Source organism: Vigna umbellata, chromosome 1 (genome assembly GCF_029865625.1).
Source record: "Vigna umbellata cultivar VRB3 chromosome 1, Vumbellata_1.0, whole genome shotgun sequence".
Lineage (NCBI taxonomy): Eukaryota > Viridiplantae > Streptophyta > Magnoliopsida > Fabales > Fabaceae > Vigna > Vigna umbellata.
In genome coordinates this window covers 95,807,821-95,879,909 of record NC_142165.1, presented here as the reverse complement: position 1 = coordinate 95,879,909, position 72,089 = coordinate 95,807,821, and the positions used below count along the sequence as shown (strand labels likewise).

The window sequence follows — 72,089 nt, the reverse complement described above, 5'->3', positions numbered from 1 at the left end:
ACATCTTGTTTGCTTGAGGACAAGCAAAGTTCTAAGTTTGGGGTTGTGTGATAACAGTTGAAAAACTGTTAATTTCATGCTTAAAATTGATACTAAAAGCAACTTTTATACTCAGAAACTAGCTTGAAATCATGCTTTTATTGATATTTTCAGAAATAAGAGAGCTGGACAGGTTTATGCTTGATTTCAGTGTTTTTGTGCAGGTTTTAAGGTGAATTTGGTGAAAGAAGTGAAGAAGGAGAGAGATGAAATCAGAAAAGACATCAAAAAGTGCAAAAGGAGAAGCCGAAGTCACCGCTCAGGAGCTTACGGGAGATCCGCTGAGGGGAAAAATGGCCGCTGAGGGGAAGAAACGAGACACGCACTTACCGCTGAGCGGCACTTTACCGCTGAGCGGCACTTTACCGCTGAGCGACACTTTTATGGGCTTGGACCTAATTTTCTGTAATTTACGAATAATATATAAGCTTTAGGGTTTCCTAGGGTTAGGTATGTGATGCATGTGATGGGAATAGCAGGAGGCCCTAGCCTGGGCGGTATGTATTACCTTGACCTAAGGTGAGGAATAACGGGCTAACCTCGTGTGACAGCTCAAGGGATTTCCATGCTACGGTAATAATAAGGTTTTTAGATTACCACCTACGAGTGCAGAAACGACCATAACTCATATTCATACTAGTCCATACAGTCAGTGTGAAGTGGCCGGTTATAACATGCTTGCATGAATTCTGTATATGTATGATTGTATTATGTGTGTATCTGAATTTTATGTTAACATAGTTAATTAAATTACACTAGCTTAGCCTTATTTTCCTTTCTTGTCATGTTGTCCGTTCGGTCGTTTTGTCCTTGCAATGATCACCCTGTGGGTGTGAACAGGGTGTGCAGAATGTATTCTGGAGTAGGCGCTGGCAGAAAATGATGGTTTCTATTAGAGTAAGACCATTCGGTCTTGTACCTATTTCTGTAATACTTTAAGACCGTTCAGTATAATACGATGCTTGTATGAACGTTCGGTTTGTACTGGTAATAGTAGCAGTATAGGTTTCTTTAAAATTTGAAATTTATGATTATTTCATGTTAACTGTAAATTAAATTTTATTCCTATAACTGTTCTATTTTATTATAAATGTAAGGACCCTTAATTATAGTTTAAAACTATATTTTTGGGATGATACAAAATACATTTTTAATTAGTTCAAAATGATGTTTTATAAGTAGAAAAATCCAAATATAAATATAATATTCATGTTATTTTGTTCACATATCTTGCCAGGAATGTTCTTTGATGTATTTATCATAAAGTAATTAATAATAATAATAATGTTGGACATAAAATTTCGTCGGTAAAGATTTGGATAAAATATTTAATATTATTTTATTACTTAATCCTGATTTTATCTTATCTTTTTATCTTTATTAAATCCTCTATTAGTTATATTATTTTATCCAGAATCAATAAAAGTAAGATAGATAATTAATTTAGATCTTATAATGTTTAATCTAGATTTTAGAAAAAAAAAATAATGATGGTGAACATGTAAAATAGATACTAAAATTACATCATAAATTCTGTAAAATTATTTTATTAATAACACCTCATGGTAACTAATCTTAAACAAAGAAGTATAGTACAAGGACCAACTTCATAGAAACAAAAAAATATAAATAAAATTATTAAAATATATTTTTTTGTTATCAATATATATTATATAAAGATCAACGAAATATTGGATAAACAAAATTTTTTTAAATAATTACTCGTATCCAAATTAACAGGTTCCCATAAATAATAATTTTTATAATATTCAAATGAATAATTTTATATTTTTCGTTTGATAAAATATTTTTTATTAGATTTATTTAAATTTTAAAATATTCATAAATATAAATATTTTTTACTGAGTCTTTGTTAAAAATTTTTATTAAATAAATATTTCAATTTTATATTTTTCAATTAAGTTATTTTTATTATTTGAACAATGTACTTATTATTTTATTAAATAATTTTACTTCATCACTATATCAATTTGTGTAACAATTCTTTAAAAAATATCGATACATCCGGATAACCTAATTATCTTGATGTTCACCATAATTAATATAATAAAACTCATTTATGACTTTATATTAGCGATAATATCATTTTTATTAGTTACAAAATCTTACATGATTGAATAACATTACTACACAAAACAACAACCACATCTCTAAAAAACTAAACCATAGAGACTAATAAATTAGAAAATATAAAATTTTTAATTATTCAATGAAAAAAAAAAACTAAAAAGCACTTATCTATAATATTTTTATTGTTATTTGTCACCGTCAAGATTATGACAAAATCTTAAACATTTATGAAAAAGAAGATAAAAGATTAATATTTATGAAAAAAAACATAAATTAAAAATATCTTAATTAAGTTTTATTATTAATATTTATTATTATCTATCACAATCGAAAGTATGACATAATCTTAAAAATTTATGAAAACGGTCAAGGAATGTTATACTGTAACATCCTAAAAATACAGTAATGAACCATATAATCGAATAATTACATTTAATAATATAACAGACCAGTCTTACACTATACAAGAACGCACGGTCTCGGCCGAACGACCTTGCAGAAAGAGTTACTATATTTACACAATACATAAGTACGAGTCTGACCGAACGGTTTACAAAAGTCAAATACCGAACGGTCATTCATACAAAGATGAGAAAGTGGCGACAGACCGCCTTATTTCAAAAACTACTCTGAACGTCCTAAGGTTCGGTCTTAACTTCAACTTCTACCAAATTTTCTTCTTCCAGCGTATCTTCCAACAGTGTGTGCCCTTCTGCTCACATCCACAGAGATGATCATTGCAACGACAAGACGAACGTACAAAACAAGACACGACAGGAAACACAGGGTAAGCTTATGTAATTTAATTCATGCATATCGTACATTTCACAAAATCATTTAAACAAAATAAATCAGAGTTCATTCATACAAGTCTAATATACTGGACTGACCGTCCGGACGGTATGAAATCTGTGTAGCTACGACGTTCGTGCACCCGGGTGGTGTAGTAACTGGAATACTCTCATCAGCTGCCACCCGAGGTTAGTCCTATCTGTCCAAAGTACCCCTAAGGACTAGGACCTCCTGCCGTTCCCACACATGACCTACCCCCCTCTACATGAGGACGAGTACTCACGGAACATCAGGATGAATCGACAGCTTAGCATTAGCACAATCATACTTTACAAATTCCAATATTCATACATGAGTCGTTCCTCCCCGGAACGCTCGTCCATAATCAACAACATTTCCATATTACATTTTCTTCATCTTTTATTAATAAACATCTCATTTAATCACCTCGTACAAAGGTTCATAAGGATTCCAAATAACGAACGTTCAACCCGAACTCAAAACTAGGCCGAACACATAGAGCGAGACAGAGATATCTTCAAATTTGAGAATGGATTAAGACCAAAGGTTGACATCGGTTTTAAGAAAGATAGCGAGCACAATAATATATTCCAAGAAACGAACGACCGAACGTCGATTTCAATGTTGAGCCAATTAGATAAACCGACTCTTGAGAACTCCATTTGAACATTAAAATACCAGACCAAGAATAAGGGCTCCAGAGTGAAACATATGAATAAGAATATTTCAAGGCACTAAGATAATACCTAAAATGTCTCATATGACGACACTGAACGTTTGTGAATACTTAGTTTAATTGAGTTTAGTATCAAGATTCCAAGTGACAGTCAAAGACTAAACACTATAGTGAGCGAACCCTAGAGGGCTTGAACGAACGCTCATATAAGGAAATTTAGCTTAAAGAGATAGAACGAATGCCTGGTGTAAGACCAACACTTGCTTATGACGAACACTTGGTATAAGACCAGGTGCCACTAACTTATATAAAAGAAACTTGATAATTATGCCAAGGTACTATTGAAGTAGTATTTAGGAATAACTAAAATATTTCATAGCAGAATATCAAGACAGAACTATGCTTGGCCGAACGCTCAAGCACAGTAATTCGAAGTGTAGACGCTCGTCCTCAACTAGGATTCTTCCCAAATGAAAGAATCCATTACTAACCAAATTCACTATAAAACCGAACGGTCAAGGACCGTTCAGTAACGAACGTATACTTTCTTATGGGAAATCATATCAGGATCATTTATATTCCAACTCATTTATTACATATAGTTTCACACTTTATACATTCATATTTCATACCCTTCAAACATAGAGATATCATATATTTCATACATCATAACATAACTCAGTCATATTTCATTTCCACTTATTAAATAAACGAACGTTCATGTACTACAAACATATCAATCATCATGCATCCAATTCATTCAGTCAACTAACGAATGTTCATACAGTACAATAGCATACAAATTAAATTAAATAAGCTTCCCTTACCTAAGAGCGTGAACGTACGTCCTTCAGACTAAAACTCAGCTCGCCGAACTAAGATCCTTTCTACCCTCAACGCTCAACGACTCTTCGAACCAAAATAAAACAACAGATCAAACTCGTTCAGAATGAAACTAAGGACCCATGCAACCAGAACTTGGTTTGCATGTTTACAAGAACGAACGTTTAAAGACAAGAAAAACTTACCCGTTCAGAATTTGAAACCAATCGGATCAAACTAAAGCTTGGGACGCCGGAAGTGCTCCTACGGTGCCTGAATGGAGATCGGTGTAGAGAAAGAGTGAGTTTTGGTAAAGAGAAGGGGGAGTTTTTAGTGAGAAGAAGGAGAAATGAGAAGTTCAGAGTTTTGGGAAGAAGGGTGCATGCAGAAGAGAGTGAGACGGAAGTTTCAGAAAAATTAGTTTTCTTCCCACGTCAAAAAAAGCGTCCGCTCTTCTGCTGACACCTGCATTCCACTATCTGATTTCTGATCCTCGTTGTTTGACACCTGGCGTCCGTGCAGAGGGGTATTTGGGTGCGTTTTAATGAGGTCTGACAATTACAAACTTATAAAAAAAAATTAAAATATAATATATCCAGCCAATTTTCAGTCGAATAATTAACATACTAACAATTTAACTTATTTAACCTAAAATTATTACTTTTAATTGAATATATTAAATTAATTTAGTTTTGAAAATAAATTATCTCCTTTAATAAGATTTATTTAGTTTTTATGTGAGACTTAAGTTTAGTCATTTAATTTATTTGAGTTACTTTTTCGCCTTAATAACTATTAACAACTAACACATAATATTATGTATTATAGTAAAAAAACTATAATATATTAATCAAAATTTTCATTTATACATATTTAAATTTATATCCTTACATCAATAAATATCTCACAAACTTAAATAAAAAATACAAAATCTTAGATACTGCAAATACTTAAAAGCAGTTAACAATGTTAACCTAACTAAAAAATATAAAAATATTTATGATATATATATATATTCATATTGGTTTAGTTAGGACAGAGAACTACATTTATAGATTTGGAGTATTTGCACAAATATTTTAAGTTTTTATAGGATTGTATTTTTTTATCCATCGTAGTATATAAATCAACTTTAATGTTTTACTTAAAACTAAAGATACGATAATTATATATGGTTTATTGTTATGTTTATTTTATTTTATTCTTTTATTTTTATCTTTCGTCATTTATTTTATTTTTTATTATTACATTATCTTGATTTTTTTAATATTTTATTTTATATTATCTCTAACTCTTTATGTTGTAGTATTTCATTTCTCTATTTAAATGAGTCATATCCAAAATCTATTACACTATCTTTTCCTTCAAAATCATCATTTCCATTTTCCTGAAAACCATTTATGCGGAGAGAGTTAAGTCTAGAGAGAATTGTGTCTTGTTCATTGTTACAAAGTATGGAGGTAGAAAGGAAGATTTCTCAAAGGTCATCATCACCTACTACATGTGCAGATTGGATAAATGGTAATTGTCCAAAGGGTGAAGAATGCCCAAACTTACATTGGTGGGTTAACACAAACAACAACTTTCATATTGATAAGGTAAATTTCTTTCATCCTTTTGCATTAAAATGTTAATAATGATAACATTTTCATACTATGTTCTTTTATTCCAAATTAATTTAGTTTTGAATTAAAAAGATAAATCATATTGTTCACATATAATGTGGCTATTGATGTTATTTTCTATTCACAATAGTAATAATAGAGAATCACAAATAAATAAGATTGAAAAAGTTTTGCATTCTTTTATAATTATAAATTAATCTAGAAATGTTACAATAGGATATGCCGGATGTCATATTTTTTTTACTAAAGAAAAATACGCAAAAAGATTATGGTGAAAGTTTAATTTGGAGTGTTTTATGTCCTTGAAACATGTTTATCTAGTAATTTATTTTGACATAAAAATCATCTTTTATTATAATAATAATTATTATTCTTTTATTTTTACTTTCAATTAGATGTCAAAAATTTAAATTTTCATTTGATTTTTTAACATTGTTATATTTGTAATTTATTTATCAATTGGTGAACAAACATTTTTTTTTTCAGAGAGATAATTCAAGTTTTACAAGATTAGTTTGTTGGATACCACCTCCAAAAGGATATGTTAAAATTAACTGTGATGGAGCTTACACTTGGGATGGAAAAAAGGCCGCTGCAGGAGGTGTTATCAGAGATTCTCAGGGTGATTTTCTTTTTGCCTTCTCAAGTGTGTTAAAAGTTGATTCAGCAGCAGAAGCTGAATTATTTGCAATCAAGCTTGGAATGGAAATAGGAATATCAATGGGACATAAAAATTTGATCGTTGAAAGTGATTCATTAACCGCTATCCAACTTATTAACGGGAGAGTCATCCACCAAAAACATCCATTTTATGCTCTTGTTTCTTCAATAATACAGATGGGTGCCAGAGTTGATTACATTACTTGGAATCATGTATTTAGAGAGACCAATTCGGTGGCAGATGGTCTTGCTAAATATGGACTATCGTTATCTTCAAAATCACCTGTTATACTTTTTAAATTTCCTCCAAATTTTCTTCTTTTACCTTTATGTGCGGATAAAATTGGAACAATGTATTATCGTTAAATGTATTTTCTTCTCAGATTGTAGATGAGAATATTTTATAATAAAATTCTTTTCTTCCATATTTGTTGTATTCTACATTTCTTTTATTTTAAATATTCTAAAGCATAATAACTAGTTATTTTATTGTTATTTTTAATTAATTATATCGTTATTATATGGTCAACCTCCAAGTAAAAATAATAGAAAAAAAAAAAAATACAATTAATTTCAAAATAAAGAAAGATAAAATACAAAAATAAAAATTATACAAAATATATTTATTAATTTGAGAAATAACATATGTAATTATGTGTATTTAGTTTTATTTTATTTTGTTTCAGTTTAGCTTAATTTATTTTATTTTAATTTATTGTGTTTTATTTTAGTTCATCTTTTTTATCTTATCCCATGTTTACTTTTATTTGTTTCTTAAAGAAATGGTGAGAAAATGAAAAGAACGATTGAAGTGAAGTAGAAAGAGAGGTCAAGGCTCTCCACACTATCAACCCTTTCGAGGCAAACCCAAAACCCTATATTAATTTCTTAATGTCTTTTGAAAGGTGAGGATCAAATACATCTTGGTTTTTGAAGTGAAGTAGAAAAGGTCATATCTTGGTTTTTGAAAGGAAAATATATTCATAAAACTTAATGTCTTTAGAAAAGAAAATTTCTAACTGTAGTAGTGACCTTAGGACTAAATATATGTCTACGTGAAAGAAGAATTGAAGCATAAATAATCAATTAGTTTATCTTATAAAACTTCATATGGAGATATATTATCCGAAATAGAACTAGGAAAAAAAATAATTTTAACACCCACCTCAAAATTTTGTAGGAATATTAAAATGAAACGTGAGGATCGAGCAATGTTTAAAATATGTAAATATTCTCTTTCTGCCACGGTGTTTTATTAAGGTCTTTTACCACAAGAAAACTAATGTATAACACCTTTATTATAAAGAAAAATCTTTGAAATAATTTTTTTTTATCATTATCTGACTGAAAAAATTTAATAGTGGTGTTAACCTGAGTTTCAACATATGAGAAAAATCGAGGAATAAGTTTGTTATAATCATATTTGTTTTTAAGCACATATAAATCCAAATCAAATATTATTTTTTATCATCAACTAAATGGAGAAAATAGCAAAATTCTTGATATGTAGGATGTTTAAAGTCCCTTATAATGAATGAAATAAAAGAATTAATGAAAATGGTAGTATTTTTGCTTAGAAAGTTCAAAGTGCTACAATAATACGTCGACTAATCAAACTTAAAGGAGCTTTATTAGCAATAATAAGTGTGTGACATAAGCATTTATGCCAAGTTTCATTAGTGGTACTATTACCATAATTGATAATAGCATAAGATAAATTTGATGTATGAAATGCACATCAATATTCATGTCCTTGTCTATTATAATGGTAGGAATATCACTCTATGTAGTATAGATCACTAGACATTTTTGTAGTGAGAAAATGAATCAATTTTGGCACGAGCAAGACTTAAAATAGATAAAGAAGTTGAAGAACTATTAGGTTGAGTATCAACATGATGTACATTATTAGTAGTAATTCTTCAAATAGTTTGGAAGATAATCAACAATCTTATAACATTTATCTTTTGTGTGATCCAACAAGTCACAGTGACTACATTTTGATACTTTTATATTTATTGTTATTAGATTGAAATTTTTTAAAAGAATTAATGTAGAAAACTAAGTTATTACAAGGAGAAAAAGATGAAGTTGTATCAAGAATTTCACGTCGAGCTTCTTTTTGTAGAATAAAGAGAAAAACATTACCATTTGGTTGTAAAGGATTAGAAAGAAGAATCTAGCCACAAATTTGAGAGAAGAAATCATGCAAACCCATAAAAAAAATTATCTAAGAGAGGAGAAAAAACAAAATGAAAAATATGTTAACAGACAAGAAGAGAAAAAAAAATGAGGTTGATTCGTATCCTTGTAATAATTTTGACTTTTAGGCTTTTATGAGAAAATTGTAATTTTTGCTATTTTTAATTATCTCTTGCTACTTTTAACTGCTTTTATTTTTTTTTTAATTAAGACAAAATATGTCAAGACCCTTAAATTCAACAACAAAGTGGAATCCAGATGAGTGCATTGGATTGGACCGAGTAGATTTTGACGGTAGGATATAATTAGCTTTTTCAAAAATCTCGAGCCATTCCTGCATGCACTTTCTTCTCCAAATGTTTCTGAATTTCAGTTTTCTCCTCATTCTCTCTAAACTTCTTCTTCTTCTCTCTGCAAATTCTTATCTTTTCTTCTTACGATCATCAATCAGGCAACGCCTGAGTCTTCCTAGTGTCAAGGACTTCATTTTTGCAACGATCAAGTTGTTGGTCTGAGCTGGTGTTCTTGGGATTTTTTGGGGAGGAAGCAGAGTCTGGAAAAGAATAATCGTTGTTCGGTCCGGTCAAGAGGTAAGGGAAGCTAGCTAATTTAATTACTTAGTTTTTATGTATGAAACTGTTGTTTGATGATGTTGCATGTATGTGAAATTGAATTATTTGATGTTCGGTAATTTTGGGTGAGAACTGTTATATGCAATATTCTGGGTTTGGATGAAATCTGTGAAGTGGTTGAGAAGTTCTGCAAGTTTTGTAGAAAATCGAGCGATCGGTATAGAACGCTCGGTCTGGTCATATATTTGGGCTTAGCAGTATTAGGCTTTGTAGTGATAATTTGGTTATGTGTTGTTTGGTTTAATAGTGACGTTCGGTTTAAAAGTATTCATTTTCAAACTAGACAGTCTTAGGATGGGTATTACCGGTTGTTATTAGTTGTACTAGGTTTAGCGTTCGTTATTAATAGTACTATGTATTAGCGCTCAGTCTTAACTGAGTCCTACTTTTGTGGATCCTTAGTTAATGACCGATCGGTCTTGTATATGGATATCGAGGTGAATATAGTAGTTTGTCTAAGCATATCATTTGGTTTTAAACAACGTTCGGTCTATCATAGGTTTTAACTATTATTGACCGCTCGATCATGTACTGTCTTGGTAGTGCTCAGTCTTGTACTAGCGCTCGTTCTTGGTAAGTGTTTGGTCTTGGACCAGCGCTCGTTCGACATAGTGCTCGGTTTTGTAATAGTATTTATGATAGTGTTAGCGATCGGTATTATTGAGTTGTGTGGTCTCTTATCAGCGCTCGTTCTTATACTAGTGCACAATATCGTACTTGTACTAAGTTAATAGTGTTCGGTCTAAGCCAATATTGTTCGTTCTAAATCATAAGTGCTTGATATAAGTCCAAGTGTTCGACTCTTGCTTGAGTCTTATTCTCTAAATGACCGTTCGGTCATGTTCTCATATTGGGAGTGCTCTCCCGTTCGGTCTTGTTAATAGGTTATGTTGATCTTTCACGTTCGGTCGTGTTCAAAGGTGGGATTATTGTTTTACTGTTATGTGTGATATTTATTTAAAGATGTGATGGATGAGGAATAATCATAATTCTAATGTAATGTGAAAGTATGATGGTATTAAGTTATGGTGTGATAATCATAATGGGATGAGAAAGTATGATGTGACAATTATATTATGGATCTGAAAGAGAATCCCAAGGAGGAATGTCTTAGTGGTTGGTTGTATTGTGGTAAAAATATGAATAGGGAAAACTTAGTATTGGCGTTCATCCTGACATTTTAATGGTCACTGAGTCTCAAGTAGAGAATAGTGATGCATGTGATGGGAATAGCAGGAGGCCCTAGCCTGGGCGGTATGTATTACCTTGACCTAAGGTGAGGAATAACGGGCTAACCTCGTGTGACAGCTCAAGGGATTTCCATGCTACGGTAATAATAAGGTTTTTAGATTACCACCTACGAGTGCAGAAACGACCATAACTCATATTCATACTAGTCCAGACAGTCAGTGTGAAGTGGTCGGTTATAACATGCTTGCATGAATTCTGTATATGTATGATTGTATTATGTGTGTATCTGAATTTTATGTTAACATAGTTAATTAAATTACACTAGCTTAGCCCTATTTTCCTTTCTTGTCATGTTGTCCGTTCGGTTGTTTTGTCCTTGCAATGATCACCCTTGTACCTATTTCTGTAATACTTTAAGACCGTTCAGTATAATACGATGCTTGTATGAACGTTCGGTTTGTACTGGTAATAGTAGCTGTCGCAACCGGAATCGCGACGGGACGACGATCCAAAAAGAAACGTCTTTTTGAAAAGAGATTTTGGAGTCGCCACCATAGTTTATTTTGGAAAACTACGGAAAAACCATAAAATGATAAGACACAGTCCGCGAAAACCAGATTCTGGGTTCGGGAGTCGGTTACGTGTAGGGAAGGTATTAGCACCCTACAACGCCTGCCCTAAGGCAGTACCTTTAACTAAATACGCGAATTTGATGTGGTTTTCAAAATGTTTAACTATCCCTAAAATAAAATTCTAAATAAACAAAATATATATTTTTTTTAGTTTTTTGAGCCCGACAAGGATTGACCTTGCTCCTACGTATTCTCATTCAAAATGAGAAATCAGGGTTACGTAGTTCTTTTTGAAACTGTTTGAGATGTTTGTTTGGAAATGATTTTGGATTTTTGGGAGAGTGAACCTGACAAGGACTGGCCTTGCTCCTACGTATCTCCACTTTTGATGGAGAATCAAGGATCACGTAGTTCTAGCTAGAAATATTGTTTGTTTGCTTGAAAGTGTTGTTTTTAGTTTTTGAAGATTTTTATATATTTTTTTTTATATTTTTATAAAAGACAGAGAGAGGTTTTTAGCACGAGGACGATGCGAGCGATCACACACGTGCTTAACCTTTAAAATATATTTTTGGTATTTTTTATTTAAGAAAGAGAAAAGGTTTCTAGCACAAGAACGATGCGAGCGATCACACATGTGCTTGACCTTTAAAATATATTTTTTGTTAATTTTACTTAAGAAAAGGTTTTTAGCACAAGGACGATGCGTGCGATCACACATGTGCCTAAACCTTTAAAACATATTTTTTGCAATTTTATTTAAAAGAGGAGAAGGTTTTTAGCACAAGGACGATGCGTGCGATCACACATGTGCCTAAACCTTCAAAACATATTTTTTGTTAATTTTACTTAAGGAAAAGAAAAGGTTTTTAGCACAAGGACGATGCGTGCGATCACACATGTGCCTAAACCTTTAAAACATATTTTTTATAAATTCCTTTATTTAAATTGCATATATATTTTAGGATAAGTAGATGTATAGAATAAGTAGATAGAACAAAATAAAATAATAAAATAAAAAAAAAATAAAAAAAAAAATAAAAGAAATAAATAAAACAAATGAAATAAGATAGACAAAAATAAATGAAATAGAATAAAATAAAATAAGGAAAACAAACAAATAAAAATAACGAGCGTTGGGGGATCATGAGCGGACGTTGGGAATGACGTGAAAGAACGAGCGTTCGCTGCGGGGATTAACGAACGTTTGTTGAAAATGAGGAGGAAAAACGAGCGTTGCGGGATCATAAACGGACGTTGAGAATACGGAGAAATAACGAGCGTACGTTGGGAAAGGGCTGAATGACGAGCGCTCGTTGGGGACGAGCGTTCGGTTTGGAGTTGAATGACGAGCGCTCGCTGGGACGAGCGTTCGTTGGGGACGAGCGTTCGTTGGGAAAGGGCTGAATGACAAGCGCTCGTTGGGGACTAGCGTTCGGTTTGGATTTGAATGACGAGCGCTCGCTGGGACGAGCGTTCGTTGTTGGCGTTGAATGACGAGCGCTCGCTGGGACGAGCGTTCGTTGGGGACGAACGTTCGTTGGGAAAGGACTGAATGACGAGCGCTCGTAGGGGACGAGCGTTCGGTTTGGATTTAAATGACGAGCGCTCGCTGGGACGAGCGTTCGTTGTTGGCGTTGAATGACGAGCGCTCGCTGGGACGAGCGTTCGTTGGGGACGAACGTTCGTTGGGAAAGGGCTGAATGACGAGCGCTAGTAGGGGGCGAGCGTTCGGTTGAGAAGATTGAGACTGGATGACGAACGCTCGTTATGGACGAACGTTCGTTATGAGGATGAGGCCGGATGACGAACGCTCGTCATGGACGAGCGTTCGTCGGGAAGATGGGCGTTCGTTAGGCAATTAGATGTCGAACGTTCGAAAAAGGCCAAAACGTGCGTTCGTTCTGGGCTTGGCCCACCAGGGTGGCTTCTAACCTAGAATCTCCTAGGGGTTTGGCACCTTCCCTTCCATTCCTCACCCACTCAGATTCAAACACTCTCCCGTAAGCTCATTCCCTCAACTCACACACTCTCCAGAGACCCAAGGTCTCTTACACTCTTCACGGGCTCGCCGCCGCCTACGCAAGCGCCGGCCACCTTCGCCTCAACCAGCACACGCCTTGGCCTCGCCGGCGACAACTCACGCCACCAGCCCTACTGCCGACCGCGGCGCCACGGCCTCTTCTCCCTCGCTTCTCTCGCACCAGCCTAGGGTTGAAGCTTTTCCACCTTGGGCACCGCCTGCCGCCGCTCCCACTCTTCCTCTCTCGTCCTGGTTTTCTTATTGACCGTTATTCACTGGTTCAACCTTGATTTTGCACGGATTTGGTTGAGGAACAGAAACGTTGAAGACTGCGGAAAATCAGAGCTCGTGTGCTCCAGGTCTTTGAAAAGGAGAGACCGAAAATGGATTTCTATAGGCTTCATTGTGCANACCAACTTTACATGTTGCATCTTAGATAAAGATTATCTTTATCATTCTTTTTGTGTTATAACTTTGTTAATGTATGTGTGGTTGAATTTGGCTTGTCTAAGGTGGTGTAGGTAATGAATTCTCCTCGAGTATCAATGAGTTGTCAACAACAATGACGTGAAAGTTGTCAATAATGAATCTAATATACAAGGCAGTAAGGGTTGATGACAAGAAACTATTGTCGCCATCATTGACTCCTTGTAGATCACTAGTGCCAAGAGAAATTCAAGCAAATATGTTAGTAACATGTTAGATATTTGTAGTAGAGCATGTAATACTTTTAATGGAGATAAATTGGTTTTTTAGTGTGTTCACCAAAGCCTCACATTGAGTTATATGAAGAAGAGAGTAGCAAAAAAAAGTACTAAAGTACTATAAAAATAAAGAATTGTATTTAAAGTTATCATCACAACCTAATAAGTCTCTTGGATGTATGAGAGACTTGGTAGTTATATGTCATTGGAAAATTTTCAATTTTTGTTAAAAAAACTTTATCATAATAATATGTAATTTTGCTTAAAAAAATTGTATAAAGGTTTGCAATTTTTTCTCTTATTTGTGTTTTCAACCTAAACAAACTCTCGGTGATAAGTCAAAGAAAAGTAAAGATGACGTCAAGTGATCGTGTCCTTTATGTCTTAAAAATAATATAAAAATATGATAAATGATTAAAAAATATAAAGAATATATATATAGAGATTAATTAATGTATGAGTTTTATAAATTAATAAACAATTAATTAATTAAAATTATAACTTATTTATGTACTCTGTATATTAGAAATAATTTAACACTATAGTTTTAAAATAGTTGGTGCTCAATCTCACATAATTTGTTTATTTTATTTTAAAACTTAAATTTTAATATTAAAAATACTAATAATTAAGATAAACTTGCATTACGATATAAATATCTATCATATATCTAATTTATAATTTGTTTTAAAAATATTTATTTTTGTAAATTAATGATAATTTGTTTTTAATTTTTTACCAATATAAAGAAGCATCCATCTTGTGTATTGCACAAAATACATACAAGGACATTCCAAAAACATATATGTGGGTTTTTATTTTAAAATGTATTTTACAAATTAAGTTTTAAGAAGTAACAATACAATAAATTTTTAATATGTATTCAAATTTAACGGTATAATATGAAAACATAAGTGTTTTCTAAATTAGGTGAGAAGTACTTCCTATTAAAAAAAAAATTGCAGCCACCCACACGTTATCACTAGTTTTCAACTACTTCCCATCATATAACCACACACACACTTCTCATTTAATAAGTTCAATAAATATACCACCAGCACAGTACACATAATTTAATACAGTTTCATAGACAAAAGAAAATCCTTTCAACTAAAATTTTGAGTTATATGAACGTATGAAATAAATCATAATAAAAATACATTTATTTAAATATCTATACAATATTAAATTCATACTTGAATGAAGAATATATTACATTTTACATTTTGTTATTTTAAACATTTTACAAGCAATAATAATTAAAAATATTATTTTTAAATATACAGTTATGGTTTTATATATATTATATATATATATATATATATATATATATATATATAAAGATATATATATAATATATATATATAATATATATATATATATATATATATATATATATATATATATAATGTTTAATTATATTGACACTCATGTATCGATATTTAGGTATTTTTGTGCCGTTACATGGCTGGTATATTTATTGAACTTCTGTTAAAATGAAGAACAATCAAAGTTTAAGTCAATATAGTCAACATTATTACTTAAAAAATTCACAAGACATTTTTTAATTGAAATTTTAATATTTTATATTTATAACTAGCATTTATCACAGTAAAAAAAATCATTATATAAAAAGTGTCTGGTTAATTTTCACATACAAAATTATGAAATCTCTTCATTCAAAAAGCTTTTTTATTTAAATCATAACATAATAAATTTACACGACGTATGGTTGACTAAAATTTCATTTTCTTGTAGAACACTAGATTTAATATTTTCTTCACGAACATAAAATGTACCACACATGTACATATTCGAAACTCGTAATAGACATATAACCACCCATCATTATCAATAATAAAAACTGATGTCAAAACCTAAACCCTTCGAATTTCTCCCAGAATGTTTGTGTAAGAAACATTATGAACCATATTTGGAATGTGTAAAACTACAACCAAGCCACCAATATCAGATGAACGCAAAACCATAATTCGAACTTCTGAACTGTCAAGTGATTCAGCAAAAACAGGAGCTGCAAATTTTCAAAGACCAAAAGTTCTTCCTCAGATTCAGCTTTGTAGTCACACATTATTTGGTCTTGCTCTTCAGCAATAGAACCAGCAACCAATCGAGATAGTGGTAAATAATCTAACACTTGCAACAGTCTCAATTTGAATTCAGAAAATCAGTGACTAAGAAGGTGGTAGGTTGAACCTACCGTTATCAAATGGTACACTTAGACATACTTATGTTTATAAAAGACAGTATACTCTCAAAGAACGGTGATGATAAAAAATATTCAAAAAATGACAACCAAACTGCCTCGAGATGATTATTTACTGTATACAATGAGCAGATGTACATAACCAGAAAGAAGCCACTCAAAACGAAGAATAATCGAAACAACTATCACTACGAGAGTATGCAGCAGCAGCAACTACAATAAAGGCCTGTATTGGATTATATGAACAAGTTGTGCCTAATATACTGTAAACCAAAAGATATGCAATTTCCCCAGCAGGCTGCTAGAACTTTTCTGACTAAACTTCGTCTTGACCGTGACCGGTACTTTTCAAGATATTGTACTTGCACAGGGGGCAAGTAGCATTGATATGCAGCCATTTGTCCACACAGGAACAGTGAAAATGGTGGCCACAAGGAAGTTGCCTAAGTTCAACGCCATCATCATAAGCAGAAAGACAGATGCAACATTCCTACAGTTTGCAAACCAAAATTTTTCAGATTAGCCGCACAACAGAGGGTGCAATCAGTTTTTCTAAAGCAAATTATCAATCTCATCAAAATTATCTACCATTTTCTGGAACCACTTTGTCGAATTCCTTCCAACATAAAATTAGATTGAAAAGCAAGGCCAAAAAGGAAGAGATGGAAGGCGGAATAAATACATAACGGATTCTCCATTCTGGGAATGTGTTCAAAAAACGACTCTGTGCTATGGCTTATAATAAGGCCATTGTTTTGGAACAAACATGGATTTCCCTTTGAAATATATTGAAAAAGACAGACAGAGCAAAAAGAATACGACGGAAAGGGAGAAAAAGGCCAAGCCAACACATAACAAAAATGAGCAGCATACCGCATCCTCGTCAGAAAGAACATGTTCAATGGGAGAATCAGTATCGCATTCAGTCATTATTCCTCCAGCAGTTCCTTGTGTATTCCCAGCAAGTTTCTCATTAATTTCGGTTCTCTGGAACTTGAACTTTGACAATTGCTCAATATCCTCTTTTGATGCCCCTTCCTGCTTTTTTTAATCCCGGACAAATGAGAAAAAAGAGATTAGACATGAAACAGTACAATTACTAGATAACTAGATTACAACAATTATCACAATTAAATACTCAAGAATCAATAAAATATTCACAATGAACCAAGCTGTAGGAAAGTAATCATATGACAAGTTTTACTCCTCACAAATCCTAAAAGGCCAACAATGTCAACCTGGATGAAGCATACAAATCACAGGATAAAATGTTATCTAAAAAACAAAAATATACAGGACGTGCCAAACTTAGTAAAAGAGACAAAAATTAGTGTCTACAAGATCAGGTAAGAGACACAACTGAGTCAAACAGTGCTTCTGGTTTGCTACGGGTGAGAACTCCCTCAGAAAGTCAAATAGCATTATCCAGCTCAAAATACAATGGGCTAGCCTAGGTTATTCACCTTAAACAGTAGAACAAACACAGTTCTTCCTTTGTAACAATTCATGGAACTCAGTAAATAGAAGGCATAATAAATCAATCTTCATGTGTCGCAATCATATTCCATTCCAAATTTCTGCTAAGAATCTTATACACTACAAGTCCTATTAAAGTCCCACCAAAACTAGCAACAGTAATGAAAATTAAAAATTTCACATATTTTGTCCGCACAAGACAGTTTTTCCTTCACATCCAACACCGTTTGATCTACAAAAAATAGATCCTAGAAGCTAGCATATGTGTCTCTTTCTACCAAATAGAAAATCTATATGTATTCTATGTGCATCCTTCAATTTCATTTAGCTTCAATAAATTCAAAAACTCAAACATTTGGAGCCATAAATATCACTAATTTTCTTTAAAGACTCGGTAGATAAATGTTGATAAGTAGAGGGAAATTTAAGGACATGAACACTTGAGGTGATAGATTCGTACATCCATACCAACTCAAACAAGAACCAGTAATGACACCATGATGTACCTGGTCTGCAACTGCATACAGGAGTGCAATGATACATGGAAGACAACAGCAAACAGCTATACCAATGATGCATGCTAGTGCAATGCAGAAAACGACAAAGAAAACATCAAAACCCAGGAAGGCTATACATAACCTGCAAAGCAAGTAGAATTTGTCAAAGGTAATCAACCAAAATAACTGTAGGTTTTCCAAAAAGGAAAATAAATTACACATAAATACAATAACAGAAGTATGAACAAGTTGCACAAGCACACGAGTCAGATACAAGACAAGAGAGAGAGGGAGAGAGAAACAAACCAGTAAAGCAGAGGAGAATGTTGGACCAGAGCTTCACTGTCAGCTGATATCCAATAGAATCCAACAACCCACCAAATGAATGAAAACATTGTGTTGGCTGACTCCAAATGCTTGGCCATACTGTTTGAGGAAACAACATAAAAACTCATAACATTAAATAATAAAAATGATGAATGAATTAATAATTGATGGTACTATTTCCCGATCTAAATAAATATTGGACATGTTGTATTATTTTTCCAAGCTTACCTTCTGATTATTTTGAAGAGATGGCAAAAAGAAATGGGAAAATGGGAAAACAAACTGCAACAAACTGACCCACATATAACCTTGCTGGAAATTATATCAGGCGAATAGAGAATTTTTCCCTAATCATCCATCATTTAGATTTCCAGACTTAGCCACCATACTGCTGTGCTCAAACATAATGTGTTACTAATTTGTCTGTACATAAAACATACACATTTCCACCCGTTTAAAGAGAGTGGATAGAAAAAAACTTTAGTATCTAACAATTCAGACAATTATTAGATGAGAGAGCCTTTTTTATCACCTATTCCTACAAAGTTACATCATTCGTTTCACACTCACTCAAACCAATTTGAGTGAGATTTTAGATCCAAGAGTATTACAAAAAGTCGGAAAATCAGAGCATTTGATATATTTTGAACTGACAAAATTCTTTTTTAACTAAGCAACTGAGAAACCCAAAATCTCCCCGCGGTTTCCTGAAGCGTGAACTGAAGGTTTGGCAGAGTTTTCAATTAAACCACGTATATCATGAAACTTAAATTAGTTAAACGACTTTCAGTTACATCATTAGTAAACAATTAAAAGCATACTGGTTCCTTAAATTCATTTGGCAAACACAATTCATTATAGTCCAGCGCTATAGTAATAAATGCATATGAAATGAAAAAAGAAGAGAAAAGTACTCATATAGTAATAAATGCATTAGAAATTTACCTTATACTATCGTCCTCGAGCTGCGGCAACGACACGTAGTGTCCAGAGCCTTCCATCGAAGCCGAACTCAAATCCCCGCTGCCGCCAACAGCAACGGCGGCGCTGGACTGTTCACGGCGGCGCTGGCGCCTCCGGTACTCAACGCACACGCACCCGACGTGAAGAACGCACTGCATAGCGTAGCCTACAATCCAACACCGCAGGGGCATATTCGGATTCTCGTTGCGACTAAGAATCAAGACGGTGGCGGCCGCGGCGACGAACGCGAAGTTCCAAAGAATATCCAAGACTACGACGGGCTTCGAATAGGCCCAATCGCTCTGTCTTTCTTCCAATTGCTCCGCCGCCGCCTCCCGCACCACCATCGACGGCTCGCGCATCAGTCGGCGTCCGCTCGCCTGCCGAAGGAAGCGCGCCGCCTCGCGTAGGCTGGGGCGGCGGAGGAGACGGCGGCCGGAGTTAGAGTCATCGGAAGAGGCGCCGAGGAACGGCGTGGGATCGGCGCCTTCCTCGGAAAAATGGTTAGGTGACCTTGTCGTGGCCATGTGAGGCGCTTTAGGACATCTGAATCTGAATCTAGCTGAGACAGTGCAGAAGAACAAGGGATTCCAGAAATCGACGATTCAGCGGGGGTGAATATGGAAATACCTATTATCTGAAATCGAAATTAAATGACTATTATTTTTCTCAGAGTTCAATGTCTATGATATCACAACGGTGCCGTTTTTATCTTCGTCACGCGCATTCGTCTTTTACCCGCTTAAACAGATCAAGTTCGGGTTTTATTTCTTTTTTACGAGGGAATTTCTTGAAACTTCTCAAGTCTCAAATGTCGGCGTCCTTTTATTTAATTAATGGATAAATAAGGCAGTTATTTGGTAGAAGAGAAGAGTTAAAATAGAAAATTAAATAAATAAAGATATTTAATAATTAGAAAATTCTATTTTATGAAATTAATTTTTTTAGTTTTTTATTTTCTATATGAGTAAGATTGACAATTTTTTTATAAACTTCTCTGTTTCCATGTAATTATCATGAAAATACCACACACACACTTAAACGTTAAATATATTACTCTAGTATTTTGAAAATTTTAACAATCCTTATGAATATTTAGTAGAAAACCTAATTAATATTAATGTTTAATACAATATTTGATCCTTACTTTTAGGGGTTTGCTTCAAATTGATCCTATTTTTTAAAAAAGTTCAATAAGACTCCATATTTTGTTAAAAAATGTTTAATCCGATAATTTTCGCTCACGCGGTTAAAAACACAACGGTGCAAATGCCATCGTGGCCAAACCTGAGTGAGTTGTGCAGTTTGATGAATATGTGGCACATTTGAAGAGATTGCACTGTGTAAATATTTAAAAAAAATTAAAATGACGTAAGTTAGGTGCAAATCCCAATAGCCACCAATGTCAGACCGAGACCAGTGGGGAACCACACTGAAGTATCCCGGTGGGCACTGGAGGGAATCCGGCGAGACTTGGGGGCGCGGGGGAGCCACTAGCTGGGTATCCTCAACGACGGCGGCATCGGGGGAGGAAGAACGCGCGACCTCCAGCGGCTTGTGTGCAAAATAAGAAGCAACCCTAAGCTACATTCCAAAACAACTTGAGATAGTGCACAAGATAGAAACCACCACTTTTTTTCCTCCACCATGAGCGTAGTGAGTAATAGAGAGAAGACTGTGAGTACCAAGGAGTTGTGCAGGGGCCCTTATTGCAGTCATGGGATTTTCTAGGAACAAGGGGCCTTTAAAGAATTCACTGGAAAACCCAGGTAAGGGGAGTTAACTTTTTGATGTATTGATTGAGCATGATGTGTTTCCTTTAAAACTTGTTAATCTTGAGAAATGGTGTGGATAGATAGTATACCCAATTGGAAGGTTGGGGGTTGCTAAGGAAAAAAGATGGTTTGGGATGTTATTCCCAGAATATGAATGCACGGGTTAAAGGATTACAATGCATATGGTTTTGTAGTAAGAGATAAGTGCATATCGAGAATCTTTGGAGGGTAGCCGTGGGTTGGCTAGGTTAAGAATGTAAATAAGAGTAGGAAGTGTTAACGTGTTGTATGAGTGAAATATGACAATAGAGTGCATTGGTGATGGGTTGTGAATAGAGATACCAATATAGGTTTAAGGGTATAATAAATTATTATTTTGTAATTGCATGGAATGTTTGATGGGTATTAAATGTATGGAAGTGATATAAATGTTGAGTAATATACTGTTATCACATAATGGTATGAGTGCATGTTTTCTTTTTGCAAGTGAAGAATTTCAATGCATGTGGGGCCAATGTAAGATGAAGAGAAATATTATATTTCCTTTCTGTATAGTGTAGACGTTGGAATCCAGAGAGTTAGAAGGAGTTCTTGATATTGGCATTTAATGATTTTCATGGTACCTACCTTGGGAGGGAAATCATAATATGGTTAATACCAAGGGCATGAAATTGTTGTTGTGCATGTGCTCTTATGTCCCTTGTTGATAGGTAAAATATGCAAATGATATTTTAGGGTTGCATGGGTAGACTATAAGAATGGTGAAGGGTTACATGCTAAGGTTTTCGTTGTGCAAATTTTAAAGGTCTTTCAAATAGGTTTAGGGAAACTAAAGGAGTTTTCTTTGAAGATATAAAGATCGATGAGAGAGGTGAAGAGGTCATCTAATGGTCATGGTTTTGTTTTAATAAGCAATGATTCTTTGTTTTAGTTATATTTATGTCGTCCTAACAGTGAAATATCTAGTTTTATGGGTTTCGAAAATTATATCATTATTGAGTTATTATTGAGTGGAATAGTATATAGGGTGATATAGGGTGGAATCTAGAGGTGGGTGTATAAAACTGGTGTATTGTTGGGTAGTGTTCAGAGAAATATTCTCTCTCTAATCAATACATCAATATCTCTCTCTTCAACTATTAAAAGCTATTTATGTTTTTCTCGCTCTGCATTTAATTCTTCAGACAGCCATTTAAGTTTTTCTCTCTGCATTTAATTCTTTCAGTCATGCACAACTCGCTCAGGTTTGACCAGGTTGGCATTTGCACCGGTTATGTTTTTAACGGCGTGACCGAAAAGGACTTGAACATGTTTTAACCAAATATGTGATCTTACTGAACTTTTTTAAAATGTATGATCACTTTGAACCAAACCCTTAAAAGTAGGGACCAAATGATGTATTAAATCAATATTAATTGTTTATAATTGATGAAAATATTTGATTAAAATTATAAACAAAATGTGAAAAAGAATATTATTATTTGAAATGTTCATAGAGTTCAATTAAATGTTTGTGTAGTTGAGTACTGGAATAACATAGACTGTTTTGAGATAAAGATTACATGTTTTTCAATTTTAATAACATTATTAGTGTTGTTAAATTAAAATAAGAAATGGAATTGGAAGAAAGAAATACAATGTTCTCTCAATCATTTTTATTCATTTATTTTAGTCTTTTATTATATGTATTTATTTTATTCGTAAGAGTGGTCTTTGATAGAATAATGATTTTGGAAATCTGACTTCAATATCCCCTTACAGAAGTTATGAAAAGTTAATCCTTACTCTGAGTCTTTATATATTATGTTCATAATCAACATTAACATCTCAATCAAATGATATCTCATAATGTGATTAATATGATATCATAAGTATGAACAATTAATTTGTTACCCATACAAATTTTACATGAAACTTCTTTCACCATTCAAAGTCCAACTATTTGATTTTTTTTATCATTATTCTAAATATCAATCACTACCTTTTAAAAAAAAAACAATTAATTAGATACATAAATAAAATTAGTGACTAACAATTAAAAGAAAAAAAATACAAATGATCAAACTTATACATTTGTCTCTTAAGCTAACTCGGTGTGTTAATTCAAGAAAAGTAAAGGTACTTTAGCTTACGAAGAATTTTAGAAAAAAAGATTATTACTTCACAAGATTAATGAAGAAGCGGTAATCGATTCTTGAAACTAATGATTAGTGGGCAATATGTTTTCTCACATAACTGTAAGTTAGGTCTTCTTATAAATAATTTAAGTAAGCTTTTAATAAAACTCATATTGGAGAGGATGATAAAGTATTACATTAAAATATGTTTGAATGAGGTGTAACTTGGATAAAAGGAAAGTTAAACTCTACTTTGATATTTATTAATAAAAACTAATATATATGTTAACTTCAACTTTGTTTTTTTATGATGATTATTTTGGATATGATTTTTCAGCAACAAATTTATATATATTAATTTAAATGTGACAAATTATATATTTTGGATTATAATTTTTAATGTAGAGATTAGTTTTCAATTAGCTAATTTGTTTACAAAATCAAAATAATTAAGCAGCAAATTAATTCTCAACTAAACAATTAAATTGTGCATTATGAACATTGATTTTCTGACTATCCCATTTAACCATGGATTAATTCACAATTAAGTCATTTTATGAAATTCAATTAGACTAACCTAACACAACACTACTATTTTAACATAGATAATAACAAATCATCATACACTCATCACTGAGAATGGATGATTAATGATTTCATACCTGTTGATATTATTTGAATCCAAAATAATGTTAATGAAACTTTTTTGACTTAGATAATATTCTACTTTTAAAATTAGATATAAGAATAAGACAATATATAAATAGTTGTTTCATTTCAATATATTTCGTACATATCTCATTATCACATTTATCATTGTATTAACTTTTATTTTATTTGAATTTAGTAACTTGAATATATATATATATATATATATATATATATATATATATATATATATATATATATATATATATATTATAATAATATATTATTTTTATCTTTTTATCATTACTCGACCTTTATTAGATTATTATTTAATACTTTTATAATTATAATTTATCTTCATATTTGATATTGAAGAAAAAATAATTTTTTTTACATTAAATACTTGATAGTATAACATTTTTTTATTATAGTTGTCTGTAAAAAAATATTTTGTTAATATTTATAATAGTAAATGAAACAATACATATGATAGGAATATACTTAATTTTTATGGAATGAAAATAAAATATAAAAAAAAACTAAATTCATCGAATATGAATATAAAAATAAAAATAAAAGGTATTTTTTTACTGGAAAATAAAGATAAGATGTTGAAAACTCCCTGTTATCTATGAACAATAAAAATAATAAAAATGCAGTTTGCAACTAGAATGGACACAATACATAATATACTCTTAAACAAAGGATGCAAAATATACTTTCTCCCTTCTCCTTCTAATATTCCATTGTTGTTTATTATATTTTGTTCTTGAGTTCATCACGCTAAGTTGCACACTCTTGGTCAACAACTGCTTTTTATCTGGTCATTATACATTTATATATTAATATCTTTGTTCATTTCATTTTCATTAATTTATGTAAATCTTTATATCGAAAAATTACACCTATTACTCTACTACCAAATAAAATAGCAGTCCAAAAGCACAGATAATCATTAAATTATCTATAATAATTCTATTATCTATTTCAACAATTAGCTTAAAAACCATATTTTAGATTTTTATTTAAAATATATTTTCATTCTTAAATTTATCACAAAATTTGTTCTTGTTTTAAAATTTGATGCAGTTTGATCTCATATTTTAAAAATAAATGAATATAATTATTATCATTAAACAACTTTAAATTTTTTGATTTATCAAAATTTTGAAAAAAATAACAATTTTAATTTTACTTAAAATTTTGAATTAAAAATATATTTAATCATTTGTTTAGTTAACTAATATTATAAAACTATTTATATCTATATTTTTAGTTCTATATTTTCAAATAATTTATAAGAGTTTTGGGTATTGAAAGGGTCCAATACCTTCTGTAGGTAGAGGTGCAGACTACTTACCTTAAGGTGATCTTGACTCCTAGCAGCAGAGGTGCTTAAGCAAGTACAATTTATTTGACAAAACTCAGTATATAAAACTCTCAGATTTTAATTGTCTTTTTATTTTATAGATTTTTTTTCATAAAATTATAATATTATAATACTACAAAATTATATAACTATAAATTAAAATTATAAAATTATAAAATATAAAATCACAAAATTATAAATTTATAAAATTTTAAAACTATTCTTTTAAGATTTGTCGTTAAAACACTTAAATTACTTTTTTAATTCATCGTGAATTGAATATGAATATTATTATCAAAATTAAAAACTCATAATAAAAGTTACTCATCATACACTACATTTATTCATTATTTTTATTATTTTTTATTAGTATGAAAAAAAAACAAATTGAATATAAATATAAAAAACAAATATTTTAAAAGTAAAAGAATTAAAAAACATGTAATTTTTGGTTTCTAACAAAATATTCCTTTGGGATTTTTCCTCACACAAATCCAATCCCTGGCATGGGATTTTCCCTCTAAAATTGGGACACAATTCTTCAAAGTTTAAAGTGGTTTGGGACATAGGGTTTTGAGGGTTTTCTCTTTTCATTTGCAACAGCATACTGAAACCCTTGTTTGTTGGTGGCAAAGCATGTCATCGTCTTCCTCAAGCCACACCTATGATGTGCCATGGGTAGAAAAGTATCGTCCCAACAAGGTCGCTGACATAGTCGGCAACCAGGACGCAGTCTCCAGACTGCAAGTCATTGCTCGTGATGGCAACATGCCCAATCTCATCTTATCAGTAAGTTTTTTTCTTTCATTAGGTTTCTTAAATTGAAGTTTTTCCTTTGTCACTCTTTCATTCTATTTCTCATTGTCTCATTTTAGGGTCCTCCTGGGACAGGAAAAACCACTAGCATACTCGCCCTCGCTCACGAGCTTCTCGGACCAAATTGCAAGGAAGGTGTTCTTGAACTTAATGCATCGGATGATAGGTTTGTTCGGTGATTTCACATTTCACTTCTCTGATTGCAACACTTTTCTTTCAATTTATCCTTTTTCTTCTTGTTGTAGAGGAATTGATGTTGTGAGGAACAAGATCAAGATGTTTGCTCAGAAGAAAGTCACCCTTCCCCCTGGGAGGCACAAGATAGTAATACTGGATGAAGCTGATAGGTGAGTTTTGATGATAATCTATTTTTTAGTTCCAATTTTTGCATGTTTCTACACCAACACTATGTACTGTGATTACTCCAGTAGAGGTTTTAGTTTGTTGGAGGCAAATGTGAGTTGGACTCCTGCATTGATTATAAAGGGATAAGAAAAGCTTTGGTGTCTTAGTTTTTTATTCATGTCTCATTAGTGTCAAATCTCTCCATTGTTTATGTATGTAACAATCTAATAAATGGTGTCAGAGCCATTGACTAGGTGAAGGATCTTGAATTATGGATTCTTTGTATGGACAAACATATCCCATTTTGGTAAGCAATAATACAAGTAAGGGTCACCAAATTATGTGATTAATTAAGTTACATATTATCCGTACAGTGTCTTGTCTTGGTGGTGGACATTTTTGCATTTGTAATATGGTAAGGAAGAAATTTGTCTGCTCTTATTCTGTTTGCCCTCCAATTCATTTTTTCAATTCAGCATGACCACAGGAGCACAACAAGCACTGAGAAGGACTATCGAGATATATTCTAACTCTACTCGTTTTGCTCTTGCTTGCAATACTTCGGCTAAGATTATTGAGCCCATTCAGAGTAGATGTGCCATAGTGAGGTTTTCACGGTTGTCTGATCAAGAGATACTTGGTCGACTCATGATTGTGGTTCAAGCCGAGAAGGTACCTCAAAGTTCATTCTGCCTTCAACTATCATAGGACATGCTTGTAGTATTCCTACATGTCAGAGGAGCATAGGATTTACTATCTGTCATTATTGCAAATGTCACATTTTATGTATAATAATACAATCACCACTGTCATCATCTGTTTCTTTGTAATTATTTTTCGGTGTCAAAAGCGGAGTTCTTGATTTAGAAGAAAGTTCTTTTCTGTTTTGTTCCCCTTTGCATGTTTTCTTTTCTATGTTAAGTTTTTTCTTGCACAAGTCTTATGACTTGTAATTCTAACGCTATGCTCTCTTTTGATTGTTTGTATATGTATCCATGGTTTTAACTTTGATTCTTTGACCTGTTTAGTCTTTCTCAACTATTGTTTTGCATTCCTTCCTTTCTGGGAATTTTTCATCCTGTATTGTATAATGATTATTGTTGCATAGTTGGGAAGAAAGTGAAAAGAAAAGAGTTTGGAAGCTTTGCTGATTAGGATTATTGTATGTATTTGCTGCTCACAGTTAACTAAGAACCATGCCCTTAAAGATTTGATCATTTGCTTCCATAGTTTTGCTGTCTTTATGTGATATAGTAGTGAAAGGGTTGCAAAAAATTTATGACAACTAAATCTTATAGGGAGATTTTGTGCATGCATTCTTAGATTTCTATAAGGCGGCCTAATATACTAGGCTTCAACCATTATGGTTATAAAACTGTTTTTATTTGCCACAATTTTTATGGTTCATGGCATTGCATACTATATAGGTGAAGCAGGGTTGCAATGACAAGAATAATACATCTGCGTTTTAGTAACTACTGTAGTTATTTTTCATTGTTTTCTTTTATTTCTAAATTTATTATAAGTCTCACTAATGAGACCTGTTCGAGTGTGTCATTATAACTGCCATGAGCCACCATGAGAACAGTACCATGCCATAACATTGTGGCATCTCCATGGCTGCTATTTGGCAATACTGGTTGCCATCTATTTTGACTTCTATAATATTGATGAAATGTATAACTGAGTCGTGCTCTTGTTGAAGGTTCCCTACGTTCCTGAAGGACTTGAAGCCATCATTTTCACTGCTGATGGTGATATGAGGCAGGCATTGAATAACTTGCAAGCAACATACAGTGGATTCCAATTTGTTAACCAAGCAAATGTTTTTAAGGTTAGAATCAACCATGATTTGTATTTTCCACAGTTTGTCATTGGTTTTGTTGAAATCTATGGTTGGTTTCAGGTTTGTGACCAGCCACATCCACTGCATGTGAAAAATATGGTACGTAATGTGATTGAAGGGAACTTTGATGATGCTTGTTCGGGCCTCAAGCAACTATATGATTTAGGATATTCTCCCACTGATATCATCACGACCCTTTTTCGTATCATAAAAAACTATGATATGGCTGAGTATCTGAAATTGGAATTCATGAAGGTAGCTAATAATCTATTCGCTTTTACACACACACGTGCATAAAGTATCTGACTGACAGTCTTCAAATTGCAGGAAACTGGGTTTGCTCATATGAGAATTTGTGATGGTGTTGGATCTTATCTTCAATTGTGTGGTTTATTAGCTAAGCTTTCCCTAGTTCGAGAGACGGCTAAAGCTGTATGAGCTGGTCTTGAGTGCAAGTGAGTTGTCACTGTTTTCACATTTTCGATAGTGTAAAATGTTCTAATGATGTAGCTATATTTTCTTATGTTCAGATGCCCATTGATACATCAATGCTTCGCCTTCTTTAACTACGTTGTTTTTAGCTTGGATGAACTGGGTCACTTTTGAACATGTTTTATCTGTGTATAGTACTTATTTATGACATCAATTGTAAAAGAATGTAGGGGTTAGTTACTTTTAACAATGGGGTTATGGGAAGGAAAAAGAACGAACAGCATTTGTTGCAGTCAACAAATCTTTACTGTTAGATTAATATTCAAGGCCTTATGTTATGCCACATCATCATCACCACATCTATACTTAGATATAATAAATTGTACCCACAGATCTTTAGGTTTTACCCGTAAATTTCCCTCCCACTTTCATCAACATGGTTAGAATTGTTAATTTGGTACGCCTCCATAGTACTTGACCCTTGTACACTTGTTCACGTTGGTTGAGGTAAAAAAAGTCTATAAAATCCAAAAAATCAAACATTGCAAAAGTCAACAGGGTCAAAATATTAACAAAAGTTTTGTAGGTCCAAGTCAATTTATGGACTTTTTTTCAAACATGAAAAGAATATCAATTTTTTAGAATATATAATTAGACTTTCGATTTAGATCTGTCTTGACTTTCATTTTGAATTATATTTTTGTTTTAGGTTAATCTCAATATGAAGGAGTTTGTTTCGATCTTTAACTGTGGTTGACTTTTAACTTGGGTCAGCTTAGTTAACTTTTAGTTTAAGTTGACTTATTTTGATTTTTTTTAAGTTGCAATAATCTTGATCTTTAATTTAGATAGCATGTCTCAACCATCGACCTAGGTCGATCAATTTGATTTTCGATTTGGGTTGGTCTATCTTGACCTTCATCCTGACTAGTCCATCTTGACCTTTGATGTGACTCTTTATTGACCTTCAACTGGTTCGACGAATATCAATTTTTTTTCGTCTCGATCTTTAGCTTAGGTTAGTTTATCTTGACCCTTAGTCCAAGAGAATTTGTTTGAAATTTTTGTTTAAAAGTGTTTATTTGACTTTCGAGGTTGGTCCGTCTTAACCTTAGGTTTGAGACAATTTAACTTGATATATGATCCATGCTGAAGATATTATTTTTAAGAGTTAATTAAAGTTTTATAGTAAAATCAAACTTATTTTAATCTTGACCTTTCACTTGAAAAAGTTTTTGAGAATTAAAACTTTTTTTACTCTTCAATTGGAAATATCTTAAAATGAATTTATTCAAGAATAGGTTAAAACCGACTCGTAGACTATAAATCAAGTCGTTAATATGTCTTGTTTATCGCATTTGATAGAATGTCTTGCTTATCGCATTTGAGAGAGATAAGAGAGTCTCCATATTCTAAAGGACCTAAAAGTTAGATGATGAAATTCAATTCTCCATCAAATATATAAAAAAACTGGAAGAATCCCATTTTAATAAATGATAAGATTTTTCTAAACCCACATATATGGCAATCCAACCCAACATTCCCTTTCTTCTTTTCACAAAGCATATTTATCTCATCAGTTGGTAGTTCAGGGAAAGCACCTTGGATACAAAATGCTGATTTAATTCTCTAATTTATACTCCTCAATTCAAATAACGTATCCAAAACATTTCTATTTACCACCTAATTACCATCATTGTCTTGTACAACATCGTAAGGACAAATCGAGGCAGATTAAACTTGAAAAACAAGACATCAATGCGGAAATAAGTCACATAGAAAACAAGAACAACGTATATCATTGTTGTTTGACCATAACATTATTGTAGTAACATGAAAGGATCAAATCTCAAGCTTGAAAACAAACGATAGAAAGCTAATAAAAATAATTTAATATACCTACACTTATAACTCATCTTTATATATTTCTAATTCCAAAATAACAGGCAATCTTAAAAAAGTTGCATCAATCTTTTAAAGGCCAGATCAGAGTTTTTCTGTTATTAGCGAATTGGAAATGAGAACACGCTAAAAGTAAATTAACTAAAAATATAATGTGGTTTTAGCTGCAATTTTTACATCTGTAGAGTGTGTGCTATACGTATTTACATGTCCTCAGTATATTTTTATTAAAGAGTTAAATCTTCTTCCTAAAATATTAAACACATCCCCAAAATTGTTATGCATTATTTTGTTCTTCTAAACTTTAAATCTATTTTTAGATTCTCTAAAACCTAAACACATTTTTTATATCACCGTTAATAACCACGATAGATCAAATTTTTATATGAATAAAATTACGCTTAAATTTTAAAAGAATAAGAATAATACGATACTTGATTAACATGTAACTAAAATATTATAAATTTGGCTCTTTACCAGATATTACAGGTTGATTACTCCACGCGCAAAAAGTTACCAAAAAGAAATGAAAAAGCATTACTCAGTGGCGTCGCCCGGACTCGAACCGGAGACCTTCAGTGTGTTAGACTGACGTGATAACCAACTACACCACGACACCTTCTTGTTCCTTTGCTTTTAAATTATTAATATATAAATTGTTTGAATTTACTGAGCACTTCCAGTGTTAAATCATACCATGTTATATTAAGACTAACTGAATTAAGTTATAAATCCTTTTAAGACTGCAATAAAAGCCTTCTTAAATATTATTTGTTATCAAATCAATATCTTAACAAGTTAAAAATTATTTTAAAGTTCCTCCTAAATTCTAGCATCCTCACTTTTTAGTATATTTTCAAAAAAGAAAAAACGAATATTTTAACAAATAATTTTTTTATATTTATTTGACATTTTTTCATTTTACTTTTCCTTCTTTTTCTTAAAAGTATAAAAAAATTATTTTTTTATAATCAGTTTATTCTTATGATATGCCAAATAAAATAAATATAAATGTATGTCATCTTAGCATCATTTATAAAACAAAGATATAGAAAATAATTTGATTATATTTAAAACTTTTTTGTTGAGTTGCATACTAACCTATCTCAGTTCAAATTTAGCGAAATTGAGTGCATTTGATTTTATATAAATTTAAGGATTCATTTAACAATGTTAGCCCCATCTCACGGTAAAAGAAATAATTATGAATGGATGAAGCGTGGAAGGTAAAACTGAAAGGCTAAGATAATAATTCCTTTGAACGGTCCATCCAAGACACTTAGCAGCAGCATCATGCACTGAAATTTCGAAATAGATTTCTAATGCTAACACTTAAAACTGCAATGGGAGCCCAAAGTACAAGAAGTTAGCAAAATCAGATGTTAAGACTATGAAAAAAGAAGACACATAACCTTAAACATTAACACAACTTAGTATCTGTACCCCACAGGCATACCAAGTTTGTCCAAACGACCAGAACCTGGATATGCCTTGTTGGTGAAGCTTGCATGCATTGCCCTTTGTGTGGCCAATCTTGACATGTCAAATCCATTAAGAGAGTATCTATTTGATGAACCAGGCCTCTCACAATTTGGCCTTTGTTTTGGGGCACTCAAAGATCTGACCTTTGCTTTTGAAGACGCAGTGCATGCCATGTAACTTGGGTAGTCAGCATAACCACGAATGTAGCTTCTAGAGCCATCACTCCTTGTGGGAGTAAAAGGGCTTCTTTTGAAGCCATCATCTTTGGAAGTGGCTGATAAGAATTGTGGACTGTTGTCAGCAGTGCAGAATGGACTATCCTCAATCTCGTTGACTTTTTGTGAGCTGTAACTGTAGGACTGAACTTCACCACATGGACTTTGACCAGATTGAAGAGATGTTGACTCCTTTGTGCTGTTCAAACTCTTGCTATAATGATCAGAAACTGTGGAGTAAGAGAGGTTTCTACGCTTTGTAAAGTGTGGTTTTCCAGAATCAACTTCAAGAACCCTGTCATTTCTTTCATCATTGGAACTATATGTTCTTATCAATGATCTTGCCGAGCTCCATGGTTGTTCAGTTACTTGATTCTCCAATCTATTACCACATATCTCTTGATAGCCATTGATCTGGACACAGGATTTGGAGCCATTTCGCTGCAATGACACAGATGCTTCCATAAGAATTGACAACTTCACAAGGCATAAAATTCACACTTGGGTAAATTCTGGCAAGAAAATAAAGTACCTTGAATACAGGTGATTGCTCGTATTTCATGCTCTTAGAGCTGATGGGGCTTTCAAATTTTTCTGGTGTTTCCGGACCCTGCAAATGGTAATTCGAAAATCACATGATCATATCATTTTCGGTGCACAATCATATCAGGAGTAATTAAGATGCTGAACCGTTTGATATATAAGTAAACAAGAGAATGAGTTAACCTCCACAGGTGCAAACCAACTTGTACATTTGTCTTTTGACAACTGATATCAACTTATATAGTTCAAGTAAAAGATAAAAATGGTTTTGAATCTCCAATGAAAGGATGGGAAAGGCAACGGAGAAAGCAATTTACTAATACTAACATGGAAGTGGCTAGATAACTTTGCACTTGAAGGTGAGGCATGGAGAGCCAACCCTGCAGAGACTTGTGTCTGTGTATGCAAGAGTGCTTGCACTCTTTTCAGCCACTGCGCTGTACGCTTCCTCTCAATGTGACCTCTCACCAATGCTTGAAGTTTCACCAACCCTTTTAATGCTCTCAGTGCTCTCCTTGCCTAAACATAGCAACAAGTACAACATCAGAATTAGCCTCTTCTGTGCAACAAGGTTACATTCCAAGTTCTAGCAGGCAATGGTAAATAAACTTCAGTGAACAAGGAATAAATACCCTTTATTTATTAATAAATATTTGAATCACATACGAAACATAAAATGAAAGACTTCTTATTTTAATATAGAATTTTCCTCTTTCATAATTTTTAACACTATTATATGACCATGGCCACTAACCAAAAAGCTCGTATTAAGTATTATTTATTACAATTAAGATGGTGGAGAAGGAAGGAAGAACAGGGTTGCATTCCAAAAAACCCTGAGTTCACACTTTGGTATTTGTCTTGGAAAAATGATAAAAGCGTATCAAAGTCAAATGTATTACGTCTCCTCTTTCTGAAGACACAAGTCTGTCCCCACAGAACCAAAAGACCAAAAGCCCAAAGACATTGTTTAACCAAAAAGACAGTATCTTTTATGGGCCATGGCAGAAGAACTGAACCGTGTGGACACAATTTGGCCGCTAGTGGGAAACCAAACATGGAAAAAGGGTAATAACCACCAACTCATGCAATGCGCCACTACTCCTGTCCTTATACATCAAACCTAAGTACAATACAAAGATATCACCCCTAGATTTCTAAATAGTTTCTACCCCAAAACAGTAAATCACCCATCAACTATATTCTTAATTTTTAAATTTCACATGTTTTAAATAATCCCTTCCATACGGTTGACGTTATTATTGTTATTAGTATTATTAAATATGAAATAAAGGCTTGCATTTTTCAAGTAATATTTCAGTTTTTGAGATTTTGCAAACCAATAAATGATTGAGATTCTGCACTAAAGATGGTTCCCAAAATCAGTGAACCACTTTAATAATGCCGGTACTACTAAGAAAAGAAGAGTTCACAAACGATGCGTTTTGGAGATAAAAAAATTTCAGGCAGCTAGTTTGGAGCAAAAGGACAAAACAGAACAGCTCGGTAACACAACGAACGGAACTACAGAGAATCACCTCAACAACAACAAAAAAACCAGAAGATTAAAAAAAGGAAAAAAAAAAGAATAAGAAAGAGCTTTGTGCGTACATAGATGGCAGAGAAAAAAAGAAGAATGTTGTAAAAATCGGTGAGAATAATAACAGTGAAGGATGCGAACCAAACAGCCTCGAAAAGCGGCTTGGATCTTAACGGCGGCCCAGTGTTGGCGAATCCTTGTGGGTCCCACGTCGGCACATCTGCCACTGTTGCTCGTTAGTCTGACAACAACGGCGGCAGCTTCGGCGGCAGCCACGGCCGCTTCCGCCACCGCAGCAGTGGCTGCTGCGACTGCCATGGCGTGGTTGCCGCCGTCGTTTCGTTGTGGTGGACACGTGGCAGCAGCGTTGTTGTCCTTTTCTGTGTTTGATTTAACGAAGCTCCATCGGCGTTTCTCTTTGGGTGGCTTGGCGGGTGGGGAGCCATGATGGTCTGTTTTTTTGAGACCGAGAAGCCCGCGAAACCACTTTGACGCCTTGCCCATTGCTTCTCAGAAGTTTTGGGTTTAGAGAAAAAAGAAAACTTGCGTAAAAAAAATAGCAACTGTTATGAGGGACAGAGGAAGAAGAGCGTTAAAGTTGAAGAGGAAGAGGGAAAAAACAGAGCTTACGAGTGAGAGAAAAGGAAGAGAAGGTGTGGGTTTTTTGAGTGAAAGGAAGAAACTGTGTGCCTTTGTGACGTGACTTTAAGCCAAACCAGCTTTTACCCTCTTTTTTTAATCATTCCACCCTTAAGTGAAATCTCATGTCTTTCATTATATGTCTTGTCTCATCTCTTGATTATCAGGATAATCTACAGTTACAAAAATTTTATTATTGTATACTAAAAGACATTTTCTACTTTTTTTAATTAAGTGAATACTGGCGACTATTTAAGCTATTATTATGTTATATTTAATCAAACGTGAAATGTGTGAGCTTAATGAAGTTCTTGGATACTTGTTTTTTGCATGGCGTACTCTGATTTCTCCTCTGGTTCTACCTTTGATGAAGATTTTTTGACTTTTGAAAATTTTGTTTGTGGTTGTTTGATTGTATTATTTGGTGGGTTATTATTAATATGTGAAATGGTAATGGAGGAGAAGCAAAGAAGGAAGAGAGTGAAATGAGAGTTGGAAGAAGAGAAAGATAATAATAAAATGTGGTGATAACCGGAGCTCGCGATCCCACCAAGGATTGATGGAACGTGTTCCCAGGCCAGTATATAACACTACTTCCCACACTCGCCAGACATACAAATTCCCAAACTTCACATTTATCATTTCATTATTTTTATCAGTTTTCTCATTGTTCTTTCTTTTTTTAAACATTAAATAAGTAAAAATAATTAAGAAAGGGTTTTGTTTATTTATTATAAGGAAATAATAGGCTATTTGTTTTTTTTTTGTTTTTTTATAACTTTGTTTATGGATGAAGTAATTAATTAAATACGTGTTTAGCTTTTTGTAATCGTTATTTCTGTTTATTAACGAAAAAAAGTTAATATTAATAAATAATTTAAATTGAAGGAAGTTTTTATCTTTTATTTCTTTTTTGTAAGTTTAGTTGTTTTAGTTTCTTTTTAATATTAATGCCATCCTAACATTAATTTCTATTTAATAAACAACACAAGTCACAATTGCTAAACGTCAAATACATATTTAATCATATTAATTGTCTTTATTTTTTTATTAAGTTATTAATTATCTTGATTGTTTATTGAGTTTATTAAGATTATATTTAAAGTTTATAGAAACATTTTTTTTTCATATTTTTCTTTCATTTGTAGAAGTAGAAGAAGAATATGTTTAATCAGAATTGTTTAGAAAATAATCAAATAATATTCTTTAGATTGACTAATGGAGAATTTATGTTAATATTTTTAAAAAATAATGAATATATAAATAGTCATCTATATATTCTGATGTAGCGTATAATTTATACATTTTTGTAATATATTATGAACAATTGCAAGAATGTAATATATTATGATCTTATTGTACAAAAAAAAATAGTCCAAATTTTAATAAAATTATTGTTATTTATATAATTGTTGAGGCATTACATATTTGGCTTATTTTTCACGATGTTTAGTTCTCTTCCTACCATACCAAACAGTGGTAGAGGCCACCTATACTACAGGCAATTATAATTTATTCTTCACATAATACCTTGAGCTAATAATTTAAACAATAAATACGACATGTTATATATCATGTAACACATATCAACCACGCATCAAATATTCTTAATCTAAAAATATCACAATAAATTGCAGTTGAATCACACTAATATATTATTTTTGTAATGAATTAATTAATATAATCCAAATATACCTCATTACTCACTCATACAAAAGTCACAATACCACACACAATAGGTATTAACATGCTCAACTACTTTAGGCCATATTTTAACACAAGTATAAACATACAATGTACGACATTATGTATATTATTTGACTATCACCTTTATAAAGTGCATATTTTCATCATCATCCCCCTCACACATATACGTATCACGACATAGCACACCTAACATTATACAATTTAAAATAAAAATATTTATTTTTATTAATCTTTTGTTTCATTGTAAAATCTATACATATGTAAAAGAGATTTTCCTTTTTCCTGTTCACATTTTTTATTTATTTTATCCTTTAAGTGACTTTTATTTCAAACTAAACTGATTATATTTCTATTTTTATCATTTAAACGATCATTCATTTAAATTTAATTACTTTTAAACTAAAATAATTATTTTACATTTTATTATTTTTAAATCTCTTTTTGTTAAATTCACTTTTTTTATGTTCGATAAAAAATATATACATATGTTCTTTCTAATTTTATTTTCTAAATAATAATTATTTTAAATTAAAAAAGTGTATATATATACTCTATAAATCACTATTAATTTAAATCTATTTATTTTTAAATTAAAATAATTATTTTATATCTAATTATTTTAAATCGCTTTTTATTTCAATTTATTGTTTTTTAATTTTATCTATGATGAAGAAAGAAGACACGTGTACACGTATGTTTTTTACTCTAACGAACCCAGGCCCAGGCCCACCCTAAGCTAGTTTTGTTCCATGACAACAATCTAATGGGAAACAACCGTAGTTCCAAATCTTTTTCTTCTCATCCGGCAGAAACGTGAAAATGAGTTTAGACGAAGTTTATAAACGAAGAATATAAAAAGAAATAATGTTTAAGAAGGAAAAGAAAAGAAAAGAAAAAAATGAGATTAATTTTTATATCGTTTAATTTAATAGGAAAAAAAGAGAAAAAAATAAAAATTAAACATAAAATGAGTAGGAAGAGAAAAAGGTTATTGATTGGTAGTCTAAGAAGGAAGCAGTAGGTGGTAGGTAGGCAGGAAGAAAGGGAAGAGAGTGGTATGGTATGGTGGATCACGTGAGTGACGTAAAGTTGACAGGAGGAAGGTCGGTGTTGGTACCAAGGGAGAAAGAAGCACGCAACAATCATCGTTTTAACCCCTCATCGTATCTGCCAAACAATCTTTGCCCCTCCTTCTCTTTCCTTCTCTTCTCTTCTCTTCTGCTCCAATCTCTTTCTCTTCCAGTAATAAACAAACAAACAAAAACTTTTCTTTACCCTTCATGCACATTTCGTAACATTTTATCATAATATAGATTAACTTTTACCTTCTACCTTGCATCGCCATTCTAAACAATAAACTGCAACGTCTGAAACGCAGATTTCTTTCTTACATGCTGCTTCAATACCTACATCATTACTATATTTTAATCACACTATTCAAACATCTTCCTTTGCTTTCATTTATTAATCGTTTCTTCTGTCAACAACGGTCCATCGACACAAAAATAACAGTCTAATATGACAAGATTACCAGTTTGATAAATCATCTTGAATTCAACGAATAGAAAATAAACCTCTTCCGTATTTAAAGATTTAAAAACATATTAGAAATGAAAACTTGTTCATCCATGTATAATGGCATTCTTTGATTGGTGCTATATATTATTGTTAAAAATACGATATATTACTGGGTTTAAAATGAACTCAAATGACTTATCAAATGGAATCTTATATATAGTTAATATATCAGTTGTTAGAGAAATCGTGGTGACACACCACGATTTCAACATCGTCCACCACCTATCCAAACGTATTGTTACAATTTTAAACATGTTTAGTGAGTCTTAAAATCAATCAACGTGCTCAAAATACCTACTTCGATATTACAAAGAAATCAAAAGGGGAAAATCAAGTTTTAATCAAATAACTCGTTAATTTAGGGATAAAGATTTGTTCATAAATATAATAAAATATTTTCATGATTTATCCAATAAAACTTTTTCTCTTTTAAACCTGGTTTACTATAAAATGATGAAGTAATAAAAAAAAACGTGATGGATAACTATGTTTAATATTAATTAATTTTAAGTTTAAAACTAGTATGATGTTAGAGTTTTTCTTATGTGAAAAAGAAAGAAGTATTGTTTTAATATTCGGTTTGGAATTACTAGCCTCACAGTTAAAAGAAAAGGTATATTATTCAATAATAAATATTAATATCGATCGCCATAAATTAAAATTAAATAATAAGATTAAATTTGAGTTCTCAAAACTTCGTAATTTGAGAATTATATCACTATATTATAAGATACCTAATTTTATATAAAATAAATTAGACAAGAGTATCTGACTTCCATATTAATTCATTAATTCTCGCTAAATAATCTTTAATATCTATAAATAATTAACCCCACCAATAATAATTTTAATTTCCATTATACATTTATTGAGTTTCATCATGAGAAATATAAATAATTCACTTTATAATTTTTCTTTTTATCTTTACATATATGACTAATCAACCTAACCTTCTAATAAAAAATATAATAAAAATATAAAGAAAATTTAAAATTATAGTGCAGCTCTAGGTCATATCATTATTGGTAGGACTACATTCCCCTACCACTTAATCAGTTTTTTACCTTTAACTATATAAAAAATGCCGAAAAAATTTATATATATATATATATATATATATATATATATATATATATATATATAAATTGTTTGATTGAAATAGGTAAACAAAAGTACCATACGCATTTAAGTACTACAAAACCAACAATTCCGTGGAATGGATTCACAGCGTTTACATATTTTATAAACTAATATTATACTTTAGGGCAGTATTTACAAGCGAGAAAGAATTTGAAGAAGAAGAATCGATAAATTTGAGGAGATTTAAAAGTAAATTTTATTATTATTTTTAAAGAATTTGAAGATAATTAAGAATGAAATTGAAAACAAAATTTATAAAAGTTTATAAAGAATTTGATTATGATAGATTAGAAACAGTTTTAATAAATAAAAAATAAAAATTATCTAATAATAATATAAAATGATACTTAGGAGTAATATGAAAAAATATTCATTATTAATATTAGTTAATTAATTAATTATATACACTAAATTAATATATAATAAATTAATAACTTCACCTCCTTCATATTATCGACCTTACAAAACTCATCTAATTACTACAGAGAAAAAGATGGAACAAAAACCACGTGATAGTATTTTAACAAAAAAACATATAAAAAAAATGATAAAAAGGCATAAAATAACCATAGATCTCATTTAATCAATAAGATAAAAATTGGTAATAATCTTGTAAATTTATCCCCGATATCTTTCTCAAATCACTACATACAAATACAAGAATGATCTTATTTTTGTCTTCATTAATATGCTACTAACATTAAAAAGTCTTCTAAAACTAACAAAGCATTAAATACAAGATATAATGAAGTTTTATATCAGACATATACATCATTCAAACATCTTATAAATAATGCGGAGTATTAAAACATTTTTGGATTTGCTTGTCTATTTCTCCTATAGTGTTCTATTATTAAAAAAAACAAGTTTTATTTTCATCACAAGGGTACGTTAATCTATGTCCAACACTCCCAGCTTTGGTCAAAGCCAACCGAATCACAAGCAAATTAAAGTGAACATCGCTCACAGTTTTAAGAAAATAAATTCGTCTTTTATTTAAAATGAGTATCATTTATAAATTTTTCTTATTAAAAAAAATAGTATTTTAAACGAGAATTGTACAAAGTAAAATAAGAGAGATTTATAACGGTCAGTTCTATATAATACGATCTAAGAGAGAGGGACTTACAACAACTGTTACTAGTTGTCGTTCGTTGAATAATGCTGTAGTTGAGCTTGTTATGTTCTTTGAACAGTAAACGTACTAATTTGTTTTCTCTTAACAAACGTACTAATATGCTCATATTACTAAAAACAAACATAAAGCACTCACTTTTTCTTTAGTATTTCAGTGAAAACAAACATAGCGTCAGTGAACTGCTTATACATAATTGTACGAGTTACACCAACACGCCTAATTAAATAGAATGATTCCCAACTAAAACTCAAACTATGGGTGTTAATTTTTCCATGACAGAATTCTTGTTTTTTCTTTCAAAATAAGTGAAAAAAGAAACACTTTTGACTTTAAACATAACAAAAAAAGTTGCCGAGGAGTTTTAATTCTTTAAACGAGTAATATTTAGATACTAAAAGCTTTAAGAAAAATGAAAAAAGGAGTACAATGCATGAAAGGTCATGGTCATGAAATTCACTCCGTGACAAAACCATGTGTTGTTATTTCATTCAATTTAATAATTAACGCTGACATACAGTAGATGCTATACTTTTGATAGAAATTCTTTTAAATATATCTTTATTAGAAAAAGTTCTTGGTTCGTATTTTTGAGTTCAATCTATCACTAGCCAGGTAAATTCATCTATCTGCAACGTGTAACATGGAGCTGTCTTCTTTGTAATCACATCACACTGGTTTGCCTGGCAAACATTACATCAAATTTGGAAGCATGTCGTGTAATTTAAATTCCATTTATGCCAAGGCCGAAAGCACATTCTTTGGTTTCACTTCACATCTAAGTCATTGTTTTTCACTCGATGCAGTCCAAAAGGTAAGTAGGACAGAAACATCGCTGACCGCTGTTGTCTAACACCTATCTCTAAATTGTGCATGTGAAAGGCCTTACATGTAGCAGGGAGAAGGCGCGTTTTACGGGTGTTTGTTCTTGCATACGACAAGACCAATTGCTTTATGCATATCTATATTTGTTTCACATGTAAGAATGTTCAAAGAAAGGCATGGACTGAGTCAAAGTAACATGTGAAATGGACTGCACAAGTTGATGGCTGAAGTGATTAGAGTAGGTGGAGTGCGTATAACAGCCCATCCAACGTATGAATCAAGCAATTGTCAGCAATGACAATGGACTCAAATGGAGGAAAAGCAACAATAAAGGGGTGTTACAGAATTGTAATAATCACAGATGAAGCAACCAAAAAACCTTGACTAATATCACACTAGATAGATGATAATGTTAGAAATGCTCGAAATGTTGGTGTCATTACATATGGTTCATTCCTATAGACACGCTCCAGATATTCCGACCAACAAGTGCATTCATTATAGTAACATGAATTTAGAACAAAATAAAAATAAAAAAATCATGTGCCGCATTATAGTTGCTTTTGAAGAACAAAGCCATTGAAACTTACTGAATGGTACACCAAGAACATAAGAGCTCTAAGAACCCCAACACAAAACCATGATTGTTTTTCCTTTTTAACCGGCATTCAGCATCAAGATTGCAGAGTCTTGCGTCCAGATACTAATCAGGGTGAAAAATGCTTACATCCAAATAAATGCAGCTATTTGATAAGTAATTGAAGGGGACAGCACCAAAATGGTTCCTGGAACCGAGAACTAATTCACGTGAAAAGCTCATGAATATCATGGATGCATAGAATCATAGTTCAAGTTCTCAAGATTTGACATTTTGAACCGCTGCAGTACATAGCTTTGTCAGCGTTCTGTCATGATTAAGCATGGCGCTGACACTCTCTACCACCAGAATGATCTGCCATATGCGAAGTAACACGCATACATAAATTTACAGGATAACATACAAAACGTTGAATTTTTATTAAGAAACTTATTATAGCCCAGTATGCAGAGCTAAAATGTTCACAAAAGTCCTATGGACAACAACTCATCCATGGGTTAATCTTTTTTTTTTTTAAAACAAAAAAAAAACACTCCTTTAAAAATGAAAGTTTCAGTTTTTATTTGTTTTAAAAGAATCTTATACACATGAATAAAAAGATTAATTTGCTTCAAGTTTTGGTCATTCACAACCTAATTTAATTTAAATTATTAATATCAATATCATGATCCAACGTAAGTTCATTATAAAACTCAAAATCTCAATGAAGAAAAACATATGTTTCTTCAAGGAACAAAAACATAAAAAACTAACTATAAATTAAAAAATAAGATGATTTCATCAGGTGATTGGAAAAGAGAAATGATGTGAGCTGAGAACCCAACCTTTTCTTTTAGGGATATTTTATATCTATGTGATATAATATTAATATAAATTTCAAGGTTGTTTAAAATTTTAAAAATGGATAATATTTATGGTTAAAACGAATATTTGAAATTACAAATCATATCAATTTTCAAAATGTGAGAATTTATTTTATAAAGATCAAAATTACCCATTTCAAGGGAAACAAAAATCAATAATTCGAAATTTTAAAGATGTCTACGCCAACTTTTACTGTTATATTTGTAAATTTTTATTATTTTGTCTTCTGAGATATTTTTTAAAAAATAATAAGATGTTTTAAATTTTGCAAAAAATAATTGATAACTGAATAAAAAGATTAAAAATGCACACTATACAATGAACTTATAAATAATAATAGTGTTTGATTTAAATTGAGAAAGCTTAATTTTGCTTACCTTAATTTATGTAAGTTCATCACCAATAAAAATCATGAAATAGTAGATATATTATAATATCAATAATTAAATATTGTAAAAATATATAATAATAAAGAGTTTACTCTAAAAATAATAGTTATCAAACCATATTTATTTTGCACCACTTCTTTTTATTTTAGTTATTATGTAGCATACAGATATAAATAAAGAAAAAGAAAATAATTTGTTTCACATAAAAATAAATTAGTGAAAATTTATTATAAATTTAAGTGAAATAATTTTACATTATATGCTCTTAGTTAAAATAGACAAACGAATGAGATTTTGTTAAGCAAAGAGTAATATTAGTTCATTATGTGTTAATTTCTTTTTCTTAAAATTTACTGTTATGTTGTAATGGCTCAAACTCACTTTGGCCTTTACCTTAATCCCTTTATATGGGGTCTTTGGAAGCTAGGTATAAAAAGGGGTTATTTTAAAAGTGAGCTGAGGTTGTCCGTAGGTTAAATTCATAGGTATAATTTTGACACAACTTGCCAATTGCAATGAAGTACACCACCATAATGTAATTAAGTTGGTTTTGAAGCGTGGACATCGAGGAAAGTGAAAAGGGTCAAGATTTTACTACGGGACCCTTGTCCTAGACAAGGCTGGGGCTTGTGTTGATGAGCTAGCATCAATCTTTGGCTCACAGTATGTGATAAATATTCAAGAAAGTACAAATAACTTCAACTGACATTATTTGATAAACATTTTCTGAAAAAGAATGTGAATAAATTAAATGCAATTCTGATCATGATAAAATGGGTGGTAGATGTAAATTGACAAAGATCTCCATTTGTATATAAACTTAATGGCTAGAAAAGTTGTGAAGAAAAGAGATAAAGCAATAATGACTAACATGAGGTGAGGAGAAGCGAATATCACAATGAGTAGATATAACGCACCTGAAAGCACGCATAAGCAATTGCAGTTCCAAAGTAAAAATTTGCATTACCAGTACCCTGTCAATTTTTACAGAGATGAGGAACTGAAGATAACAACAGAAAAATCTATTTGAAATTGAAGGTAAACACAACTCCATACCCTCCATATCCATAAATTGTGCATCACAGGGCTAAGAAGTGAAACCCCAACATAACCAGATAATAAGAAGAATGAAAACTGCATATCTGAAAATCAAGGAAGTTGATTATCCAAAAAGAGATTATGCGCAATATAAAAGGTTAAAAAAGAAAGAGAAATAACCTTTGAGTTCATAAGCAAATAACCCAAGTAAACCCAAATATAGAGCTGAATCACCAACCTAGTTATAATGAAAACAAAATGGTTACAGGGATTAGTCCTGTTTGAAACATGACACAAAATCACAAAATATAAACACATCAGTGATGGATTTATTTAATGTCTGAGTACTGACAAGTTAGATAAGACAATATAGTATATAGATCATTCACATTGAAACATGATGCAAATTCACACAAAACACATAATATATATGGACTTCTCTAAGTAGATTGGAGATATAATAGATGCATAGATGAATGACAGATCAATCAGATACCAGCATGATGAAAATTCACACAAAATAAACACATCAGTGCTGGACATTCCATGTTCAAGTTCGTAGCTCAATATTTACAACTGCACTGATAATATTTTCCCATCAAAGCGTGCATATGTGAATGTTCTAAGTGTGTAACATACTTATTTGCGTAGTTTCTATTTTGGACGACGTAATCATACAATATCATGCATTTAACATTTAACAGGATAACAGCATCTCTTTCATTCTAAATTATAAAAATATTTTCAGCAACACCCAGAGAGACCATCATGCCTAAATTCCAAGAGCTAATTTGAGTCCAGGTAAAAAATAGAAACTTGTGAAAAAAATAAACAACTTACTGAAGGATAAGATTTCAAAATAGAAGATATCACAATGTATACAAAAGCTAGAAAGCATGGCCGGTGATTAAGCCGCAAGGCTAATGGTGCTAGCATCAACAGAATATTCCCATGAAATACTATCAGGAAGAAATTTCTGAAAAAATCGAAAACTTCTGCAAAGAAGTACCTGTAATGCAAATACCATCAGAACAAAATAAGTGCCAAAGTTCATGAGAGGAATAAAATATTCAAGTCCACACTAAAGGTGGTAGTTTCCCTTCCTATAGCACATACCACAAAACACCAATGTTTGGAGACAGATCTTGTATTGTAAGAATGAAGCCATAGGTTCTGCACAAAGAACCTAGAAGTTTATTTACAAGATATAGAAAAACTTGTCATTCCCATGAAACAAGAAATTGTGACAGTTGACAGTTCAACAGTTCTTGATAATGATAATAACAAAAGAGAATAAAAAGAAATAATATAAATTTCATAATCACAAACAGTGTTCTTCAACAGAAATAATGCAGTCCTCCCTCAACACATGGTAAACATATTAATTCTCCGCACACTAAGTTCATTTACTTTTTAACAATGATGTTGAAAAATGTGCATAGTTTCTTTTATAAAAGAATAAAAATCAATTATTTGATTATTTGAGTGGGAAACGAATTATTTGACTTCCCAAAGGGTTTTACTTCAGAGTTTCACACCAACAATAACTAACTAGAGTATGACATGAACAAACAACACTAATATGGACCTAAAATTTTCTAAATCTTATTAGGCCTCAAGGTAGCTTATGCTTTTCAAAAGTTGTTGGTGACTCCAAAAGTCGATAATGGCAGCAGTTACAAACCCAGTACTTCCGTAATTATTTTGGAGTTATCGTAATTGTGTTTTCACATGATATTCTGGATTTTTCATTGCCTCTTAGAAAAGCTCCACCAGTTTTTACTTTTTAGAAGACCCGTTAACACTAAACCCGAATTATTGCAACTACTATAATAATGAACAAATATGCATATTTATTTCGTCATTTGCAAAATTGTGGTCAGAAATGAATAATTGTAGAAGTATTTAAGCAAAACCTTTTGAATAACTCCTGTAGACCGCCATACTGCTGGACATAAATACTACAAAGGACTAAGATGTAGGATGACCAAAGCAAAGTCCATAACAGAAAAGACACAACTGGCCTCCATGAGAATACATTCGCAACCTTTAGCTGATTCTTTGCTTTCTCTTCTGAATAACTATCACTTGAGGAGGAATTGCCAACTTCAAGCCTATTCCTTTGCCAGAATAATTTCCTAGGAGGAGCATCAGGACCATATCCCAATAACAATATCACCTGGAAAAGAGGATAATATTAGTATCTACAGATTAATAAATGCAAATTACAGAGAACAAAGATTTGCAGATTATGCTGAAAATGTTATACAACAAGTTCAAGCAACATCATACTGGGATAATAAGGATAGCAGGGTACAGAGACAAGTGTGTAGCCATGACCCATCCAAAAGCTGCCAACGGAGCTAGTCCTGTTGTACATCAGTACAGTTTCAACATTACACAAAATATTAGATGAAGATCACAAGACCACGTATGTAAAAGGTGATAATGATCTTTCTTCCTCAGTTCTCACAACTACTTTCAAAATCTAATAGCTAGCTGAATATAGCAATAGGCAACCTCTACACAACTGGATATCAAATGAACAAAGACATGTAAATTCAATGGCAATAATAACAAAGAAGTATTGCCCATGCATTTGAGAGAAAATATGAAAAAAGAAAGTTAAAGAAGAAGAATATTGTACATAAAAAATGATAGTCAGGGCTCAATAGTCAGCAAACTTACAGAAAAGGTATATCTGACAGAAAATTTGATAGAAAACACAAAAAACAATGATACCTAAAGAATAATTATTCCTCAAATTAGCTTGGGGCGTTCAGTCTTAGTAATTACTATTATATGTACACAAGTTCAACCCCCTTTAGTAGCCATGTTTTATTGGTTTTATTGCTCAAATAAGAATACACACACACACACATACATATTCATTTCAATTCAACACAATATAAGACCAAGAAACATTTCAGGAAAACAGAAATATAATAAAAATAAATGGAAAACTGTTTATCAAAGTCCTTTTGCATAAAAGTAATCCTTCAGCTAAAAATTGAGATTCCCACAAAACTTCCCTAAGAAGCTAGAACTAACAGAACTTTTCATCAACGCCAAGCAAAATTCATGTTTCAATATTAGAAAGCAAATAAAACTTAACCAGAAAACAACTAACAAATACCAATTAAACATGACAGGAGTGAGTCAGTAGAATCTAAAAGTTCAGAAATTAAAACCATAGGTTATTAGCTGCTTACGCGAACATGCTCCATAAAGAGATAACACAACCATCAAATTCTCAATTGCAGATGTGGATAGACCAACGCATGCAACTATTGTGAAAGGATTCCATAAGTATACAAGAGCAGCAAAATCTCCTGAAGGAAGACGCTCTGGAAACAGCAAAGATACAATCAAATGGGATGAAAAAGAATTTGCAAGTTTCAAAAAGATCAACAACCAGAAGGGGAAATTTTTACATTAAATTTTAAAATATGACCATCACCTACCCTTCACAACAATAGTTGCAAATACCCTGTTTTATTCTCAGCAATTCAGTAAAGCACATTATCTTTTTCCTGGAAAGGGAAGCATAGTGTTTGTTATGATACAAACACTAGACAGACACAGACTTCACCATCCGTTTGTTCACAGAAACAACACAGACGTGTGATGATTGACAAGGTGTTTCATTTCCTACCTTTACTTTTTCACATTTAATACATATCCCAAAAGAGGTAAGAAAAGCAAGCCAAGAGTCAAAGGGGCACTCCTTGCATATCTATTGTTAACACTACCAGTAATCTTCATCAAGTACCGTGTTACAGTTTTCTTATAATGCAGCATGACAGAACAAAATTTCTCTCTTTGATTGTACAATATATCTTTATCTGAAAAAGATCTTCAAACTTATACACTAGTTTTATAAATCAATTAAAAATAACAAATAAAAATAGGAGAAGCACATACAACCATACTCATATCAAATTTGAACAGAAGGATCATAGTGGAAGCACATGCTAACAACCTGAATTCTCTGACAAATCACGAAGGCCGAGTGATTGTAAGCTTGAACTGTATGCCACCTGGAGTTTTTCACCAGCAGCACAAATAAGCATTGCACTAACCACATCTGCAATAACAAAAACCAAACTATATCCAGAAATGAGCTGATTATTTACTGTTTAACAAAGAATGCAGAAAACATAAGTGAACACAGGGGTAAAGAACTGCATATACAAGATTCAAAGGCAAACAGAATTCCAAGTATAGATAAGAATTATTGAGCAACGAAGATCACAACAAGTATGATTCAGGAGCTGTGGAAAATAGAAATAAACAACTGAATGGATACTAGTTATACTCATCAGTAAAAGCCGGAGAAAGTTACCTGCATAAAAGATGATCAGGCTGTCCTTCAATTCTGAAGCATCGACAAGGTAATTCGAAGTCATTACAACATAGGAATTTCAAACTTAGTAAGTGAGTTCATTTAAATAAAGCAACGGAACAAAATCTGACACAATTGAGAACAGGTACCTTTTAACTGTAAGCGGGCCGAGAAGTGTCAATAACAAAGGGGAACCATGGTACATTGATCCTGGAAACACGAACAAGAGCCTGAGATTTCTTACAGAATAAATTGATCCAATGAACGAATCTAGAAAGGGAAATACCAGCATAGGGTGAAACTGACGACTGCTTCAACCAGTAACCCTCGGCCACTGCGAAAAGAGAAGTTGAAGTTGATAAGAAAGCATGGATATAGGAATTAAAGGTAGTTGAGGAAGAAGAAGAAGAAGAAGAAGAGTATACGGCGGCGGAGGCTGGTGAGGGGGGTGGAGACTTCAGGGCGAGAAGAGAGGTTGAGGTTTTTGGGAAAGTAGAGGAGAATGAGCCTGAACACGACGGAACCTACGACCCAAGTCCAGAACCATGGAACCTTCTTCTTCTTCGTCATCTTCGTCTTCCTTTCGTGCTGCGTCTTCAGATCGGAACCTTGCGCAACTGCTTCTTTCCCTGCTCTGGCTTTTTCGGAGGAGGTATTCAACCAAAACGACTTCTATTGCTGTCGTTCGGCTTCTTTTGTTGTAAGGACACATCCACCAAAATAAAAAAGGTGAATAACAATTTTTAATTTCTGTACATGCGTATTTTGTGTTAATTATTATTTTATTATTCTAAAATTAAATATAAATATTTTTTATAATTTTATTTTAATAATTTTTACTTATTTTTAGATAGTTTTATAATTAAAAAATAATAATTGAGTTTAAAAACACGGTCAAAGGGTTAAATTTAAAAAATATAACATTTAAAACTTTTTTTAAGAAGATAACATGGTCTGGTGGAGATGATCTCAATTGAGAATTTTCTTAATTTAAAACCTTAATTTCCCTGTTAAAAATTAAAGTATTGTTTAAAATGTTGCATAAATTAAGGATCTCCAAAAATGAATATTTTGAATTTTAAAATATACGTAAGATTATACTTCATTGTTATCTTAAACTAAATATTGATATGTTTAGACTCGGATACCAAAATTTCAATTATATTAATTACAACTACAATTCAATCCAGATTCATATTCATATTAATTTATCTCAGTTTTTCATTTCTACAATTATAAATATCAAATGGAAAAAAACTTAAATAATTAGCTCCTCTTATATTATACATTATTTCCACCACTATTTATTTCACTTGAAGAGCTTCACCCATAGAAATCACTCTATCTATGTAATAAAAATACTCAAACAATGATCCATACACAACTTTAGCATGTTCACCACAAAAAGTTTCATTAAGAACAAAAAAAAACTGGAGCAAGCATGTGAAAGATAACAGGTTGTTATATAGAAAAGGAATATACTTTGAATTCATCTAAAAGAGAAATTGATCAAAAGATTTAGTAGAGTTCTTCGTGTAGATCACTTCCATATGTTTGATCTTAAAAAAAAGTACGAAAGAGATAGAAATTTGGGAAAAAAAAAGATGGTTGAGAGAAAATAGGTTTTAAAAATTAAGGTTCTCACCATTTTTAGGATTAATCATTTCGGACATCCCTATTTCTTATCTCAAATAGGTTTTCGTATTGTAAATGCTCTTAATTAGGTCATTTATTGTGAAAAATTAAATCAATTTAGACCTCCTCGTTAGTTATGTACTAACATCGTTAAAGAAGATGAAAATAAAATAAAATCCCACGTGTCAAACTGATATTGTGCCACGTGGCAATGATAATGTGACATGGCACTGACAGTGTCACATGTCATTGTCAGGCCACATGTGTCTCAATTTAATCTCTGTATTTTTATTTTGTCTCAATTTAGTCTTAATTTTAAAAATTAAACAATTTTGTCCCTCTTCAAATTCAAACAAAATTTAAATTGTATATAAATCTTAACAAATATTTTTATTAAAATTGATATTTTTATTAAATATTTTTAACAAGATTAAGTTTAATTATATTTATATTTACTTAATCATATAAATGTTAATTATGTTATTTAAATATACAAGGGTTAAAAAAAGAGTGACATAATATGCTGGTGTGAATTTTCATAGTGAAAGTTTCTATGGAAAATCATGAAAGAATAAACTACCTTTAATTACCGTTTTCACGAAAATTTTCTCTAATTTTTTATTTTAAAAAAAGTAAAATTTCACATTAATAATTTGTCCAATAAGCTAAATCATTTGGAAAACTCACACCACCATATTATGTCACTGTAATTAATAATTTGGAAATTTCACATTAATAATTTTTTTTAAATAAAAAATTGGAGAAAGTTTTTATAAAAACCGTAATTAAAGATAGTTTATTCTTTCATGATTTTGCATAGAAACTTTCACTATGAAAATTCACACCACCATGTCATGTCACTGTTTTTTTAAACCCTTATAGATATATTTAAATAACAAAATTAACATTTATATGATTAAGTAAATATAAATATAATTAAACTTAATATTGTTAAAAATACTTAATAAAAATATCAATTTTAATAAAAATATTTGTTAAGATTTATATATAGTTTAAATTTTGTTTGAATTTGAGGAGTTTAATTTTTAAAACTAAGACTAAATTGAGACAAAATAAAAATACAGGATCAAATTGAGACACAATAAAAATATAGGGACCAAATTGAGACTAATGCAATGACACATGGCTTGACAATGACACGTGGCACTGTTTGTGTCATGTCACACTGTCATTGCCACGTGATACAATATCAGTTTGACACGTGGCATTTTTTATTTTAAAAAATAAACAATTCAAAAAACCACGAACTGACACGTGTCACCTCTTTTAACTGTGTTAGTACGAAACTAATGACGATATCTAAATTAATTTAATTTTTCACAATAAGATACCTAATTGAGAGCATTTACAATACGATGACCTATTTGAGATGATCATGTTGAAATAAGAATGTTCGAAATGATTAAACCTTTTTATTATATATTATTTGTTGATATTCGTAGCTAGTTTTAGAAGATTATGCAAAATTATAAGTTTTACACAAAGTGAAACTCTTGTATATAAGAATAAAATTGAGACTAATGCAATAGATTATGCAAAATTTATTCTAGGTTGTTTTTTCAGATAATTTTTTATTATAAATAATTATTTTAGTTTAAAAAAATAGTTAAGTTTTGCAAAGAAAAAATGTCAAATAAATAAAAAATTCACTTAAAGAATAAAATTAATAAAATAATGATTTTAATTAAAATAAATAATTAAAAAATAAAATTTCAAATAAAGTGTGTACATCAAGAAAATCCTCTTTATATAATACTTTTTATATAATAATATAGGTGTTATATTATGTTTAATTGAAAATGTTATAATGTGTGGTAAATAAATATAAATAACTCATCTCTTAATTTATGTCAATTTTTATTTTTATTTTTAATTATTGATGGTGATAGGAATGTGGGTCATAAGCCATTTTCAAACCTTGAAAAGAAGAAAACAACCTAGATGGGAATGTATGGTCTCCAAAGTAATTTAAATGTATGCCTATATTATCTATTTTAACCATCACCAAAATTTTACAAAGGTAAAAAATGTCCTATTAATTAAATAATCAATGAAAATAAAAATCAATAACAAAAACAATTATATAATATCAAAATAAAACTATATAAATTCATTATTAAATTACACACTTACACATTATTATTTCTTTCTGGCTTTTCAAATAAATCATATTACATTTAATTTTATTACTATTATTAATATAATTGTTATAGTCAATGATTTGATACTATTAATTATATATTTTATAATTCAAAATATTTATACATAACTTAACACATAACACAATTATATCAAAATATTATCTATTTAAATATAATTACTAAAATTTTCATTTTATTGTTATAAAATAAAAATATTAATATATTAACATAAAAAAAAGTTGGGTCTAATTCTAATTAAGACAAATGATAAACATTTTATTAAATATTTTATATAGGAAAATAGTTTTGTAAAAACTTATAAAATAAAATATTAGTGTTGATTGATGTTTTTAAATAATGAAACTGAGTTTTTAATGTTAAAATAATTCAATAATATAAATAAAATTTCATAAAGGCATATCATTGTTTAAAATACTCATCATTTCTTTAAAACTCATTCTCTGAGTTTTCTTTCCTTTTTTTTTTATGATTTCTAACTCCTAAGATATTTGTTTGACAATCAGGAGGTGTCTAAGAGACCACAAATGTGAGTTAGTTTTTCTATCAATCAGTTTTTCCTATATAGTAAGTTAGTTTTTGCTTATTTTCTTTAATTATTAGTTTAAGACAAATGCATGTAGAATTCATCGCATGTGTCACTCAATCTTTCTATCTAGTTATTTGTCGATCAATGGTCCTAAGGACCTATCCTAATCATGATTTTGTGGTTTGTAGGTATTTTTAGAGTTACCTGAACTAAGGTAGTGGTAGTTTGCTTTGTATAACTGTTGTAGCCTTCCAATAAGGCAAGAGAAGCTACTGTTGTCCTTATTTTCGTGTTATGATACACGAATTTATGTATGCTATGTTGTGAAGAATTATGTTTGACCGAAGTGTAATAATGGTCATGTTTGAGATTTTGTGTTGGTTTGAATGTTTCTTGTTGTTGTGTTATAGTCTAACTAAGTATAAAAATCGATGTAGGATCGAAGGTAGTGAAAGATAACTGTTGATGGGTTGTTTTGGCCTGAAATTTGGGGTTTTAGTAAGAGAAATTATAGAGAAGTCGTTTTAGAGTGATAACTGATATTTGGTAATTGGTCTGGGGTCTTTTAAAACTTATAACAGTTTTTGGATAACCAAAAAGGTGATGTTAAATTGAGAAGTAGGAATTTAGCTCAAATATGAGGCTTGTTTTATATGTTAAAAAGGGGTTTTTGGTAGGCAATACTTTTAAGGAGTTGTTGGATAGGGAAAATAGAGGTTTGAGACTAGTTTTTAGGTCATTTAGAACTTAGGCAGTTGGTTTGGGTGAAAATGTGCTTAGGAATGACAAAGTTGAATTGTGAGAGTTGAAGTAGTGTTTTGGTGTATAGGAGTTGAATTTCATGACAAAATGAGTATGGTTGTAAGTAAGTTGAGTCATAAACAGGTCAGTGAAATCCATTTAAGTTTAAAATGTCAAAATTGGATCCATGAATTTTGGGAGTTAGGTTCAAGGTAGAAAATTTAAAGTTGGTGGGCTCAAATTCCACATAATTGTTATTATGCAGAACTTTGCAATCTAACTGAGCGAGTGTAATCGTTGAGCGAGTGTAATCGTTGAGCGAGTAAAACTATATCTAACTGAGCAAGTATAGGCGTTGAGCGAGAAGAACACACTATTTCTATATTCGTAGAGCGAGCTTTGGGGCTGAGCGAGTTAGTTTGAGGGAGAAGTTTGTCGTAACAGTGGATGGGTGAGAGTCCTTGCTAAGCGAGAGAGTTTTCTTTTTACAAAGCAAGTGTAGGCGTTCAACAAGCAGAACCATATATAGCTAAACAAGTATAGGCATTGAGCGATTTATTAAGATCATGTTTTGAGCCTTTCTTTCTTTTGCTTTCTTGTAACTTTGAACTATGTTAGGGCTTTGAGGATTGTGTAAAAGTATCTATTAATTATATGATGGTTTATTCTTGAGGTTATTTATGTATTTGAAGTATGGTCTGAAAAGAGTTTCTAAAGTGAAGTTCTCTGTTGGTTGTTTCAAGTTTTATATGTATGAATGTATGAAGTCCAATCTTGGGGTTATCTTGACGTGAAACCTATTGACAATGACTCTGTAGAGCAGTGGAGGCCACCATGAGTACATGACTCGCCATAGCTCAATATTTATACTTTATTCGGATGATCAAGTCTAGGTTCATGGTATGTTTAGGATATTTGTTTAACTATTGTATGAAATTTGTGATGAATCTTGATATTGTATATTTGTTTCTTTTAACATTAGCTTACCCTTTGTGTGTTTTTTATTTGTGTTGTTTGTATATGCTTGATTTCTTTTACAATTATCACCTAGTTGGTGTGAGCAAAGGATGATGACGTCTTTATTGAGCAAGATCTGAAGGCGATAATACTGATGTATAACTCGAGTAGAGTGGATAGCCTTGTATAATTATAGTTTTGAGAAACATTGTGTAAATATTTCTTTTATTTTCTTTTGGAGTTGTATATATAAGTCAGACTTATTTCTGCCTAACTACATGGATATAATTATATATTTCTTGAATTTAACTATTGTATTTTATTAATCTTGGAATAGTTACTTAATTTTGTGCATAATATTTAAATGGAATATAGTTCCTTAACAATGTTTGTATGGTTTAAACGAGATGTTACAATTTTACTACGTTATTATAAATTAATTAAAAATTATAATTAACAAAGACATTATATTGCTAAATATAAATTTTGAAATGCCTTTTATTATAATAAAATAAAAATGAAAAAAAGTTTTTCCAAATGCTAAACATATCTAGACTAATATATATATATATATATATATATATATATATATATATATATATATATATATATATATATATATAATTATAGTAAGATAATTTCTTCTTTTGCTTTATACATTTTGTTTTTAATTTTATTCTTTAAGTATGTTTTAAATAAAACATAAAACATAATTATTTTACCAATTTTATTTTTAAGTGACCGTTTTATTTTTAATTTAATTGTGTTTTTATTTGACTTTTATTTTCTAAAATTTAATTATTCTTTCTGTCAGACCCCATTAAAACGCACCCAAAAACCCCAAATAGTGGGATCCATGTGCCAAAAGGAGAGTGAGTGTCTCAGTTAGTGGAAAACAGGTGGCTGCAGGAGAGTGGTCGTTCGTTTTGGGTGACAACAGTATTTAAGGCCAAATTTCAAATAACGTGTCACTTCTCTGCATGTCTTTCTTCTTCTCCAAAACGCTCAAACTCTTTTCTCCTCCTTCTCTCTAAAATCTCCTCCTTCTTTCTAAGAAAACCTTACCACTTCTTCTGATCACCTCTCAGGCACCGCTGGAACACTCCCGGCGTCAAGAGCTTCCATTTAAACCGATCGGTTTGTGATTCTGAGCTGGTGAGTTTCCTTCTCTTTAAGCACGTTCGTTCATTCTCACATGTAACTCTCTATTTCTGGTCGCCTGATGGGATAGTATAATTCTGAGTGTTCTGGTTTCTCTGTTTGGTCCAGTACTCCTAAAACGGGATTGTCGAACGTCAGGTCTTTGGTAGTGGGGAGATACAGTCTGCCTCGTTGAGCGTTCAGTTACGTATAGAGGTAAGGGAAGCTTATATAATTTAATTTAACTTGTTGTGGTGAATGTTTGTATGCTTGCATGATACGTTTGATTATTTGATGAGTATGAAATATGATTGTACTACTGGTTTGGATGTGTGGATGGACGTATGATATAAGCTGTGAACTGAGTTGGAATAAAGTTTAATCTTCGAACCATAGTATTCTGAGCAAAGGTGATAATATGGTCGAGCGCCATTAGCGAGCGTTCGGTCTTTCTTGGGAGTGCATGATCTTACTTGAATTATCATGCGCTAGGGATAGTGTTTAAGAGTCTTTCTGTAATATTATATAGGAATAGGTAAACTGTGACAAAGAGTTTGTATTCATCGTTCAGTTTTCGTTGAGCGTCCGTTCATGTGAAGTTCTTCTTCTAGAAAGAATTTCGTTAATGAAGAGCGTGTTATAATAGTAGATATGTATATATGAGTGTTTAGTCTAATTGTAGTTCTTCTTTAGACTTCCTAAACAATTTAGTTAAATGTGTTATATACTACTCAAGGTCGTAGACATTATTGTTCTCTTTCCTTCAAAATAAGTGGTGGCTCAATTGTATAGATTTATATTCATTCGTTTTATGTGAGTTTATTAGTGGTCGGTCTTGAATCAAGCGTTCAGTCTCAGTAGTGCTCGTTCTTGATAAGCATTTGGTCTTGGACCAGTGCTCGTTCAATAGTGTTTGGTCTTAAACCAAGCGTTGGGTCTTGTTTTCTTTAATATATTATTACTGTGCTTAGAATCAGAGTCTTCATTCAGACTAGATAGCGTTCGTTACTCCATAGTTTCTCATCAGTATTAGTATTTAGTGTAAATCAGTGTTGGTCTTTAAAAGGTGTTCGGCCTAGAGTCTTAGTACTCAGCCTAGTCTTCGTGGCGTCCGGTTTGAACTCTTAGGAGTCTGTTTATTGAAGTAGATGAGTAGTGCTCAGTCTTGTTAGTTTCTAAGAAGCGTTATACCAGTCGTAAATGGGCTATGATAAGAACGTATGATCTTATTTCATTTGAATATGTGGATGATAAAGTATGAGAGAATTTGAAATGTGATGTGTATGAAATAGTTTGATTATGAACGAGTATTCCAGGGAGGAATATCTCAGAAAGTGGTTATTGATTGGTAAAGTATGAATGTGGGCAAAGCTTAGCGGACATTCATCCTGATATTCCATGATTACTCGTTCTCATGTAGAGAGGAGTAAGTCACGTGTGGGAATGGCAGGAGGTCCTAGTCCATAAGGTTAACTTCGACGAAACATATCAACCTCGGGTGGAAGCTGTTGAGGGCATCCTAGTTACTACATTACCTGGGTGCACGAACGTCGTAGCTACACAGGATTCATACAGTCCGGACAGTCAGAGTCATGTGGTCGTTATTTGCATGCATGGATATATGAATTATGATGTGGTCGTTGTTGGTTTTGTTATGAATGTTGTATGTTGTGATTGAATAAATTAAATTACATAAGCTTACCCTGTTTATCATTTTTGTCTGTGATGTGCGTCATGTCGTTGTCCTGTTGCAATGATCATCCGTGTGGATGTGAGCAAAAGGAGAAGAGCTGCTGGAAGAAGTATTGGAAGACGCGGAGGAAGTGAAGGCCGAACCTTAGGGACGTTCGGTATGTTTTTAGCTTTATATTTTGTAAGACCGCTCGGTACGAGTTCCTTTTGTATAACGTTCGGTCTAGTGACAGTTAAAGTAGTGGTAACTAGCGTTAATTTTTAATTCCTAGCTGTTATGTAAGGCTGTTCGGCCGTAATTGTATTTAGCCGAGCGTTAAACTGATCTGTAGTATTGTTAACATGTGATTATTCTCAATATGATTTTACATTGTATTTTTGGATGTTACACTTTCAAACTAAAATAATTATTTATAATAAAAATTATCTACCAAAAACACTAAAAATTACCTACAGCAAAATTATAAAATTTATTTTATAATGATTTGTACTTGTATATTCTGTACTATATTACATTATATTATTATTATATAAAGAGATTTTTTTTTGGCGTACACATTTTCTTTTCCATTTTTATTTTTATTAAGTATTTTTTTAAATTGAGATAATTTTTTTATCCTTAAGTGATCGTTTTCTAAAATTTAAAAGTTTTTTATACGACCATTTTTTAGCTAAATCATTTTAAAAATAAAATTAAAATTACTTTTTATTATAATAATTGTTTATACTTATTTTTATAATTCTAATTTTATTATTTTTTCTGATCATAAATGTGCAAACTTGCTTTCTGGTAAAAAAAGTCATCTTTCAATTTTACCCTTTTAGTAATTATTTATTTAAATTTAAATAATTATTCATAATAAAAAAACTTATTTATACATTAAAATTATTGCCTATAATTAAATTATAAAGTTTTTTATTTCTATAATTATTTTTTTATACCAATTATTTTATAACTTTTATTTTATAGTTTGTTAAAGTTTTTATTTATATATATATAACTGCTCATATTCAAAATATGATTATTTAATTTTAATTTTAGTAATAGTACATAATTGTAGACAGGTCCAAGAGTAAAATATGAGTCTGTTGTTAATTTCTAAATTGGAAAAAGTATAAAAAATAGTAATTGTAGAAGTGGTATTTAGAATACCGGTTTATTGGTAGTTAGTAAATTTTAAAAACTTAAAAAATCAGATAGTTTTAATAATGGTTTGAAAGAATGATTTATGGTTAAAAAATAAATTTAAACAGAATAAAATGAATACTTTTCAAAATAATTTATTAAACTTTTAACACTAATAAAAGAATAGAACATAATAATGTTTTGCCTCTCCAACAAGGAAGGATCCAGATAAGAGAATAATAGAATATTATATCCAAACATAAAACACAACAATAAACCAGATCTATTTCCATTGAATATAAAGAACAGAAAACAAATAAAAAACATAATTTTCAACAGTAAAATCAAAAGATAAAAAACAGAGCATAACAAACAAAAAACCGGTATAGTTCTATTATAAATCGAATTTAATTAATTGATTAATATATATATTTGCATGTTATTAAATAATAAAAAATACTTTATACATGATTTAAAAAATAATTAGTATGAAGATAACAATTTTAGTAATGTTTGAATTGATAATAATTAGGGAAATTAAATATGAAAATTGTGGTAACCGTAATTGATTTATTTATTGAAACGTATTTATAAAGTAAGTTGGATGCGTTGAGGTATTTTGAAAGCATACTTGTCGAACAAGAAGAGTTGCAAAGAGATAGAAATAGCGAAAGGAGGAAGCAATTCCAAACACTTTCACCCTATTGCGCACTTCTCACTCTAGAGGCCCACCCACCCTTTCTCACTCTCTCTCTATCTCTCACAGCACCCAATTTCTTTTTCTTTCTTTTTTTTATTAAAAAATAAGACAAGGAATAAAAGCTCTGAATTTTGGATTGCCTTCTGTTTCATACAATTTCGATTGCAATGGCAAGGCCTAATCAAGAGGCGGTTGAGACATTCGTCAGCATCACTGGTTTGCCTGAGGCAGTAGCGCTGCAAAAGCTCGAGGTATTCTTCCCTCTCTCTTTTTTTTCTTCCAATTGTGAAAGTGCTTCTTAATAGGTTTTCATTGGGATCCAAAGCACAAAATTTGATGTAATTTGTAATAGATGTTTAATTGATCCAAGTTAGGGTTTTTGGGCATTGCTTGATCACTTCAGTTAATTTTCAATTATTTATCAATGTTTATTATCTTTTGCTTTCAAATTACATGAATTATGTAAATGGGACTCCTTTGCATACCCATGTTTTTTCTTTTGGCGAAATTTGCAGTTATTCAGTTTTTTTTCCCTCTCTAGCTCAAATATATAGATGGATTGTCTAATACTTCTCGGATTCCTTATATCCAATTCATGGATAACCGCTTTCATAGAGGTTTAACTTTAGTGAATGAACACATAAGTCCTCGCAGTTAGGGTGCAAGCATTATTCTAGGAATATAGGAAATATGTTTCCTTTTGTGATTTTCATTTGTTTTTTATCATTATATGAAGTTAAACATGGAGTTCATTATGCAGAGAAACATATGTTTCATCACTAATGAAAATGTTAGAAATCTGCTTTATAGTAAATGCTAGTTCTTGTAAACTAACAACGAGGGCTAGCTAACTATATTTGAAAGTTTGTGAATATATTATGACCAATGACTGAGCTGATCTGTTTTAGCTACTTGTCTGACCTCAGATTATTTTTTTTTTGTTAGATGCTTATACATGAGATTGAAATCTTCTTATTGCAATATTTTTTTTTTTCTTAAGTGATCAATTACTCTTATGTGAGCTTTTGCTTTTCATTGCTCTACACAGACGATCTGATTGTTATCCTATAAAAGGATTTAGTGACTGATTTATTTATACTTGACAAGTTATGTAACTAAAGACTAAATACATTTTCAGTGGACTCAAGTGGTTATTTGTATATATGCTCTTCATTGTGTAAATATTATTTTGTGTCAGGAGCATGGAGGTAATCTCAATGAAGCAGTCAATGCACATTTTAGTGAAGGAGACAGAATTTTAACAACTGGGTATAGTCTCTTTTCCATTAGTAAGCAAGTGATTATTGAGAAACATAACCCATTTTACTGGTATTACTGTTTAATGTTTGCATTTTAATTCTTTATTTTTGGAGTTTAATATTTTTATTCCTTCATGGCCAGCACTCACAATAGCTCTACTGCATTTCCTCAAGATGATTTCATGGATATAGATGATCAACAGGATGCAGATATTCAGAGAATTCCTTCACTTTCAGCTTTAGCAGCAAATGTCAATCCGTTTTCTCTTCTTGATCCTACACTTGGGAGAGGTATATTTGGTACTCCTCTTGATTCAACTGTCCAGGCACCCTTTGTTACACATCCTAGGGAGGTGAGGGAGATTCCTATAGAGGTTAAGGAGGGTAACCAATCCACTACTCAATCTGGTCATCCATCCATTGAAGATGTCACTGGAACTGTTGATGCCCGTGGTCCAGATATCCATGGGACTGTCATAATCAACGATGAAGATGATGACACTCCACTTGCCCAGATTGCACATCAAGATGAGCAAAACCATAACATCCTGGCTGATGCCTCACTCAATACCCGTGCTAGACCTAGTGCTCCTGAATCTGAGAATTTACCAGATTATAACAATGACATAGAAGAAGAAATGCTTCGGGCAGCCATTGAGGCTTCTAAACGGGAGGCTGAGGAAAATTACAGAACTCACAAACTTGGAAGACAAACTGTATGTGTTTTTCTTGATGGATTTTCTTATGCTTTGCTAAGCATGATGTCTGTGTTGGTATTTATTTTCCTCTTGGCGCAGGACTCAACTGAATCAGGATCACAGTCAAGGCAATCGTATTTGGAGGATCCCGAGCTTGCCCATGCAGTTTCATTGTCTCTAAAGGTATCCCTCTAATTTGTATTTTCTACATCTTAACAGAGTTTTGAATTTTTTTTAGCATTGGAAATTTCAAACCTGGATTTCCTCTAACATGAAATGAGTTCAGACAGCTGAGCAAGAAAAAGCATGGCGTGTACAAGGAGGAGATTCTGAATCTCCACCAGCCGGGCCATCAAAGTCATCAGAGGCTGGACCAGTGGAAGTGGCATCTAATGGAAGGTACGTTATCTCTTCTACTGTGCTTGCTGTGCACCTGTAGCTGTTGCTCACTGCTGCACTAAACTAAGCATTTCCTTCAAGGTACATTCTCTTGGATTGTAAAATTTGAAATGGGCAATTGTGGTCATTCTAGGTTGCAGGCAGGAAGCTTGTCCTTTCATGATGAAGCTGAAGATATAGAGGAGCAACCACTCGTTAGGAACAGATCTAGACATATGTCTTCAGGATCCGCAGGGTCAGTCAAAGATGTTGAATTTGCTGAGGCTAGCACACTACCAAGCACAGCGCCACAGGAGACCAGTAATCCTCCTCATAATAGAAATTCCTTCCCCTCTGATGAGGTATAGCCTTTCAATTTTTCCTTTTCAAAAAGAATTACTATTCCTTTTCAAGAAGAATTACTATGTTTTTACTTGCCACGTCATTTCAACTTGTCCCTGCCTCTCAATTCCCAATCTTTGACTACAATGAGATTGCAGTGGGGTGGCATATCTTCAGAGGAGCATGATGAAGCAGTAATGCTTGAAGCTGCAATGTTTGGTGGAATCCCGGAAGGTACTGGATACCAGTATGCTTATGCACCACATGAGTTTATGCAAGGTAGGGGTTCTAATCCTCGTGCCTCATATCGCCCACCTTCACCATCACTAGCAGCACAGCGTTTGATAAGGGAACAGCAGGTATGTCTTGTTTCTCAAATAGTTTGGAGTTGTTGGTTGTTGATGGTCTAATTGTAGTTATTGCTGTCTGTTTATTCATGCAGGATGATGAATATCTTGCATCATTACGAGCAGACAGAGAAAAAGAATTGAAGGCCAGAGAAGAAGCCGAGGCTGCTCTTGAAGAGGAAAGGCGGAGAGCAGAAGAAACTCGCAGGAAATTACAGGAAGAGCAGGTAGTGCAATTATAACTGATAGCACTTCTTTCTCTTGCCCCATTCTTCAATCGTCCTACCCTGTTTTGCTGATTGGAGTCTGTTTTTAGTCTTCACACTCACTAGAAATGGCCTTTATAGCTAAATTGCTAGAGTTACCATTGATATCCTTTAAGTCATTGACACCTATCATTATCTCCTCTTAATTCAAGTGTGAATGTTATCAGAACTTAGAGACTCTTTAACTAGTATTAGAAAATAAAAATTCTGGTATAAATATCGTCAGTCAAGAATCGGTCCATACTTGGTCCCAGAAAAAAAAAATCTGTATTTCATATCATGTACTTGTTCTGTATCCTGGATGTGTGGCCTTGGGCAGATCCTAGCTATAAATTGATTGTCTTATGCAAAGAAAACAAACATTTCCAAGTTGCTTAATCTTGGATTTTGCATTAATTGTGTCAGGAATTGGAAACACAATTAGCCGCCAAAGAAGTTTCCCTGCCCCCAGAACCATCATCAGATGATGATAACGCTGTAAATTTGCTGGTAAAAATGCCAGATGGCAACCGTCGTGGACGCCGATTCCTAAGATCTAATAGGCTACAGGTGATAGTCTATTAGAAAGTATTGTTTCCCCCCCTTTTTTTTGTGCACAATTGTACTAAACTTGCTTCCGGATAATTTCAGTCTCTGTTCGACTTCATAGACATCGGTAGGGTGGTGAAACCAGGCAGTTACAGACTGGTAAGAAATACCATTAACTTTCAGTTTTATTATTGATACTAATTTTTCAGGGAAATGGTTAATTTGTACTGTAATTTTAATTTTAATGTGATTGTCTTTTATGTTATTGTTGGGACAGGTGAGACCATATCCTAGGCGTGCTTTTAGTGATGAAGAAAGTGCTTCAACTCTGGCTGAACTTGGCCTAAACAACAAGCAAGAAGCTTTGTTTTTGGAGTTAATCTGATGCATTGTTGGAATTTGCTACGAAACAAGCTATTGAAGTTTTTAGTTTATTAATTAAAATTAAAATTTGAACTACAATACACAGACGGATATGACATTTTAGTTTAATCTGGGATTGTACTGTTTGGGTGATGCAATTTATAAATTTACAGATCTACATGAAATACACTGTCATTTTTACTTGTGATTACCAAATCCTTATGCCGATTATTTGTATATTTTGCGGTAAGATTGAAATAATTCATGATTAATGAAATTGCAGATGTTCCATTATGTGCCCACCTTCTTCCCAAAGAAAATTCCAATTTCAATTTAAAGGCTACTTGTGCTCTATTAATCTCTTTTTAGTACAAAAAAAAGAGAGTCAAGCTTACTTGTACCATAAGATAAGAAATATAATGAATTATTATACAAAGTATTCAATACTTAATAGACTTTTAGTTATAAACCATTTCTTTAAAGGTCAGCTCTTAGAAATGTTCCCATAATTTGATTTGGTTCAACTAAGGGAAAAAAAACCTAAATAGACAGCATTCATTTTGCTTCTTTTTCTTGGCTAAATCTAGAACAAACTAATTCAATCAAGAATTAGGGAGCTTGGTTTTGTCAATAACAGTTATAATATTTTTTCATTAACAAATAAATGGATAAGGGATTCGTGCTGCTTAATTCAAATAATTTCTTTTAACTAATATATATATGTATGTATGTATTCAATCGAATAAAAATGGCTAGTATTTTTCTCATAATTTTATTTTAGCTACACATATGTACTCCGTTCATAAGTTTCTTCAGTTAAACATGAACTAAACTAACGAATAATTAGGTAGATTGGTTTGGTTAATCTCATTTTCAAAATATAGATTCATTTCTTTTAACCAATATATCCAAACGAATTGGATGTATTCCGTCCATAATTTTCTTAGCTGATCATAAACCAAACTAACGAAAAATTAGATAGCTTGGTTTGGTTAATCTCATTTTGTATGTATCAAAATATAGATACAAAATTCACTTTTATTAGTTCAAAATATAATTTCTTTTAATCAAACCAATATTTACTGCGAATATTTACTGCGAATATATACAATCAATATAAAACTAAAGTTGATTAGTTTTCAATATATGTTTTAAAATCCTACCTGTCAATCAACGGACGTCAATGAAATTATTTTAGGATTTAAAATATATAAATTAAAATAAAACTAAATCTCTTCGGTCTTAACATTCAAAATACATATAAAAGTTTAAATAAAATTTATCTATCATACTTTAATATATATATATATATATATATATATATATATATATATATATATATATATATATATATATATATATATATATATATAATATGAAAGATGTTAAATGCATATATTGGAGATTGTTTTGAAATAATATGAATTATAGATGTTGCTAATTGTTAGTGAGAAATGGAAATAATGTCAGATGAATTTTGATGCACTGGTTCGGGATTTTCATGGTTTTTTTTCTTTGATAGTTAGAAATGTAGTTCTTGATTTAGATATTGTACAAGCACAAGTGATGTATAACGATTGTACTATCTATGCACGCTCAAATATTAGAATGCACATTCAAGCAATTTGGATGATAGCTTCAAGTGAGAAATCTTAATTTGAGCAAGAGAAAGCAAAATTATAGTTTATTTACAAACAAAAATATATTTAATTATAATTTTAGTTTATTTAAATATTAATTATTTTATGGGTATATAAATATTAAATACTATAGCAATAGCGACGAATATTATACCAATACTGATGTAAAAATTTTTATTTTATAATTGGATGTTTGAATGTATATTTTAGAAAATGGTATTTTAAAAAATAGTGATTATATATATATATATATATATATATATATATATATATATATATATATATATATATTAATAATTAAATATCTGTATGTTTATATGTTGTAGATTCAACTTTAGCGGCCATTAATCAAAATTTCAAATTTATTATAACATCTGGATTTAAGTAAATTTAATACTCTTAATTGTATTTGACGAACCATTAAATTACTTAAACGAATGCTGATTATATATGTTATTAATACTCTTAATTAATAATCGTGAATTAATTAAATAAAAAATATCAAGTATCAATATATATAACATTAAAGTTTAGTTTTTATTCAAATTCAAATTTTAAACAAATTCGATGTATACAAACATATAAATACTATAATAACAATAATGTTTAACATTAAATTAATATTTATATGTTTTTTATTGTATTTTTGAATGAGATATTTTGAAATATATTTATAGAAAATAATAATAAATTATGCTAAAGGATTTTTTGAATCCATCTCTCTCTTTCTCTCTCTCATATATTTTTAAGCAAATGCTATATTATAAGTAATTAAATTTAAATAAATAATAATTTAAAAGGATAAAATAATAAAATAATTATTTTAAATTTAAGAATATAAAATTTAAATGAACGGTTATTCGAAAGATAAAAATAGAAGAATAATTAATTTAATTTAAAGTAACCGTTACCTAAAAGTGAAATAAAGAAAATGTATAAAATCTTCTATATATAGATAGATATATATAAATATACAATTTACAGGAATCTGGATACTTCAGAATCTACAGAGAAAGAAAAGAAGAATGTAATGTGACTCTTGGGCTATTAACTTATTTACATTCACTTTTTGAGTTATGCAAAATAACTTTATTATACTGATAATGTACAAGTTACGTCCTTATGAAATTATTTTTGACAATTTTTATACTATGAGTAAATTTTGGTAAAGTATAACGTCTTCTAGAGTAAAATAAGTGGTCTAAAAATCTCCCAGAAAAAAAAATATTTAATAAGGGTGAAATATTAAGTGAAAAATACATTAACCAGAAAAATAAAATTAATGTTAGCATGATTAGCATAGGATAAATGAAATTATTCTTCTCACTTTCTAAACACCAAAATAACTAGAGCAGTCAAATCGTCATCAATGGTCAAGACGAGGAGGAGCATCCAATTCTGGGACCTTCTCCACTCGTGTGCCACGTGTTTCACTAGACACCATCATGAAAATAAAATATGCTCTGCAAACTGTACTTAAAATAAAAAAGAAAAAAAAAGTTGTGTTTATTTAATGGAGAAGTATGATCCTCCATCAAAAAAAAATGGAAAAAATACAAAAAATTTAATTAGAAAACAAATAAAAAAGTATTTCAAAAAAGGAATAATAAGTGGTGTAATTATAAGGTGTAAAAGTAACGGTCAAGTGAACGGATATCAGGGGACAATACGTGCAACGTGGCACGTGAAAAGTCTGAGTGGCATGAGTTATGCGTACACCAACTCCCTCTCAGCAACGGTCATATTTCACCGACATGGCGCAACGGTAACGTAAATCCCCAGCTGTGGACCGTTGGATCTGAATCGGAGGGTGCAGGAGCAAAGTGTTTCTGTCCCTTTCCGAAGCATGTTGTCATCATCATATTCCTTACTTTTGCTCTCATGCTGGTAGATGAAAGCACTCGTAGGACCAGAAGAGAAGAGAAGAGAAAGAAGAGAAGAGGGGATAACTACAACTACCTACTATGATGGAGTGGTGAAGAAGAAGAAGTAGTAGAAGTAGAAGAAGAAGAAGTGTATAACGCAACATGGTGGTGGAGGAAGATCGTACGTAGTTTGTGATATATAAAAGCACTGGTAAAGGTTTGTGTTATCTTTTGGGTAAGTGAGAGGGGGGTGGGGGGTTTCTAGTAGTAGTCTTCTCTTGTTCCTTCTACTTCATTCAAGCAAATGCTGCATGTTTAAAGTGCATTCATTCAGAGGTTGGGTTTCTGCCTTTTACTTCACCCGCTGCTGCAATGACGGACTTGTTCAACGTTTCCACTGCTAATATGCCTTTCACTGTTTCTCAGGACTTCTTCTGCTGCCAATTCCAAGGTGTATGTTTCTGTTTCTCATCCCTTCTTTCTCAACCGCAAACCACTTCACACTTCCTATAATGTCCCTTCTTTGAACGTTTCGGGAATCCGATGATTGCATTCATGTCTAGCTAGCACTTTTTCCTTACGCTCTTCCATTCTTTCATTCTTTCCTGCATATACCAATAACTTCTTATTCTTTTCAAATTACATTTACTTTCCATTTTTTCCAGATTCAATTCATATAGGAACACTTGGGATTTGTAAACATTAAATCAACCCCAAACAGTTTCTTAAATTCATCGGATTCCTTTGTTTTTGACATAAAAAGAATTCTTTAGAAAAAATTTCCACACACTCACATAGATTTTCACACTGCATTTTCTCTCTTCTTCACATACGCATGCGGATTAAGCTTTTAGAGGAAAAGAATAGTACATATATTTTGCATAGTTGATCAAAGTTATTACTAGATAAAGAGAAAGGGAAGGGAAAGAGAAGCAGCAGCATTGGGGTTAGTGAAACAACAGGCCTTCCAAAAAGCATAGACGATGTTGGCTGGGTGTTCTAGTTCGACATTGTTGTCACCGAGCCACAGATTGAGGAGCGAAGCACCAGCACCGTTTCAAGCCTGCCATTTCCCGCGACCTTCCATGAGCACGCAGAGGTTGGATTTGCCATGTTCTACCTTCACCCGCAAAGACGGCTCTTCACGCTCGCAGCCCCTCAGGCCAGTGGGGCTCTCGGTGGAGAAACCCATAGAAGCCAAGACCAGCACATGTTCTCTCAAGCACAACATTCGACTCCCACCTTTGGCCATCACAGCTGCAGCACCATTGGTTGAAGAGTCCATCAAGGACAAGAGTTTGAAAAGGCTCGCGGAGCACGATGAGTCCTTCACCAACGTACCCAAGAGGAAAAAGGGTATCACGGAGTTTGACAATTCCGGTGATAACTTTTGGTTTCAGCCTGGCGTTGAGGGTAACACTTTAGGAGGGCTTAACAACACTTCACTTGCTTTCTCCCCGGAGGAAGAGACGGTTTGTTTTGTTCCTTCTGAACTGGTGTCTCATTCTGCACCTTTTCCCTTAAACCCGTGGCTGGAATCGTGTGTAACAAAGATCACCAACTTCGGTGAGGGTAGCCACCGTCCTCGCCAGCATCACAACGACCATGCAACTGAAGGGTCGGTCTCCAACGCTTCTTCTGAGAGCCAAAGCCTGAGGCTAAACGAGAACGCGTCAGATCATGAAGTGGGAAACGGTTCGGGAAATCCTTACCGTCATCACGAGGTGGAGACAGGGGAAGAAGATGATCATCACGGGTTGGAACTCGTTAGCTTGCTCACTGGCTGCGTGGATGCCATTGGATCAAGAAACGTAGCTGCTATAAACCAGTTCATCGCAAAATTAGGTGATCTTGCATCTCCAAGGGGAACCCCCATAAGCCGCATATGCGCTTATTTCACAGAAGCCTTGGCCATCAGAGTAACAAGGCTTTGGCCTCATGTTTTTCACATCACCACCACTTCCCGAGACATGGTGGAGGATGACGAAACCGGAACTGCACTGAGGCTTCTCAACCAGGTGACCCCAATTCCAAAGTATATCCATTTCACATCAAACGAGATGCTGCTGAGGGCGTTTGAAGGAAAAGACAGAGTTCACATAATAGACTTCGACATCAAGCAAGGTCTTCAATGGCCAAGCTTGTTCCAGAGCCTAGCGTCGAGACCACACCCTCCGAGTCACGTGAGAATCACGGGGATAGGAGAATCAAAGCAAGAGCTAAACGAAACCGGAGACAGACTCGCGGGCTTCGCGGAAGCGCTGAACCTCCCCTTCGAGTTCCACCCCGTCGTGGACAGACTCGAAGACGTGAGGCTGTGGATGCTCCACGTGAAGGAGCAGGAAACGGTGGCCGTGAACTGCATTTTGCAGCTGCACAAGACGCTTTACGACGGAAGCGGAGGAGCTTTGAGGGACTTCCTGGGACTGATCCGCAGCACGAATCCGAACGTGGTTGTGGTGGCCGAACAGGAAGCAGAACACAACGAGGCAAGGCTGGAAGCAAGGGTGTGCAAGTCGTTGAAGTATTACTCAGCGTTGTTTGATTGCATCGAGGAGAGTGGGGTGGCGCAAGAGAGTGCAGTGAGGGTTAAGATAGAGGAGATGTACGGCAGGGAGATAAAAAACATGGTGGCATGTGAAGGGAGGGAGAGGTTGGAGAGACACGAGAGTTTCGGGAAATGGAGGAGGATGCTGGTGGAGCAAGGAGGGTTGAGATGTTTGGGAGTTTCTGAGAGGGAAATGAGTCAGAGCCAGTTGCTGTTGAAGATGTATTCTTGTGAGAGTTACAGTGTAAAGAAGGTGGAGATTGAAGGAGCAACAGGGGTTACTCTTAGTTGGCTTGAGCAACCTTTGTACACTGTTTCAGCTTGGGTTCCTGTTGATGTTGCGGGTACATCGTCCTCTTTTTCTCACCCAACTTGATTTCATTTTCTTTCTTCATTGATTTCTTCACAGTCAAGCTATACACACGTAAAGGGAAGTATTCTTTCTAAGTAGGGAAATTGTCATCACCATCATTATTATCATTATTATTCTTTGATTCTTTGTTGCAGATAAGATTTGGTAGCCCAAAATTTAGTTGGTGCAATTTGTATCAATACATACAGAGCAATACTGCCTTCTGTTATTTGTTTTTTTAGTCATGATCATTGTCTAGAGCATAGGGTCATTTTCAGATATCATTGTTTCATTCTTTGTTATGTAAGTCCAAATTCTTTAGTTCCACGAGTCATTCAGATTGAAATGAAATTATATGAATTCAGTTATTTTTGTCCCTCTGTTTCCTATTTGCTATGTTTTCTTTCTTCTGTTTCTAACTGCAAGAAGGCATGGCCATTGAAGACCTTGCTTGATGCTGAGAATGATTCAATTGATGAGTTTAAATTGGTACAGAAATGGACAAGTGATGAACTGGTTTGTTCTATAATTCATGTGGTGTGGAAACAAAATAACTTTGATTTCATCCCATTCTTTCATGGCCAAACTATCTAGTTATCCAATTATTTAGGCCTGTTTAAGGATTTTAAGGACATTTTCTAAATTTGAATGGAACCAAATGAAATGAAATGGGTTTCTAACAAGTAACATGATATTTTAACAATTTTTTAAAAAATTTATTGGTCCTTGAAACAATTAACTAATGTAAAAAAAGTTGTCAAAATTTTTTCACTAAAAAAACATTTTCCATCTAATAAATTAGGATGATAATACTTTAAAAATACTTTCTAACAACATTTTAATATTATTCATGTGTCAGTCATTTTGTTATTGATTATAGTGTTTATGATTATTATTATTAATTCTAAAATAATTTTAGACTAATAAATGACTGAATAATGTTAAAATGTTATAAAAAAAATATTTTCAAACTATCAGTGTCATTAGTTATTTTTACTGGAAAAAAATTATCCGACTTCATTTTTTCCTTTCATTTTTTCCTTTTAACAACAACTTGGAATAATAATGCAATATTAAATTAAATTATTTAATTAAAATATAAATTAAATTATTTAATAATATATCAATAAAAACAATAAATTAGAGGGTTGGCAATGTCTCTCGGTCCTCTTTTACAATTATTTAGGCCTTTTTCATTGGATTTTCTCTAGTGAAATAGTTGAAAAACAATGAATAAATAGAATGTCTTTATTGAAAAGTAAAGTTTACATAACATTATATTAAATGGCATTCACATTTTTTTCTTACAATTTAAAAATAGATATTTATTCTTTCTCTGAAAAATATAAAGAGAACATCTTTAATAAAGAGAAAACTGAAGTTATTTTCGTTAACGTTATTTAATGAAATTCACATTTTTTTAACAATTTTAAATAGATATTTATACCCTTAAGTTTTTAAGTAAATAATAATTACACTTTTTTAGTTTCTAAAAGCATTTATCTTCTACGTTTCACAAAAATATAACTAAATAATAATTATACTTTTTTTAGTTTCTAAAAACTTTTATCTTCTTTTTTTATTGTAGTTTTTTTTATAATGGTTTAATATATACATTTCATTATCGATTTTATTCTTATTAATATTTTTTTAATAATTATTTTATTTTTAAAATCTTATAACTATTTTTTAAAAGTATAATTTTATAAATTTAACAACATATTTTATTTTAATAATAACTTTTATTTTTCATTATCATAAGTAAAAGTGACGCATGTATGTTTCTACTACTAAAATATATTGATATTTATCTCTGTTATCTTATTTAAAAGTAATATAATTAATAAAATTTTAAAAAATATATTGAAAAATAAAAATTGAATTTTTAAAATAATTAAACATTTTCTATCAAATATACAACTTAATTATTATATATTAACCATTTCTAAAAAATGTATTGCTCCTTATTAAAATTTAT

General features: G+C 31.8%; 5 protein-coding genes, 1 non-coding gene and 1 pseudogene across 8 annotated transcripts; 3 read left to right on the top strand and 4 right to left on the bottom strand.

The window, feature by feature from the left end:
* Positions 1-16,357: 16,357 nt before the first annotated feature.
* LOC148206913 (E3 ubiquitin-protein ligase At1g12760-like) lies at positions 16,358-20,236 on the bottom strand. The gene is made up of 5 exons (XM_088104912.1): positions 19,520-20,236; positions 18,554-18,673; positions 18,257-18,389; positions 17,148-17,312; positions 16,358-16,764 (listed from the first exon to the last, which is right to left on the bottom strand). The coding sequence occupies exons 1-5, from the start codon at positions 20,062-20,064 to the stop codon at positions 16,591-16,593; spliced, it is 1,137 nt and encodes a 378-aa protein (XP_087961038.1). The 5' UTR covers positions 20,065-20,236; the 3' UTR covers positions 16,358-16,590.
* Positions 20,237-25,949: 5,713 nt separating this feature from the next.
* On the top strand, positions 25,950-29,040 carry LOC148206912 (replication factor C subunit 2-like). Its single transcript, XM_088104911.1, has 7 exons — positions 25,950-26,235; positions 26,322-26,428; positions 26,508-26,609; positions 27,084-27,279; positions 28,313-28,441; positions 28,514-28,708; positions 28,781-29,040. Exons 1-7 carry the CDS (start codon positions 26,083-26,085, stop codon positions 28,889-28,891), a joined length of 993 nt encoding a protein of 330 aa, XP_087961037.1. The 5' UTR covers positions 25,950-26,082; the 3' UTR covers positions 28,892-29,040.
* A 2,292-nt stretch (positions 29,041-31,332) lies between these two features.
* On the bottom strand, positions 31,333-31,406 carry TRNAV-AAC (transfer RNA valine (anticodon AAC)). The gene has a single exon. It is a non-coding gene; the product is annotated as a tRNA-Val (tRNA).
* A 627-nt stretch (positions 31,407-32,033) lies between these two features.
* LOC148206911 (protein IQ-DOMAIN 22-like) lies at positions 32,034-35,317 on the bottom strand. Of its 2 annotated transcripts, XM_088104910.1 has the most exons (5): positions 35,198-35,315; positions 34,709-35,109; positions 33,355-33,546; positions 33,017-33,094; positions 32,034-32,925 (listed from the first exon to the last, which is right to left on the bottom strand). In XM_088104910.1, exons 2-5 carry the CDS (start codon positions 35,069-35,071, stop codon positions 32,218-32,220), a joined length of 1,341 nt encoding a protein of 446 aa, XP_087961036.1. In that variant the 5' UTR covers positions 35,072-35,109; positions 35,198-35,315; the 3' UTR covers positions 32,034-32,217. The 2 variants fall into 2 exon arrangements, with proteins under 2 accessions (XP_087961036.1, XP_087961035.1); XM_088104909.1 differs by having other exon boundaries at positions 34,709-35,317.
* Positions 35,318-41,953: 6,636 nt separating this feature from the next.
* LOC148206910 (uncharacterized) lies at positions 41,954-49,490 on the bottom strand. The gene is made up of 14 exons (XM_088104908.1): positions 49,251-49,490; positions 49,112-49,159; positions 48,975-49,035; positions 48,826-48,858; positions 48,463-48,587; positions 47,693-47,827; positions 46,773-46,849; positions 46,397-46,659; positions 45,597-45,653; positions 45,321-45,489; positions 44,661-44,718; positions 44,499-44,584; positions 44,360-44,416; positions 41,954-42,543 (listed from the first exon to the last, which is right to left on the bottom strand). The coding sequence occupies exons 1-14, from the start codon at positions 49,393-49,395 to the stop codon at positions 42,448-42,450; spliced, it is 1,410 nt and encodes a 469-aa protein (XP_087961034.1). The 5' UTR covers positions 49,396-49,490; the 3' UTR covers positions 41,954-42,447.
* A 10,025-nt stretch (positions 49,491-59,515) lies between these two features.
* Positions 59,516-64,000, top strand: LOC148206909 (plant UBX domain-containing protein 8-like). 2 transcript variants are annotated; one of them, XM_088104907.1, is made up of 11 exons: positions 59,517-59,776; positions 60,724-60,794; positions 60,927-61,500; positions 61,582-61,665; positions 61,769-61,881; positions 62,015-62,222; positions 62,361-62,561; positions 62,645-62,776; positions 63,221-63,364; positions 63,446-63,502; positions 63,621-64,000. In XM_088104907.1, exons 1-11 carry the CDS (start codon positions 59,693-59,695, stop codon positions 63,726-63,728), a joined length of 1,776 nt encoding a protein of 591 aa, XP_087961033.1. In that variant the 5' UTR covers positions 59,517-59,692; the 3' UTR covers positions 63,729-64,000. The 2 variants fall into 2 exon arrangements, with proteins under 2 accessions (XP_087961032.1, XP_087961033.1); XM_088104906.1 differs by having other exon boundaries at positions 59,516-59,776; positions 60,927-61,665.
* A 3,344-nt stretch (positions 64,001-67,344) lies between these two features.
* LOC148206908 (scarecrow-like protein 28 pseudogene) lies at positions 67,345-70,479 on the top strand (annotated as a pseudogene).
* The last annotated feature ends 1,610 nt before the right edge of the window (positions 70,480-72,089 follow it).

Bases quoted from the DNA above. Each gene is read 5' to 3' on its own strand.
- LOC148206913 (XM_088104912.1), bottom strand. From the start codon at position 20,064: ATGGCCACGACAAGGTCACCTAACCATTTTTCCGAGGAAGGCGCCGAT. The intron at 18,390-18,553 runs GTTTGTTTCTCT...CTTGCTTTGCAG, and splicing joins CATTCTCCTCTGCTTTACTG to GTTATGTATAGCCTTCCTGG. The intron at 16,765-17,147 runs GTATGCTGCTCA...TGCAAACTGTAG, and splicing joins TTCTTTCTGACGAGGATGCG to GAATGTTGCATCTGTCTTTC.
- LOC148206912 (XM_088104911.1), top strand. From the start codon at position 26,083: ATGTCATCGTCTTCCTCAAGCCACACCTATGATGTGCCATGGGTAGAA. The intron at 26,236-26,321 runs GTAAGTTTTTTT...GTCTCATTTTAG, and splicing joins TGCCCAATCTCATCTTATCA to GGTCCTCCTGGGACAGGAAA. The intron at 28,442-28,513 runs GTTAGAATCAAC...GGTTGGTTTCAG, and splicing joins ACCAAGCAAATGTTTTTAAG to GTTTGTGACCAGCCACATCC.
- LOC148206911 (XM_088104909.1), bottom strand. From the start codon at position 35,071: ATGGGCAAGGCGTCAAAGTGGTTTCGCGGGCTTCTCGGTCTCAAAAAA. The intron at 33,547-34,708 runs GTTCGCATCCTT...TGCTATGTTTAG, and splicing joins CCGCTTTTCGAGGCTGTTTG to GCAAGGAGAGCACTGAGAGC. The intron at 32,926-33,016 runs GTACTTTATTTT...GTGTCATTGCAG, and splicing joins AGCAATCACCTGTATTCAAG to CGAAATGGCTCCAAATCCTG.
- LOC148206910 (XM_088104908.1), bottom strand. From the start codon at position 49,395: ATGACGAAGAAGAAGAAGGTTCCATGGTTCTGGACTTGGGTCGTAGGT. The intron at 48,588-48,825 runs GTAACTTTCTCC...TTCTGGATATAG, and splicing joins CCTGATCATCTTTTATGCAG to TTTGGTTTTTGTTATTGCAG. The intron at 42,544-44,359 runs GTGCGTTATATC...CGCATATGGCAG, and splicing joins TTGCTTATGCGTGCTTTCAG to ATCATTCTGGTGGTAGAGAG.
- LOC148206909 (XM_088104906.1), top strand. From the start codon at position 59,693: ATGGCAAGGCCTAATCAAGAGGCGGTTGAGACATTCGTCAGCATCACT. The intron at 62,562-62,644 runs GTATGTCTTGTT...TTATTCATGCAG, and splicing joins GTTTGATAAGGGAACAGCAG to GATGATGAATATCTTGCATC. The intron at 62,777-63,220 runs GTAGTGCAATTA...TAATTGTGTCAG, and splicing joins GGAAATTACAGGAAGAGCAG to GAATTGGAAACACAATTAGC.